The sequence below is a fragment of the Rana temporaria genome, chromosome 5, assembly GCF_905171775.1.
Source record: "Rana temporaria chromosome 5, aRanTem1.1, whole genome shotgun sequence".
NCBI classification, from domain to species: Eukaryota; Metazoa; Chordata; class Amphibia; order Anura; family Ranidae; genus Rana; species Rana temporaria.
In genome coordinates this window covers 148,122,632-148,194,720 of record NC_053493.1, presented here as the reverse complement: position 1 = coordinate 148,194,720, position 72,089 = coordinate 148,122,632, and the positions used below count along the sequence as shown (strand labels likewise).

At 43.8% G+C, this 72,089-nt stretch overlaps 1 protein-coding gene across 1 annotated transcript; it reads right to left on the bottom strand.

Annotated features, from left to right (window-relative positions):
• Positions 1-12,554: 12,554 nt before the first annotated feature.
• Positions 12,555-71,319, bottom strand: CDK13 (cyclin dependent kinase 13). The gene is given in 15 exon segments (XM_040353239.1): positions 12,555-13,930; positions 18,290-18,559; positions 18,562-18,741; positions 18,878-19,083; positions 23,662-23,793; positions 26,212-26,328; positions 26,586-26,663; positions 27,005-27,106; positions 28,662-28,718; positions 32,799-32,988; positions 35,367-35,537; positions 50,436-50,575; positions 52,959-53,123; positions 59,583-60,218; positions 69,931-71,319. Coding segments are annotated over 15 exon segments (4,197 nt in total). The 5' UTR covers positions 70,869-71,319; the 3' UTR covers positions 12,555-13,115.
• Between the last annotated feature and the right edge of the window lie 770 nt (positions 71,320-72,089).

Below are 72,089 nucleotides of genomic sequence, written 5' to 3'. Positions count from 1 at the left end.
ACCTAGACTCCCGTAGCGAGGTCTGCAGCACCTCACCCAGAACCGTGGCCAGAGACTCACTGTGTGTCTTAAAAAACTCAGCAGGGAGACCATCCTCCCCTGGAGTCTTTCCGGCCTGCATGGAGGCCACCGCATTCTGGACCTCTTTTAGAGTAAAGGGAGCATCTAACCTCGACTGTGCCTACAATGTGAGCACAGGGAGCTCAACACCATCCAGACAGGATTGAAGCTGGGCCGGAGAATATTCGACCCTAGAGGAGTAAAGGTCAGCATAGTAGGAAGCAAAGCGGGCATTAATCTCCTCTGGGTCTGACAATAGCCTTCCTGAGTCATCTCTTACGTTAGCCACCAGGGGGGACACAGTTTGCTCTCTTGAGAGCCAGGCCAGCATACGCCCCATCCTCTCACCCTGTTCAAAAATCCTCTGTGACCTGTAGAGCAAATGCTTGGCCACCGCCATCCTGAGTAATTGTACCTCTCGGAAGGCCACAGAGAGAGCCAGCCTGCAACTCTCTTCCCCTGTTACCACATATTGCGCCTCCAGCATCTGGGCAGAGGACTCCGCGCTCAGCAGGGAGTCACGAGAAGCCCGGCGCCCTAATACTGTCCCCTAATGTGGGTCTTAAAACATTCCCAGCTAGTGGGGGATTTAATCGGAGGGGGTCTGAAGACCAGAAGGACACTATAGCCAAGCTGCGGCTCCACTCGCTCATCCGTCACCCAGTATCTAGATAGTCTCCAAAGGCAGTTCGCCGGGGGCCGTAGTAATTTGCAATTTTAATAACACCGGAGCATGATCTGAAATACCCCTAGGGAGGGCCGTCTCCTCCACCACCCTATTCAAGACAGGGCTGCTGACATTGATCAGGTCAATACGGGACATTGCCGAGTACGAAGCCGAGTTGCATGTATATCCCCTGGTCCGAGGGTGCTTTCACCGCCACACATCCGTAAGTCCAAGCATCGAGGCCCAGCGGGGAATCTAGTGCCGGATCAGGAGTCAGTTTATCAACATTTGGACAGGGGACCATATTAAAGCATAAATGGAACATCTCAGTATGATTTACGTAAGTTGCCAACACCCCTGGTAAACAGGAAAATGTGGAGAGACCCCCTAAATGGGGCTTTAAAGGCAACGAAGATACACAGTAATCCAAAAATTGGTATTTTAATGTTCAAAGAAAAGAAAATTGTACACATATATCACACAAAATTGTTTAAAAACAATACATAATTAGGTGTCATTGAAAAGCAGAGTCCATGAAGACATACACGGCCCTACGCGTTTCGGATTACCCTTCATCAGGGGCCGAAGTATATATAGTCAAAAAGGTATAAGAATCACTTTTCTAAAAAACAGAAAAAGAAAACTATTATATATTGCAAGTGCTACAAATAGAAAATGGCAATAAATACATCAAAAGGTGCAGATAAAAACACACATACCACTCACAGCGCTTAATCAACCCTGCACACCCCAGAAAAAGGACACCACTGTCAGGACGCAGAAGAACTCCTCTGGATGAAATTAAGAGGAAGGAAGCCGGCGGTGCAGAATCGCATATAGCAAGACCTCAGGCCCATATAGTCACAAAGTAACATATAATAATATAAAAACCGGTCCATAAAAAAGGAGGGGACAGGATAAGTATACATGTAATGAAATACCTAACCATTTGTAAAGCGATATATCAAAAAATAAATAAATAACTGCATACCTGAGGTTTGCAGAAGTGTGTCATATTTAATTTGGCCAAAGGTGTCAGTAGAGAGCTAGCAGAGCTCCAATCTGTGAATACAATGGATGGCAATAGAAGCAGGCATTAAATAAGGAAGGAAGAGACCAATGGAAAAATAAAAATGATGAAAAGGTCCAGAGTAAAAGTTTACTTACATAGAACAGGTGCTCAATATGATCCAGAGACGTGCCGCTTGTACCGCTGCCGTCCAGCAATGTCCGACATTGTTTGGACGGCTAGAGGTTTTTATAGGGAAGTTAGGAGGCAGGCCTTTCTATGGCGGACGTGGTCAAGGAGACCAGGCGGGACATAATAGGCCAGTTGTATGGAAGGGGGCGGTGGTAACCAGACGCGATTGCGTCATGAAAAAGGGGCGTGGACGGGCGGGGCAGGAGGACGCCGATCACACAGTCAGGGCCCCACAGTGCCGCCCTCAGAGGCGGAGTCACGACGTGCAATACGTCGTAACGTCAGGAGAAGACAGAGAGAACCTGTCAGGTGACAGTCAGTCATCTGACACGGAAGTGACAATAGAACAGAAAATAGGATGGGAATAGGCTGATGTAAGAGAAAGGGGCGTACAGAGATAAGGACTGCTGGAAAGATGTCAGCAGAGAACGTTGAACTGGGAAATAATTATTAGTTATAAAACGGCTGAAAAGTAAAAACTGCTGGGAAGAGCGCCGAACATGAAATACATAATGGGAAAATGAAACTTTAGATAGAGCCATTTTAATAAAGAAGGGGAACATTATTCTATGTATAACAGGCCAAAGACACACAAAAGGTAAAAATATTTGGTTAGTAAATGTATAGACAAAGGGCCAGAAAGAGATCCAGGGACATACAGGAAATCCAGGGGAAAAAATAAATAAAACCCCTGCAATTTCCAAATCCCTGTTATGGGCGCAGATATAGACCCTAGGTCAAACGACACCTGAAAGGTGCGAGGGGACCAGGTCTGGGGAAGTCGTCCCTCAAAACGGAGGACGGCTTACGTGCGCCCAGCTATGTATAGCGAAGCAAACACTGCACGGACACCAGTTCTGAGCCTGTGGGAAGTCCCTAAAAAGGGGAATGTGCAGGGGATACAGGGACATAATAATGAATACACAAGTCATCGATATTTGCACAATGATGAAAACAGAGAAATCAAATTAACAAGAAACATAGAATGCAAAATACAAAGAAGCAAAGACACCAAACAACACAGTCTCGTATCAATCTTTCTCACACCCCCCAGATGAAAAGCCCTCCAAAAAGGGCCTAAAACTAATCTGCTCGTTGAGGCCAGGAGGGTGATTGGCCTCTAGCTCCGCGATCCAACGGGTTTCGAGCTGTAACAGGACTTTGTTCCAATCTCCCCCTCTGGGGTTAGGATGGACTCTATCAAGGATCAAAAAATTGACCCCAAGAAAGTGTCCCTCGTGTTCGGTCAGAATATGACGTCCAAGGGGTAAATCAGGATTGGCCGTGCGCATAGCATGCAGATGACGGGATGCCTGTTTGTGGAAGGGTAGTTTGGTCTTGCACCGCCGGCTTCCTTCCTCTTAATTTCATCCAGAGGAGTTCTTCTGCGTCCTGACAGTGGTATCCTTTTTCTGGGGTGTGCAGGGTTGATTAAGCGCTGTGAGTGGTATGTGTGTTTTTATCTGCACCTTTTGATGTATTTATTGCCATTTTCTATTTGTAACACTTGCAATATATAATAGTTTTCTTTTTCTGTTTTTTAGAAAAGTGATTCTTATACCTTTTTGACTACATATACTTCGACCCCTGATGAAGGGTAATCCGAAACGCGTAGGGCCGTGTATGTCTTCATGGACTCTGCTTTTCAATGACAACTAATTATGTATTGTTTTTAAACAATTTTGTGTGATATGTGTACAATTTTCTTTTCTTTGAACATTAAAATACCCATTTTTGGATTACTGTGTATCTTCGTTGCCTTTAAAGCCCCATTTAGGGGGTCTCTCCACATTTTCCTGGGGACCATATTAAAGTCTCCAGCCAGGATCGCCGCCGCCGGAAATTCAGCAACCACCTGTGCGATCCTAGCAAGGAGGCCCATTGTAGCAGGGGGGGGGGGGACATATAAGCCTACCAGCACCAGGGGAAGACCATCCACCACCGCTACATACCTGCCCTCAGGATCTAACCTCAAATCAAGTAAAGTGAAGTGAAGTGAAAGGTAGGGACTTGTGTATAAGAATACTAAACCCACGGGCCCGGGAGGTGTACGTGGAATGATAGTAATGTCCCACCCAGGTTTTTTTGAGACCAAGGACCCTACCGCCTATCAAGTGCATCTCCTGAAACAGGCAGACATCCGGGTTGTAATCCTTAAGGAACTTGAAAACCAGCGCCCTCTTTATAGGTGAGTTCATCCCCCTGACATTCCAGGAGACTAAGGTCAGAGGAGCCATGTCAGGAAGCGGAAGCACATCCGAGGGAGCTCTCCTCCCCAACCCACCCACCCACACCATATAGGGGAGGCCAGCAGGGAGGCGGGACCGCCCCTACACACAGGTCTAACACCGTATAGAGCATATAGATTCCTTCAATAAACATAAAAACTGAAACAGATAAAACAAAAAACCCCAAAATAGAAAAACAGAAACCCTCAATACCCCCCACCCTATGCAACCACCCCAACCGTGATGCACTTGGATCCCCAAATAACACATGATTTATCAACCACCTAGGGTCATGAACAGTCAGACAATCAGGCGGTTACACCCCAGGCCAAAGGCGCCGAGGTACTCTGCCGCGCCAACGGGGCAGAGCAGAACATTTCCACATCTCCCGACCGGGGTCGGAGGCACAAACTTAGAACCATTAACTAGGTAATAAGAGAGTGAGTCCCAAGGATCCCAGCAATATTTAAAGGATCAACAGAGGAGAGGTAATGGGTCAGCACATCTCCCCATCAGGTTCCCCTCGTGCTCCAGAAGGATCTAGGTACCAGGTAGAAAGTCAGGAGACAGTTCGGGCTCAAGGCCTCTCCATCCGGAGCAAAGTAGACCGTGATCTCCCCAGCCGGGGGGTGAAGGAGAAGGGGCAGTTCAGCAGGGAAAGGACAGGGGAGTAGAAGGCACACAGGGAGCCCCACCCGTAGAAGTCCCAGGAGTCAGGGGAACCACGGGAACTCGGAGGCCCCACTAGCCCGGGAGCATCAAGGCCTCAGTCCCCTCCAACCCCCCCCAGGCAGAAGAACACACAGGAACGTGTCTTCTGGAGAGCCCCGACATCAGGGCTCCCAGATCAGTTTGGGGGGGGGGGGCAAGGAGAAGAGGGGGGACCCACAATAAAAAGTACTCACAGACCAACGGCATAACAATCCAGTAACTGGCATCAGGCCCGAGGCAAGGTATTCACCCATCGCGAGGTGTCCTCAGGCGATGTGAAAAAGCGGGTCGACTCTCCATCGATCACTCTCAAAAGGGCAGGGAATAGCATGCTATACTTTATATTCTGAGAGCGCAGAGACTGCTTAACAGTATTAAAAGGACTTGTGATGCTTCTGCGTCTCGACGTAGAAGTCCGGGAAGAACATCAGGCGTGCAGCGTCGAGGTGGACAGCATCCATCTTCCTGAACTTGAAAATAAAGGTGCGGGGGGGTGTGCCCGGAGGTCCTCGGTGAGACGGCATCCTGTGAGCCCTCTCCACTACGAAGTGAGGCGAGAAGGCCGCTTGCGGGAAAAGTGTGCGGCGAAGGCGTTCAGTGTAGGCCGTAGTCCGGTCCCTCCACCCCCTCCGGCAGGCCGACTATGCGGAGGTTTTCAAGGTGTTTCAGCCAAACTTGGACCATGTGCAGGGTGGCAGAGTGATCCCAGACAATGTCCTCCGTGTCGCCCGTGCGGTGCTCCACCTTATGCAGTCGGCCCCTGATCTTGCCATTATCCTTCCTCATGAGACTCAGCTCCAACTGGAGAGAGTCAATCTTGGAGGTGAGGGTGGATTGACAGCCCGTGATCGCCTGCATAAGAGCCTCAAAGCTGGCCTGTGCGGTGAGAGCCGGTGGGCCGCATCCTGAGCCGCGTCCGAGGCCTGCAAAGCCATACTCCAGGCCCCTAGCACGTGCGAGATAGTCCCGGGAGGCTTAACTGGCGTACCTTTCGGTGTCTGGAGTTCGGATTGGTTCTTCTTTCTCGTCGTCATCTGCCGAAGCAGATCAGCGGGCTCACCAACAGGATCGGGGGTGCTTACGATAGGTAAAACAGGATAAATTTGCCCCTTGGCTACGGAGCTCTGCACCTAGACGTCTGTCCTGGCTGCCATTAATTTCCATTTTTTCTTTTCACTGGCTGAAGGACAGCCATCTACTTTCCTTGTCCCTTCACTGCGCAGACACCACCCCCTTATTTACAATAAGTGTTCCACGTTTAACTTCGAAGAGAGGTGGGAGCTCTGTGTCCTGTGATGTATTTCCAAGAAAAGGCCATCAAGCCACTTAAGACCATACACCAACTGGTCGGCCAGTTCCACACTGACCGGGGAAGCCTGTTGCTTCTCCAACTCACGGTGCAACAATTTTTCCCATTCTGTAAGAGTCTGTGAAACCAGGGCCACAGCCAATACTGGCCGCAATGCTGACCCCAGCATGGTAAACATGGACCAGGCCACCACTTCAGACCTCCTATCTGCAGGATCCTTAAATGCAGGGGTCCCCTCTACCGGAATCGTGGTCATCTTGTTCAACCTGAATACTGGGGGGTCCACAACCGGGGGAGATACCCCTTTGAGGAGAGCCTTCTGAAAAAATGGGCAACGGGCCGCCATGCGTTTTGGGACTGAAAAAGTGCTCTGCGGTCGTTCCCATTCTTTGTCTATAAACTTATCAAAATAAGTTACGTAAGGAAACACCTTAGCAGTGCGGGTCGGCTTGTGGGACCCAAAAGGGACCGACACCTCAGTAGATGCCCCGGCCGTATCCTCCAGCTTCAGCGTTTCCCACATTGCAGTGATAGTTCTGCAACAAGCGCCTTCTCCTGCACTGACCCAGAAACGGAGTCTTCCTCACTGTACGAATGGTCCTGGTCCGCATCCTCTGACACTTCAGAATAGGGGCCCTGTGTCACAGCCAGGCATGAGTCTGAATCAGAGCTTCCTCAGAAGATGGTGGGGGAGGGGGTGCTTTTTACTCCCCTTACGCCCACACGCCGCTTCCACCCTGGCAACAAGGGATTCCAGGACTGCCGACAAAGCGTCCACAGGTACTGCAGGTGAAGGGGCACCAGTTGCTATCACAGGAATGTCTGGGGAAGAAGCGCTAGCCTCTGACGCCATGCTGACCCCCTCACCTGACAGCCACCCAGTCAAGGTACAAAAAAAGGCTCACCCTCCTTGCTGCTCCAGATCGAGGGGCTCCCCAGAGGACTCGCCGCCCTGACCCAGGCACTGCGGTCCGCTATATCTCCTGCACAATCTGTGCCCGAGGTGTCTCTGAGGTGATCTGTGCCGTTCAGAATGACAATTCCAGCGCTAGAGGCCAAAACCAATGCTAGAGCTACAAGAAGATGGCCGTCGGTCGCCCCAGGAAAAAAAGCGCGATCTACAAGGAAAATTGGCCGCCAGCTGTATTAGCAGTAGAAACAGCGTGGCTACAAGAAAATGGCCGTCAGCTGCATTAGGTTCAGCGCGGCTACAAGAAAATGATGCCAGCGCGTCTAAAATGCCGCTGATCGTTCTGAGGTAAAAAGAAAAAGGCTGCGGAAACGCTGGCCTCCGAGCGGAGAAAAAGGGACAAGGAATTACCAACCAGCACAATGGTAACCGTTGAATGACTGAATAGGCTAAACACAGGGATGATAAAACTATTGTATAAACTTGTAAAGCGAATAAATAACTGAATTAACCACAAATGATACAAAGATCACCCAGTGGCAAGTGATAATATATGAGACAACATACAAGAACAAACAAGAGTCAATAAGTCCTTGTATGCAACGGTGATGAATCATACTGAACCTGCTTCCAAATGCATGTGAATCTTAATTCAGGGCTCGACAAATCCCGGGCGCCAGGTCGCCATGGCGACTAGAAATAGGGTCCTGGCGACTTGGCTTGGAAGGGGGGCAAAAAAAATAAATAAAATAAAATTGAGCTGGTGGTGAGCCGTTGGTATTACAAGTTATTACCACCAGATGTGTAAGCTGGCGCCATCTGGTGGTGGCCGTTGGTATTACAAGTTAAGCATTACAAGTTAAACAGCCATTCTAATGTAATTTTTCACTATTTTCACTTCCATCTTCTTCCCTCTAATTAAAACCCCCAAACATTATATATATTTTTTATCCTAACACCCTAGAGAATAAAATGGTGATCGTTGCAATACTTTGTCATGCCGTATTTGCGCAGCGGTCTTCCAAGCGCACTTTTTTGGGGAAAAAAATCACTTTGAACTAGAAAATAAGACAACAATACATTTGGCCCAATTTTTTTATATATTGTGAAAGATAATGTTACGCCGAGTAAAATGATACCCAACATGTCATGCTTAAAAATTGCGTCCGCTCGTGGAATGCCGACAAACTTTTACCCTTTAAAATCTTCATAGGCGACGTTTAAAAAAATCTACAGGTTGCATGGTTTGAGTTACAGAGGAGGTCTAGAGCTAAAATTATTGCTCTCGCACTACCAAACGCGGTGATACCTCACATGTGTGGTTTAAACACCGTTTACATATGCGGGCGCTGCTCATATATGTGTTCGCTTCTGCACGCAAGCTCGTCGGGACGGGCGCGTTTTCTGGCTCAAAACTTTTTTAGCTGGCTCCTAGATTCCAAGCAGATTTGTCAAACCCTGTCTTAATTGATTAATCCACCATACCGCATGCAAACAGTGATTCAAATCCCCTCTGGGCATCCACTCACCAGATATTGCCTTGCACTCATGTGCGACAAACAAGCCTCAACCCATGAAGGGTTAAATTATCCAACGATCTTCCGTCCATATGATAGATCCCATGAAAAGATCCACATATAAAGAAAAAAGAAGTGCTCCAATAGTGCAGTAACGTTATAGTAAATATTAATTATAAAGATTTCAAACATTGCACTCACACAGGTTGAATTCAAAATTACACATGCAATACATCCGTGTGAGTGCAGTGTTTGACATTTTTACTCAAACGTTACTGCACTATTGGAGCACTTCATTTTTTTATATGTGGATCTTTTCTTGGGATCCATCATATGGATGGAAGGTCGTTAGATGATTTAACCCTGTATGGGTTGAGGCTTATTTGCCGAGCATGAGAGTGCAAGGCAACGTCATCTGGTGAGTGGAATCACTGTTCATATGTGGTATGGTGGATCATATTGAACCTGCTTCCAATGCATTGTGAATATTTATGGATTAATCACCGTCACATACAAGGACTTATTTAATTAATGGACTCTTGTTTGTTCTTGTATGTTATCACTTGTCACTGGGTGATCTTTGTATTATTTGAGGTTAATTCAGTTATTTCTTCACAGCGCCACTATTCACTTTAGAAGTTTATACAGTAGTTTATTATTCATTCAAGTGGCAGCGCTAACTTTCATTGTTTAGTGTTTACTCATCATTGGCGCAGTGGTGGGATCTTCAGTGTGGGTTGATGAAACTTTGGACCCTTTGATTTTATATAAACATAGTGATGACCCAGCAAGATGGTAGTGCGGGAGTTTTGGGCACTGGTGGTTGACCATTTTTTGTGCCTAGTGTCCAATCTCCTACAAGTACAGTATAAACCTCAGTTCATAAATACAAAACACTGTCACTCAAAAGTGGACAATAAAGAGGAAAAAAAAAAACAATTGTATACAGTTGCAAGAAAAAGTATGTAAACCCTTTTGGAATGATATGGATTTCTGCACAAACTGGAATCACAATAGACAATCACAGTCTGCCTAAACTAATACACAAAGAATTAAATGTTACCATGTTTTTATTGAACACACCATGTAAACATTCACAGTGCATGTGGAAAAAGTATGTGAACCCCTAGACCAATGACATCTCCAAGAGCTAATTGGAGTGAGGAGTCAGCCAAGTGGAGTCCAATCAATGAGATGCGATTGGAGGTGTTGGTTACAGCTGCCCTGCCCTATAAAAAAACACACACCAGTTCTGGGTTTGCTTTTCACAAGAAGCATTGCCTGATGTGAATGATGCCTCACACAAAAGAGCTCTCAGAAGACCTACAATTAAGAATTGTTGATTTTCATAAAGATGGAAAGGGTTGTAAAAGTATCTCCAAAAGCCTTGCTGTTCATCAGTCCACGGTAAGACAAATTGTCTATAGATGGAGAAAGTTCAGCTGCTGATACCCTCCCTAGGAGTAGCCGTCCTGTAAAGATGACTGCAAGAGCACAGTGCAGACTGCTCAATGAGGTGAAGAAGAATCCTAGAGTGTCAGCTTAAGATTTACAAAAGTCTCTGGCATATGCGAACATCCCTGTTAGCGAATCTACGATACGTAAAACACTAAAAAAGAATGGATTTCATGGGAGGATACCACAGAGGAAGCCACTGCTGTCAAAAAAAAAACATTGCTGCATGTTTACAGTTTGCACAAGAGCACCTGAATGTTCCACAGCAGTACTGGCAAAATATTCTGTGGACAGATGAAACCAAAGTTGAGTTGTTTGGAAGAAACACACAACAGTATGTGTGGAGAAAAAGAGACAGCATACCAACATCAAAACCTCATCTCAACTGTGAAGTATGGTGGTGGGGGCATCATGGTTTGGGGCTGCTTTGCTGCATCAGGGCCTAGACGGATTGCTAGCATCGAAGTAAAAACGAATTCCCAAGTTTATCAAGACATTTTGCAGGAGAACTTAAGGACATTTGTCCACCAGCTGAAGCTCAACAGAAGATGGGTGTTGCAACAGGACAACAACCCAAAGCATAGTAGTAAATCAACAACAGAATGGCTTAAACAGAAGAAAATACGCCTTCTGGAGTGGCCCTGACCTCAACCCGATTGAGATGCTGTGGCATGACCTCAAGAAAGTGATTCACACCAGACATCCCAAGAATATTACTGAACTGAAACAGTTCTGTAAAGAGGAATGGTCAAGAATTACTCCTGCCTGCTTGTTCACGTCTGATCTGCAACTACAGGAAACGTTTGGTTGAAGTTATTGCTGCCAAAGGAGGTTCAACCAGTTATTAAATCCAAGGGTTCACATACTTTTTCCACCTGCACTGTGAATGTTTACATGGTGTGTTTAATAAAAACATGGTAACATTTCATTCTGTGTGTGTTATTAGTTTAACCACTTCAGTACCGTGGGTGTTTTTCAGATTTGGTGTTTACAAGACTAAAACATTTTTTTTTGCTAGAAAATTACTTAAAACCCACAAACATTATATATATATATTTTTCTAACACCCTAGAGAATAAAATGGCGATCATTGCAATACTTTTTGTCACACCATATTTGCGCAGCGGTCCTACAAGCGCACTTTTTTTGGAAAAAAATCACTTTTTTGAATTAAAAAATAAGACCCCAATAAATTTGGCAATTTTTTTTTATATATTGTGAAAGATAATGTTACGCCGAGTAAAATGATACCCAACATGTCACTCTTACAAATTGCGCCCGCTCGTGTAATGGCGTCAAACTTTTACCCTTAAAAATCTTGATAGGCGACGTTTAAAAAATTCTATAGGTTGCATTTTTTTGAGTTACAGGAGGAGGTCTAGGGCTATAATTATTGCTCTCGCTCTAACGATCGCGGCGCTACCTCACTTGTGTGGTTTGAACACCATTTTCATATGCAGGCGCTACTCACGTATGCGTTCGCTTCTGCGCGCGAGCTCGTCCGGACGGGGCGCTTTAAAAAAAAAAATTCTTCTTATTTATTATTTTTATTTATTTTATTATTTTTTACACTGGACAAAAAAAATAAAAAAAAATAAATGATCATTTTTATTCCTATTACAAGGAATGTAAACATCCCTTGTAATAGAAAAAAGCATGACAGGTCCTCTTAAATATGAGATCTGGGGTCAAAAAGACCTCAGATCTCTCATTTAGACTAAAATGCAAAAAAAAAAAAAAAATTGAAACCGTCATTTTTTCAAATGACAAAAAAAAATGTTTCTTTAAGACGCTGGGCGGGACTGACGTTTTGACGTCACTTCCGCCCAGCAGAGCTATGGGAACGGGTGGGGGCGGTTTTTCCCTCACTCGCATCCCCACACAGCAGCCGAGCGGACCCGAGCGCCTCCGCCGCTACCGACGGCTCCGGTAAGCGGCGGAGGGCGCGAGAGAGAGGCGGGAGCCCTCTCCCGCCGCCGATAACGGCGATCTCGCGGCGAATCCGCCGCGGAGACCACCGTTATCTTTTACAGGACCGCTCACACTAAAGATGGATACCTCGGTTGTGGCAGCAGCTGCTGCCGTTACCGAGATATCCATCTTTAAAGTGTGGACGCATATATGCGTACAGCGGTCTGGAAGTGGTTAAGCAGACTGTGATTATATATTGTTGTGACTTATATGAAGATCAGATCACATTTTATGACCGATTTGTGCAGAAATCCATATCATTCTAAAAGGGTTCACATACTTTTTCTTGCAACTGTTGATTTCTAAGCCAAACCTTTAATTGAATGATCATCATATTACCTGTGGCAGCTTAAGTTTCTCCTACTGCATACAGTTGACCCTGGAGTGCCATTCTTTGGTTTGGAAGCAGGAATCTACCTGTCTGTGGCAAAATCTTAATAAGGAGTCAACAAAAGAACATGGTTTAATCAACATTTATTTCTTTATGCGTGAAAGAAAAAAAAAAAAAAAACAGTTGATCAAACGTTTGCATCACAAGAAAAAGGTTGTTTTATTATTCTGTCTGAAATGAGCACTAGTTTCACAATGACACTGAAAGCAGTGAAAGAACCGACAATGACCTTTGACTAAAGGTAGTTTTTGTACAAAGAAACAGATACCAAGGAATTAAAGCACTGCCTTGTAATTACCAGTCATTGGTCCAAATGTACAAAAAAATAAGCACAAATGTGCCATATTCTTCAAAATTCTTGCAAGTGCCAGTGGGGAAAACAAAAGCTGATGCCCATAAAATAATTAAACTTCAAAAATGGTAAAGTACAAAATGAAGATATTTAACTAATATTTGTCAATGTGTAAATTAGTTATTTAGCTCTCAAATACATGAATTGCAGTATTTGCCCTCCCCTCCACTGTTTGCTGTCGTATTGCAAAACCATTTTATATTACATAAAAAATAAAGCTGTTGTCAGACTCATTCTTAAGTCTATTTTGTAGCTGCTGGAAAATGCAGCTTTGACAAAAATTAAAAAGTCATTCCAGATAGAAATACTTTGCCTGAGAAAAAAAAAAAAAGAAAAAGAAAAATCAAAATGGTAAGCCCCTCCCACGACCTCTGACATATGTACCCATATGTCCCCCATGTCCTTGAGAGAAAGCAGGTGCCTGGTGGGGGGACGCCCACACAGGTCTGTGCATCATCGCAGGTAGACCAGGATGCTCTGGTACATTAGTGCTGTAGCTAAAGTTAGGCATTTTTGTTGGCATTGTACGACTGTCCATTCCTGCAGAGAGATTATTGTTTGCCAAAATAATTGGGGGGCTGTGACTATATTCAAATCTGTGGTCTTTGTCACCACTAAATAACATGGAACCAGCATTGAGGTAGCTGTCCCTGTAAGTGGCGGCAGAATTACAGAAGGGCTCTTGAAAAGGAGGGTTTGCAGGAAGCTGGTTACTGATTTGAGATGAAGGAGTACTGTAGTTATCAATAGGCTGGTTTTCCGGGTGCCTTTCTAAAACAGTAGCAGGCATGTTACTAGGTCTCTCACTGCTATAGGGCGTTGTGAGGAAAGATGGTCCACATTGCTCAGTGCTGTCTGAAGTCTTGGTAAATGGTTTGCCACCAGAGTAGTCTACACCAGCTGTATCTTGTTCCTGAGCCTGGAGCCTGATAATTTGCAACAGTGCTGCTTTAACTTCTGCATGGGGGTCACAAGCAGACATGTTGGTGTTGGGTACTTGCTGCCTTTCTGTCCGGTAATCAAGATCTTCCTCTCCCACAGGAGGAGGTTCTGGTGGCTCTGGGGGCCGCTGATCTGGAGGCAATATTTGAGGATGATTTGGTTCAGGTGATGAGCTTTTCACTGATGGATCACGGTGATCAACAAGTTCCTTTTCATCTAAAAGCACAAACATATATTAAGAAGAGCTGCGATTCTAACAACCATGTAAAGCAGGATTACAATAATAGTCTCAATGTGTGTCTGTCTCTCGCTCTCTCTCTCTATTGCACAGAGCAGCCCCCCGAATCACCTCTTCTGTGGTCCCCCACCAGCGCTGTCCCCTCCTCATCTTCAGTGTCTGCCCCCATAACAAGTGCTTACTATGGGTACAGTCTAGTGGGCTCACTCCTAAGCCAATTATATTTTTCTGGCAAATGAAATTAGTATGCGCTCAACGCCAAACTCTGCTTAATTGGTTTAAAGCTTAGGCGAGGTTTAGAATGCAGATTTTCTCCTGTTAGGATAAACAGCGTTTACAGGAATCCAGGGTGCATGGGGCCTTAAAGTGGTAGTAAAGCCTTTTTTTTTTTTTTTATGTATACCTACAGGTAAGCCTATAATAAGGCTTACCTGTAGGTACAGTAAATATCTCCCAAAACTTAGACCAACTAGGAGATATTTACTTTAGCAGCACTGGTGATGTCACCAGCACATGGGCACTGCACTCTCAATGGACTGCGTGCCATCCGTAGAGAGCCATGCCACCAGAGTGGCGTCATCGCGACTCGGCCGTTCAAACTGAAGGAAGACCGGGTGCAGATGAAAGCCCCATCAGCGGGTGAGTCTACAGTAGTGGTTCTCAACTCCTGTCCTCAGGACTCACTAACAGGCCAGATTTAAGTATTACCTTGGGGGAGATGCAGACTAGAATAAAATGATATGACCTATGATGTATTTCAGTTATCTTGCAAACCTGGCCTGTTAGTGGGTCCTGGGGACAGGAGTTGAAAACCCTGGTCTAAAAGGCAAGTCTTTCATATGTGCTAGTTTACGATGCCTTCTAGCACAATAATTTGCAGGGAGAATATTTTTGTGGTTTACTACTGCTTTAAAGGTATAAAGACCTTTAGCCTATAAAATACCTTTAATGTAGAGGACTTGGGGGGTGGGGACAGGGAAATGTGGCCAACGGCCAAGTGTAAAAAAGGACCACTGTTCTTGGTAATGTTTCCGAACAAGTCAAAACACACCGCCTCCCAAATTCTCAACAATAAAAATCTATGAGGGTTGTTGCTGGTACGAAGCTCTGTGAGAACTGGGCATTACACTGCAGTGTGAGGGATGGAATCAAAATTTCTATGGAACCGAAAAGGGCGATTTAAAGTGATTGTAAAACAATCCATTCAGTTTAAAATAGAATTAAAAAGGTAATGGTAACGTTGTGCTCTTCTGCTTAGTGTGTTCAGTTTTTAGTAGGAAAGCAAGGTGACTAGCAGGAACACCAGGTATTTCACACAAAGGAAGCAATACAAAGAGAACAAATGCTTTCCCATGCAAGAAACACGGTACAGCAGCCACGTATCAGGAATATGAAGTGTTGGGGTAACAAACGCTTTAAGTAATTTACTAGCAAAAATTTGTCCCATCATAATATATGGAGCTACAGGACTATTTGGGCCAACTAGGGCCGAAACAACTAATCGATTATGAAATTAATCGATTACAGTTTTCATAATTGATTAATCGCCCAGTAACATAATGGGGTAAAAAAAAAACTAAAATTAGCCCTTTATAGTACAAAAAAGCAAATCGCTACTGTAAATATTACTTTCACTGTCCCACAGTAAAAAAATGAACCCCCTTACAGTAGCGATTATTTGCTCTTTTTGTACTTATTTTTTGTTTTTTTTAACCCCATTATGTTACTAAACATCTCAGGCCTGGGGTCACACCTCTGTTTTTTTGGTGCTTTTTGCAGAAACACACTATAGTTCATTTACATGTTTTCCTATGGGACACGTTCACATCCATGATTTTTGTTGTGCTGCTGCGTATTTGGAAAGGGCAAGGAGTTTGTAAATGCAAAACGGTGCCATTTTGTTTTTTTTGGTTCAATATACTTCAATGGAGAAGCTGCAGAAAAGCATGGAATGTGTTTTTTTCGGCAATTTGTGTTTTGTAATCTGCCCAACAACAAATTGGCCAAAAAAAAAATAAAAAAAATGCAATTTTTTTTTTTAAGGCTATTATCCGATTAACCGAAACAATAAAATCGGCCAACTAATCGATTTTGAAAATAATCGTTAGTTGCAGCCCTAAAGCCAACCATAACAGTTTATAACCCTCAACAGAAAAACTTAACCTAACCTCTTAGTATTAAAGTAAAAGTCCTGTCAATAATGTATTCCTATAATAGTATGTTAAATATCTTTATCTTTGATTTTTCTGGCTAGATGATTGTTTAGCTTAGAAAGTCTTATCAAAGTCAGACAATCAGCTTCTTCCTGTTCTTCACCGACAACACTATCTCCCTTTATCATCTAAACTTGCCAAGTAAGGATGAGCTCCAGCGTGTTCGCCATAGTACACGTGCAGAGCACGCCAGGAAGTCTGCACGGCGCTGTGCTAAATCACAGCCAGGGAGACATTTCCGATGCTCGGCTGTAGAGATCGGGAAAATGTCTCCCTGGCTGTGATTAGCACAGCGCTGTGCAGACCTCCTGGCGGACTCTGCCATGTGTACTATGCGAACACGCTGGAGCTCATCCTTATTGCTAAGCTGTCTGTCAGATGTTCTTAGACAGGCATGCCTAGACCTACCAGCCCCAGAAGGCTTTGGTAGTATGGTCTGTTAGAAACTAATGCCTCGTACACGCGGCCAGACTTTCCGAGAAAAAAAGTCAGACGGGCTTTCTTTCTCAGAAAGTCCGGCCATGGGTAGCCTCCATCTGACTCTTTTGTCTGAATCCCGACGGACCTTAGATAGAGAACCTGTTCTCTATCTTTCGACGGACTCACGGTGGACTTTTGCATGGTCAAAAGTTCCGACCGTGTGTACGAGTCATAAGATAGATTACAATGCAACATGCTGTAAAATTTTCTACTGTGTAGAACACATGGTTGTTTTGATTGGCACTGTGTGCATGGTGTGGCACATGTCCAGCTGGTAGTGAACGGTGGGAGGGAGCTGGGGATGAAATATGAAAGAAATGGGGTACAAAAGGAACATGTTTGGAAGGATACAGATCGATTTCTATTGCTCATTACTGTGAGTAATGAGTTTAAGGCTCCGTTTCCCACTAGTGCAACAGGTCACAGCCATTGGTTTCAATGGCAAACATTCCCATCTATGTGACTTTGAAAACGTGCCTGCACTACTTTGATGCAACTGATCCAGAGTACTAAGTCGGATCAAAGCTGCACTCAAAGTTGCACTCTAAATCGCAGGACTTTGGAGTCGCACTAGTGGAAACGTAGCCTAAGGCTCGAGTGTGATTTTGATGACCGAGTGCAGCTTTGATCCAACTTAAAAATTGCATCAAAGCAGTGCAGGTACCTTTTCAAAGTCGCATAGATGGGAACGGGTGCCATTGAAATCAATGGGCTGTGACTTGTCATGCGACTTTGGACACAGTCGCATGACAAGTCACGTTCCCACTATTGTGACCCCAAAGTTGCGCGATTTAGATTGAACTTTGAATGCAGCTTTGATCCAACTTTACACTCTGGATCAAAGTCACATCAAAAGTCACATCAAAGCATTGCAGGTATCTATTCAAAGTCACTGATTTTCAAAGTCGCATAGATGGGAACGGGTGCCATTAAAATCAATGGGCTCTGTGACTTGTCATGTGACTATGTGTCCAAAGTCGCACGACAGTCATATTCGTGGAAGCGGAAGATAGTCTTAGTGTGGTTGCCTGTACTGTTCCTTTAGTGTATAGTGATCAATGTAGACTGTGAGCTGAGACCCCAGAGCACTTTCAGCTACACTGACAGTTTCGCCTGCGTCCAGCTCCCTTCTCCTGTGGTAGTCTTCACTCAAAGACCTGCACAGCTATACTGTATCTGTATAGGAAGTAGAATTATAAAAAAAAAAAAAAAAAAAAAAAAGGTAGAAAGCTTAACTTGGCTTACATTGTTTGCAGGGGAGAATTTAAGTGTTAGGGTGAGTCTTCTACTTTAACTCTTAAGCTAACCCATCTAAATATCTCTACCGATCAAATTTCATTCAAAAACTGCAATCTTCAACAAACCGTGCAAGATGCTACTAGAAATGACTGCTTTGAGGGGTCTGTTCACACTTGTACCACATGGGAACACACTTCCCTTGTTAGATGTGCAAAGGTTGCCATTAGTTGTTAAGGGCACCCCAAAATGCATTTAGTGTGCTACAGTACTTTTTGCGTATTCTTGTGCATTTGGGAAAGCCCACTGAAAACAAATAGGCTGTCAAAAATGGAACACACAAAACCTACACGATTGCGCACATTTCGTTGTGAACCAGCCCTGAGACCATAAAAGATAAATGCATACCAATAGGTGCAGGGCTTGGAGGTCGTCTGGGTTTCGGCGTTTCTTCTTCTAACTTCTCCTCAGGAGGTTCTTGTGTTGCCTCAGCTTGTTGTTTTTGTTCTTGATTTTTTAATAAATGAGCCAGTAGGGCTGAAAAAGTGCGCTGCATGGTTGTCTGAGGTGCATCCGGCTTAGCCTTGGGTATAGGCAGTGATGGGAAGGTGGGCTGTTCGGGTTCCGGTACTGCAGCTGGAATGGAGGCTCCTTCTTTTGACTCTGGGGATTTACTGGTGATGCAAGAATACCAGGTGGAAGATTTAGATTGTTCAGCTGTTGCTGGGTCTCTGGATTCACAGTGATATTCAAAACCTGTGCCAACTGTGCCATGCTGACACATCTGGTCTGGGACTGTAGCAAGTTCAGCAAAATGGCCACTGAATTCTGATTCAGCTGTTGTCCAGAACTTGGGTGACCTTAGGAAAAAGTATACAGAGATGTTTAGTGGAACATAAATTGTAAGGCCTTCATATAATTTTTGATCACTTATTATTTTCACCTCAAAATGTTAATCCTGTAGTTGACACATACATAAAGCCAACACACGCTTACCTAATGCAACACCAGGAAATCCCTGAGGCTTCATCTGAGAAGATGTCTGGATCCCTTGGGGAGTGCTGTTTCTGCTGTCATCCATTCCAGCAGATAAATCTTTCCTTGGTACTTTTGGTGCCGTTGCATCATCAATCATTCCCATTTGTTTCTGTCTTCTGCGTTTCTTACTCCATAACTCATGGCAGTCTTGCCAAAGAGGAAGGCTACAGGAAATGGAGGGAAACAAATCATTACATAGCTCAAAGTACCAAATCCAGTTACTATGTGATGCACAATCCTCAAACCCTCTACCTTTCCTTACTGAACCAAATCCTCCTCCATTCGTGTGCTATGTGCTCCCCGTCCCAGACACTGCAGCTCACAGTGGGAGGGTTTCAGTAACAGAAGCAGTGTTGGTAAATCAGATACTAGGGCAGGACTAGATGAGGTCAAGGCTTGATTGACAAACTACTGTATTTATTGGCGTAGAACACTCACTTTTTTACCTAGAAAATAGAGGGTAAACTGTGCCCTGCGTGTTATACGCAGGGGGCTGTGGAAAGTTTTTTTTTCCTGAAACGTCCCTCTTAAAGTTAGGGTGCGCGTTATACGCCTATAAATACGGTACATCAAGCTAATTGCAGCTTTTAACTAGAATTTAACCACTTAAGCCCCGGACCAATATGCTGCCTAAAGACCCAAGGGGTTTTTACAGTTCGGGACTGCGTCGCTTTAACAGACAATTGCGCGGTTGTGCGACGTGGCTTCCAAACAAAATTAGCGTCCTTTTTTCCCCACAAATAGAGCTTTCTTTTGGTGGTATTTGATGACCTCTGCGGTTTTTATTTTTTCCGCTATAAACAAAAATAGAGCGACAATTTTGAAAAAAATGCAATATTTTTTACTTTTTGCTATAATAAATATCCCCCAAAAACATATATATAAAAAAAAAAATTTTCCCCTCAGTTTAGGCCGATACGTATTCTACCTATTTTTGGTAAAAAAAATAAATAAATAAAAAAAAAAAAAAAAAATCGCAATAATCGTTTATCGGTTGGTTTGCGCAAAATTTATAGCGTTTACAAAATAGGGGATAGTTTTATTGCATTTTAATTTTTTTATTTTTTTTTACTACTAATGGCGGCGATCAGCGATTTTTTTTCATGACTGCGACATTATGGCGGACACTTCGGACAATTTTGACACATTTTTGGGACCATTTAAATTGCATTCTTTATTGTGAAAATGACAGTTGCAGTTTGGGAGTTAAACACAGGGGGCGCTGTAACATTTAGTGTTCACTTGGTGTGTGTTTACTACTGTAGGGGGGTGTGGCTGTAGGACTGACATCGATCGAGTCTTCCCTATAAAAGGGATCACCCGATCGATGCGCCGCCATAGTGAAGCACGGGGAAGCCGTGTTTACACACGGCTCTCCCCGTTCTTCAGCTCTGGGGAGCGATCGCGACGGAGCGGCTATAAACGAATAGCCGCGCCGTCGTCCCGGATCGCTCCCCGAGGCTTACCGAGCGCCGCATGTAGCAGGGGGGGGTCCCGATCGGACCCCCCACCCACGTCAAGCAGAGCACGTACAGGTACGTTGATGTGCCTGTCCGTGCCATTCTGCTGACGTATATCTACATGAGGAGGTCGGCAAGTGGCTAGAAACCATACAGTAACTGCTTACAAGCCTGGAGACAATGAAATTAATTGTCCATTAAAGTCACAAAAGGATTGTTGCACCGCTCCAAGCTGGAGGCTTCAGGATCTCCTTGCTGGTACTCAGAACACGGGAGCAGGCATCCGAATGCACCAATTCAGAAGTGTGGGTAAACCAAGGAGGAAACGCAGCTCAAGCCGATCCAATATAGTCATGGTGTATGGCCACAGCTGGCGCTGTTCCGGCCACGTCCACTGGCGCTTTTTGCCCCACCCACCGGAAGCTTGGTCTCTGTGACCAAGTGACAGTAAGTGGGGTGAAACGTGTCAGTTGGCTTGGCTGGAGCAGAGCCAACTGAGGCCATACACTGTGACTATATCGAGTCAGGCGGCGTTTTCCGTGGTTCAACCACTAATTTTCCATTATGGTTAAGAAAATATATAATATTAGTCAGGTTTTCTTCTGCATACAGCCAATAAGTTATCAGTAGTCCACTGACTACAGAAGCTAGGTTTCTGTCTATCACATTTAAAAACAAAGCAACGCTGTTTTCTGGAAGAATTCTTAGGGGAGGGTTATAACCCCTGTAAGATTTATTTTTGACAACTGTCACATTGGGGAGATTCCCCTTGACTCCCTGTCCCATAGCCAAACAGGAAGTGAGAGGAAATCCCTCCAAATTGAGGGAATCCCTTGTCACCAGAACCAGTGTCCACTAAAATCCCTTTTCTGGGAACAACCCAAAATTTGGCATTTTCTTTTACTTTCACTTTCGGTGATAATTGTAAGCAGGACAAATAGAGAGGGGGAATCTCCCCAACAGGGACACCGACCGGTGTTCCAATCCAATTCCACTCTATCCAAAATGTTAAAAAAAAATTGCCTATAAAACCACAAATCCATGTTTAACTTGAGATCCCTGCTTTCAGGTATTCACCATATAACCCTATATACAAAAATGAAGTTACACTGCTTCAATGTCTAGTGAGTGGCATAATGCAAAACATTCCACAAGGTTTCCAAATGTCTCAAAAAGCAATACATTACTACACAAAACCGTTCAATGTTTGATCTTACGAAGACAAGATTCATAAAAATTATCAGGAGGTTCAAAACCTTCCTGCTCAATCCAGAACAATGTTTTGTCTTTAGTTCTACATTGGGGTTTCGTGCACAACGCTGTAAGAGGGCCCGCAGCTGCTGCCGCATACAACCACCCATAGACAGCAATCGGCATATGATGCCAAAGGTTATGCATTGGGTGGGGGGGCTCGACAAAGAGGTTTAAGATTGGAAATGTCTCCTCTTTGTAGAAAAAAAAAAACCAATAAAACCCAACAGCTTCTAACCCTTCCGTGCTACACCCAAAACAAAAAATATGTTTTGACTGGATTTCCATTTATTCACTTATGACCCCTTTCACACTGGGGCCACAGCTCTTTGCTGCCGTTTAAGCAGCACTTTTCAGCCGCTAGCGGTGTGCTTTTAAACCCAATATAAGGGGGTAAAAGCGCCTTTGTTACAGCACTTCCAAAGCACTGCCCATTCATTTCAATGGACAGGGCGTTTTGGGAGAGCCAAATACAGTGCTGCGAAAGATGCTGCTTGCAGGACTTTTCCCAATGTCCCGCAAGTGCACCGCTCCAGTGTGAAAAGTCACACTGAAATGAATGGGAGGCGGTTTTCAGGCGCTATTTCTAGCGCTAGAATTCCTCAGTGTGAAAGGGGTCTATGTGTCTATGCATGAAAACAATGTCACATGGGTTTCCTACATCTCTCAGGACTCCAAGGTGAGTTATATCCCAGCAGTTCTGTGTAATAGCTGCGCCTGTTGTAAAACCACCAGACAATGGCATCATAGGCTCCTAACAGATTCTTTAAAAAAAAAATCTAAATTGTTTTGAGCTGTAAGAGATGCATCTTCTCCATTACCTCTAGTGTGAGTGAAATGTGCTCGTCAGCTAAGTAAAACCAGTGGTACTGACCCAGAACAGCACTCACCGGACACTTTATTAGGTACACCTTGCTAGTACCGGGTTGGACCCCTTTTGACTTCAGAACGGCCTTAATTCTTGGTGGCAATGATTCAACAAGGTGTTGGAAACATTCCTCCACTACATCCCAAAGGTGCTCTATTGGATTAAGGTCTGGTGACTGTGGAGGTCATTGGATTACAGTGATCTTATTGTTATGTTCAAGAAACCAGTGGCGAGATGATTTAAAGTTTGTGACCAATTGCATTATCCTCCTGGAAGGAGACTTTAGAAGAAGACGGGTGCACTGTAGTCATAAAGGGATGGACATGGTCAGCAACAATACTCAGGCAGGTCGTGTCATTTAAACGATGCTCAATTGGTACTAAGGGGCCCAAAGTGTGCCAAGAAAATTTTCCCCACACTATTACACCACCACCACCACCAGCCTGAACCGCTGATATAAAGCAGGATGGATCCTTTCATGTTGTTTACACCAAATTCTGACCCTACCATCTGAACGTCACAGCTGAAAATCGAGACTTATCAGATCAGGCAACATTTTTCCAATCTTTTTTTCCAAAACGTTTGGTGAGCCTGTGCGAATTGTATCCTGCTCTTAGCGGACAGAAGTGGCATCCGGTGTGGTCTTCTGCTGCTGTAGCCCAGCTGCTTCAAAGTCTGGTGTGTTATATGTTCAGAGATGGTATTCTGCATACCTTGGTTGTAACGAGTGGTTATTTGACTATGTTGCCTTTCTATCATCTTGAACCAGGCTGCCTAGTCTCCTCTGACATCAGCAAGGCACTGGATTTTTGTGCGTGAAAATCCCCAAAAATCTGCAGTTTTTGAAATACTCATGCCAGACCGTCTGGCAGCAGCAACCATGTCACATTCAAAGTCACTTAAATCGCCTGATGTTTGAACTTCAGCAAGTTGTCTTTACCATGTCTAGATGCATTGAGGTGCTGCCATGTGATTGGCTGATAAGCAATTTGTGTTACTAAGCTGGTGTACCTAATAAAGTGGTCAGTGAGTGTATACGAGTTTTGGGTGAAGGTGGCTGTAAAGGAGCAGCAGTACCAACAACAAGATATATTCTGTACAATTATTAAAAGAAGCAACACTAATGAAAATTAAAAAAATACAAGATTTTAGAAACTGCTTACTCAGGGGGTGCCATTTTAGTTGGGTCTACATCCCGGAGAAATTCGCATTGTAGAGCTTGTTCAGCAGTACACCGTTTGCTAGGGTCCAATGCTAGCATGTGGTCAAACAGGTCCAGTGCAGGAGTGGGTATGCTGGTGGAAGAAAAAACAACAGTAAAGTAGCTGTAAAACTTATAATGTATATTGGCACTATTCTGCTTCCCTGTAAACTGATCCTCAGTATTAGAGATCTTAGGGTAAAGTAGGGCGTAGTATACTCAAATATACTACAGATAGAAAACCAGTTTTCCAAATATGTTCTTAAGACAGTCTGCATTAGACTTCACTGCCTAGAATATCATTTTATACTACCTCCACTGTAAAAGGGAGATTTAAAGTGCAAATTGACCTTTAGTAACTCTTTACAAAAATCCCCCTATGCAACTCCAGATCCCATAAATAGTACATACCAGCGTTCCTCTATTTAAAGTGTTAAAAATACGAAAAATGTAGCGCTGAGAAATAAATGATAAGAAGACACTAATTGTCTATATCGCACACACAAATAAGTATAAACAAAAATGTGCAAGTCCATAGGTTGCTCATAAACTAAATAAGTGAAAAACTGGTAGATAATGTAACAAAAACATTGCTAGTATGTGTCGAATGTCAATTAGACTAAGTGCAAAGATATGAGTCCATATAGATGTAATTCTTTACAAACGGGGAAGTTTAATACCGGTTAAAAACACTTACAGTTTCGTAGATTAAAAAAGGACATCAATGTTGTAATGTGCATGGCAGCAGTAGATTCCGACGCGTTTCGCAACAAATAGCATCGTCTAGTTGTAGCGAAACGCGTCAGACTCTACTGCTGCCATGCACATTACAATATTGATGTCCTTTTTTAATCTACGAAACTGTAAGTGTTTTTAACCGGTATTAAACGTCCCCGTTTGTACGGAATTACACTATGTGCCTTTTATTTTCCTCCACATACCCTGGGCATGTTCTCCAATTTCCATGAGTCATCTCCCAGCTGATGTTACCCTCTCCACCTGTTATTAAGTGAAGACTTCACTGTTTCTTGCTGATTGTACAGTTTGGTGTGTGCCGGTACATCCTCTCATCTACATTTTCACAGCCTTGCTGACCCTTTGGGCATATGCTCACTTGGGTCCATCGCATCTGGTAAGCCTCCCCTTCTGGTGGCGGGTGTTATCACTACAATTTTAGTTCATTTAGAATCACTGTGGGTCTCGATCACTGCAATTGGAATTGGCCTTTTTCATCCATCCAGTTCACGTTCATCTATATGGACTCATATCTTTGCACTTAGTCTAATTGACATTAGACACATACTAGCAATGTTTTTGTTACATTATCTACCAGTTTTTCACTTATTTGGTTTATGAGCAACCTATGGACTTGCACATTTTTGTTTATACTTATTTGTGTGCGATATAGACAATTAGTGTCTTATCATTTATTTCTCAGCGCTACATTTTTTGTATTTTGTTTTTTCGCTTTCCTTTCTCACTGGATTGTATGTAGCTGCTTGTTATCACGATAGCGCAGATTTATCTTTGTTTCTTTTTGTATCTCATGTTAAAGTGTTGCTCATGCTTTACACATGCAGCTGTGGGGGCCTCTAATAAGAATTTGCTGGCACCTCAATCCTGCTCGGTCTTACTGTTTGCACAATGCTACAAGTGCGTGCCACTAGTAGCTGCTTAGCCCCTCCAAACTGCACAAGCCCAGTGTGCTCTCACCTTCTCTAGTTGCAGTGGCTAAGCTCAGACATTGGAGCTAGAGAAAGAGCGTGCGCAGTGCGCACAGATTCAACAGCCGCTGGGGGGGGGCACACTTGTAGCATCCAGTCCATCCCACAAATGACAAGATGGAGCCCGATAGAAGGGTCAATAGGTTTTGATGAAAGGCCCAGACAGCAGCATATGTAAAGGAAAGCAGGAGGGGGGACGGGGAGCGCTGCGTGGGCTTCGATCTTAGGTAAGAAATTTATAATGAGCTAGAATGCTATGCATACTAGCTCATTGTGCCTTTGTCTTGCAGGTCTTTTTTTTTTTTTTTACACATCGAGTTTACAACCACTTTAAGCCTTAAAAACATTAAAGTGGTTCTAAGGCTCAAGATTTTTTTACGTTCATGCATTTTATGAAAGTAATAAAAAAAAAAATACTCCATTCTGAGATGTGCACAAGAGCCTTTCCCTCCTCATTGGCTGAAACAGCAGCAGGAGCCATTGACTCACACTGCTGTCAATCACAGATAATAAGCCAATGAGTGGGGCGAATCACAATTGTGTGTGAACATACAGAGCCGTGTCTCCAGAACAAGCCCGCTTAGGTGCCCCCATTGTAAGCTGCATGCTCAGGGGGCACTCAGCAGGAGGGACCCCAGGAGAGGAGGATCGGGGCTGCTCTGTGCAAAACCATTACACAAAGCAGGCGAGTATAATATCACTTTGACCCAACACATCTTAAGAGTTGTGACACAAGCTCCTAACTCATTTGCTTGTTTTGAAACCTATGGTAAAGAAAAAATTCTTACAAAGCAAACTCCTCTCGGATTTTTCGTCGATATTGCTTCTTTGGTTTCATGGTGTTGAAATATGGTAACTTTATCACATCAGGCCAAACAGCAGGGCATGGACTTCCACACATGCGGCTTAAAATCAAAATAAAAAAATGATATAAATATAATGTGACTGCATAATAACTGGAAAAAAATGTACAGTTCATTAAAACAAAAAGCAGCTACTTTGTGTGCCACGATTGCAGACAAAACAACTTATCAGTCCAATAGGTACTAATGACACTATTGGCATAAGTGGCCCGATCGGCTCAGCCTACAAAAGGCCACTTCCCATATGGTTGCTTTGGCACAACGGCATACAAATAAAAATAGGCAAAAAGAGAACTCACCTAATTAATTCAAGTTGTAGAAGTTCTTGATTAGCTTGGAAGATCGGTTTCTTTGTAAACAACTCGCCAAGAATACACCTAAGACATTAAAACAAGGAGTCATTTTTTTTAATTTGCACAATTATAAACCACTGTCTTACACAAGGGTCACATTTCACAGAAACAGTAAATCATTTTTAAATAAAATGCTAGCAAACAATGAGATCATAGCAAAGTATCACAGAACATACCAGAAGGTAATTTTACTGCTGGGGAAAAGCATGTCCACTGTCAGCAAATATTACAATATAAATATCTGTAATCATTTACTGGAAATACTTAGTTTATGAAGGTTATAGAATAAAAGGGAGTTGAGAATAACAGTTTAGTAAGCACACATACTAAATGCACTATTAGTGGTCCACATTCATATTACTCACCCACAGCTCCAGACGTCAATAGCTGGAGTGTACCGTTCCTCCCCAAGCAGCAACTCAGGAGGACGATACCATAATGTAATAACTTTATTGGTGTAAGGCCGACTAAAACAAGGGGGAAAATAAAAACAAACACACTACTTTAAAATAAATTCCATATAAAATGCATACAGAAAAAAGGTACAAAAAGCTAGAGCCCTTTAAACAAACATCAGTTCCATATCCACGGAAATCCACTTTCGCTATCACATCCAGAATATAAATGTCATTCAGTACAGACATGTGACAAAACACCACTGGATACTCGTCGTGCTCTGTGCTTTTCTCAAATGTAATGCACTGTCACTGTAAACCAAGGTGACAGAATAGTTATAGAATGTACATATACCCAACGTATATTGTGTAGTGCACTTTATATCTTAGAGATTACTAAAAATACAATAAATAGATACACAAGTATGTTACTAACCTTGCATACAATTAGGTTGTCCCGATACCAATACTAGCATCGGTATCGTTTCCGATACAGAGTATTTGCAGGCTTCCGATGCCTAGTCCAAAACCTGGACACTCCGGAACAATCGGTGCGGCGGGGGAAGTTATAATTACCGATCTCCGTGTGGCTATCAATAAAGCAGCTGAAAACCACGGAAGGAAGGAGGAGGAGAAGCACACAGGGAGATTGCGATTATAAAACTTCCCCCGCACCGATGGTTCCCGAGTGTCCCCTGTATCCTCCCCCCCCCCCCATCCCAGATCTTTCAGGATGGAGAATATATAACTGGTTTTGTCCAATCAGGGGTGATACACCAAGAAGTTTAGGCACCACATCCCATGCAAAAATATTTGAAAAAGGGGGGGAGAGGGGGGGGGAAAGGGATTTTTTCGGTGCAATAGATACTCATATAATGATGAGAAAGAAATCTTTTATAGACCACATGTATAAAAATATATTTTTTTATTAAAGTAGAGACTGATTTATAAAAAAAAAAAAAAAAATAGATCCTAGTAGATTTGTACATAAACTGACATATCAGAAGTTGTGAATAAGTGGTGGTCACAGTTTAGCAGGATACAATCAAGCCAAGATGAAAAAGATTGACATGTTTTGCTAATAAAGCTTCCTCAGGGGTATGCAATGGCAATCAAAGCTTATATTCACAACTGTACAAGTAAAAAACATACAGTTATTATTGCATATAGAAGATACAATAAACAATACAGAAAATAGTCTCAGGTATTGCTGAAGCTGACCAGGAAAATCCTGCTTACCCAGCTGCTCATTAGATCCACCAACAAATCAAGTACTGGATTCAATATAAAATAAATAAAAAAGCTACCGACACAGTACACGCCTCATCAGTGCTGCATATTAGGGCCACTGTGACTTGACATAAAAAAATAAAAAATAAAAAATTGTATCGTATCGGCGAGTACTTGATAATTTATTGGTCTTAAAGTGGCATCGGGACAAGGCTAGTATACAATATAAAAAATGTACCGCTTATATTTCTTTAATGTTTCAAGTTAGTAAAGTACCCACAACCGCAGAGTGTGTGTGTTAGCTGGCACTTTAGTTATCAAGTATCATTGTATTATATTTTATTATTATGATAAATAACAGCCCTCAGTAAGTTCAAGTTCATGAACAAGATCTTACCTTTCTTCTGAGCTGTACAATCTTGCTAGTCCAAAATCTGCAAGTTTTATCTGCCCCCTTGTGGAAACAAAATAAAAAAACAATGAAGCAATACACTCACTACAACAGTATACCAAATCACAACACATCGCAAACTAAGAAAGCATTTTTACGCACCACAAAGATGCATTTTTTTCTTTTGTTTTTATTATTGTATAGGTGTCAGGCCACAATGCATTTTAATCTGCATCCTTAGGCTGGATTCACACCTATGCATTTTTAGTGCTTTTTGCATTTTGCAGATTTGTACTACAAAACATGTTCCATAGGAAACCATGGTAAATAGACTGTAGTGCAAAAAGCACTAAAACTGCATAGGTGTGAATCCAGCCTAATATGGTATCAAAAGGAATCACTGAAGTAATTCACAGGTTAAATGAGGACTATATTGACAAATCTTACACACAAACACGATTTGTAATCTATTACGAATATTCAGGACTCCCTAAAAAAAAAAAAAAAAAAAAAAAACTATAATAAACTTATTAACACAGCATATTCTACAGTTGTACTTAACCATACCACACTGAACAAATTACTATAAACAGCTAAGGCTCCTGATATTTTATAAAAGTGCACTTTTTTTCTATATGACTAATAATTGTGTCTGGCTGCCCAAGTCCATGCACCACATCCCCTACTATATAAAACTCAAAATCTCAAATGGGTTCAATACACACTAGGGTTAGTTACTAAAACTAGAGAGAGTGAAAAATCTGGTGCAGCTCTGAATAGAAACCAATCAGCTTCCAGGTTTTATTATCAAAGCTTAAATGAACACGCTACAGTTAGAAGCCAGTTGGCTACCATGCATGTCTGCCAGATTTTGCAATTACCAGCTTAAATTAACCCTATTATATATTACTAAAAATCTTTCATTAGGCCAAGGAGACCTACCCGAGCCTTTGTTTTTACAATGCACCTTTCCACAGAATGCAGTGGTTACCACAGCCATAAGGACATTATATTTATCAGTAAGATATCGTTTTAGTCTTCCATGCAGATTGTAGTGACGGGACCCGAGTAAATTTCACATGTTTCTCAAGTCAGATGACCTACTGCATCAAGAACAGTGAAAAAGGCTAAATGACCAATTGTGAAATACTCAACGAATTAAATTTCCCTTTACCTCCAAGAGAACACACAATAGGAGATAAAAACAGGGGAGTCTCGTCTACCATCAGGACCTTTAAACAGATGAGTGGGTTCAATATGTAAAACCTTGAGTGCAACACCCCAATGCCTCCCCTCTAGGTGAACAGTGCTCTCCTGTTCTCAATGGGATAAATAGCCCAGTTCTCTCTATTGGAATATTGGTACTCTGTCATACACTTTTAAACAGACCAGGGAAAATCTTTGTTCCTTTATTAATATACTTGTGTCACCTCACTGCAAGAAGTGTGCTCAGAGATGGCCAAAGTACTGCAGACTGTCTGTGCCCATCCTTGGTTCTGTGTCATGACCTCTGACTCTCCTGCAAACCTATACGAAAACAGAGTGCAAACCTCAATGAGCCGGGTTTGCAGGGGAGGCTGTAGCTGCTAATCTGATCCATAAGGAGGAAAGACAGAAAGTAAAAGCGAGAACGCAATTCTAAGCATTAGAAATTAGTGCTCGCACTACACATAGAGAACACATGGCTGTCTATGGAGAATAGAACACAATTATTGCCACTATATGCTACATAGGACGCCTTAAAAGGACCGTCATATCTCATGAAAGAGGCACTCCAACTGATATTTTCTTTTTATTATTTTGTTTTTGTTACATGAACACCGCTCTTGTTCATTGTTTTCATTATGGTTCACTCATGAACACATCTGAAAATTCACCTTTTAGAACAGGGTGAAGCATGTACCCTGTTCCAGCAGCTGCAGTCATTCCCCCCTCCCTAGTGACAGCAGGGCTTCATCCATACGGCCCCGTCATCCATTCACAGACCTTTGCGGCTGTTGGCTTGTAGTTTAAATGAAATACCATGGTGCTGTTGAGCGCTCTGGTAATTCATTAATTTGTCCTATCAGTGTGTATTTGGCCGGCCGTACAAGGAACAAACAGAACAGATACACTGAGAAGTCTGCAGATCGCGGGTGCAATGCTTTACAGGCTCCAAGTAAATAAAACAAAATGTACATATTTTTAAAAGGTGAACAAATATTGTCTGAAAAAAAAAAAAAAAAAGGAGGCATATGCAAACTGCTGGATGATGAGAACGATAAAAAATTATTGTATTTTTTATTGTATTTTTTCTTGAAACTCTGGGTGTGCTTTGTGCATTTCTTCCAGACTGGTTGAGTAATCCAATATATAAGATTTTACTTCAGGAATATCCTGCAAAAGACCAGCCACTGCTCCCTCTACTTGTTCAGGGTGACTGTTGTCTTGTCTCCACCACCCTCCTGTCATTTTCTGCAGTCAGCCTGTAGTGCAAGGACCTGCTGGGTCCCTTCCAAATCTGCTCTCAGCACAGACTATGTGCAGCACAGTGATGAGGTCTGATTCATTTTTTTTTTACACAGTAATATCAGGGTTTTCAATAGTATTTGGTGCACAAAAATGAAAGAAAATATTTAAATGAAAGCTATGTACCCAAAGGTCTGCTTTAAGCGTAAGAGGTGCCAACAGATCCTTTGCCGTTGCCCTAGAGTTATTGGTCACCTGTTTGAGGATTGCACTTATCTTTGTATCAAAGTGGTGACCCCCCCTCCCCAGCCTATGTTCTACCCAACAGGCACTGTGGTGGGCTGAGAAGGGCTGCTGGCCACTAAAACCATGAGTAATTGTGCTTGGAACCTATACATGTTCTTTAGACCAACTCTGAGACCTGGGGCTCCAGATGAGAAAACACAGGTCAGAGCAGGAGGCCACATTTCTCAAAATACGATTTACTATTTATCGGGGTATTGCGCGCTCCTGCGTATAGCGCGCACCCCTAAAGTGGACCCGCATTACTGTGGAAAAAAGATTTTTGTACTTACAGTTTTGGTGTCTTGCGCGGCGGCCTCGTCGGGTCCGGCGTCCGTCTGCGGCTTCGGGGTTGGCGGGTCCGGCGTTCTCCCCGCCCGTTTCCTGCTTTCCCGCGCCGAGTTTGAATACTGAGCCGGCATATACCGAGTGCAGTACACTCGTGTATAGTCGGGCAGGCTCAGCTACTCTCGCGCTCACGTCCTGTACGTCCAGGACGTGAGCGCGAGAGGAGCCGAGCCCGCTCGGTATATGCCGGCGCAGTATTCAAGAAATCGGGTATCGGCGTATACCGCGCACCCGCGATTTTCAGGGCAAAAAAGTGCGCGGTATACGCCGATAGATACGGTAGGTAAAGCCAAAGTGTACAAGTAGGGCATGCACATCAATTACTACAGACCTTTAACCAGTCGGAGGATCCCCAAATGCATGTCAGCCTACATATTAATCATATTCGTCTTCCTACATATTATTCTGACTGCAGCAACCTATAGCACAGCTTCTCCCTGCAGCCGCCTCCTCCAGCCACTCTTCTGGTACATTATACAACCTCTTATTGTAACGTTTAAGACTGTTCTCATATGTTACTTTCATGGCACTCATTTACAATTCTAGTTGTTGGCAAAACCTTTTCTCTTATTTTCACGTACCAATGTCCACAAAAATTGACACAGAATTTATTTTTATATAATCTAAATTCTAAAAGGAAAACAACACCACACACAGAATTCAACCTTTGCAGCAATGCTAGCAGCACTCATACATCTATTTCCCAAAGAAATCTTCTGCATACGACGCTGAGCACTTGCACTTCTTTGATCGACCATGGCGCGGGGTGTTCCGAGTGGCACCTGTCCTGTTAAACTGCTGTGTGGTTCTGGCCATCGTGCTGCCATCGGTTTAGACATTAATGGCTGTGTGTTGAGTTATTTTGAGAAGACAGCAAATGTACACTGTTATACAAGCTGCACACTCACTACTTTGCATTGTAGCAAAGTGTAATTTCTTCTGTGTGTGTGTGTGTGTGTGTGTGTGTGTATATATAATTTCTCAAATATCTACTGTCCCTAGCGGACTATACAGAATACAAAATATTAACTTAAGGTATTATATACAATCACAAACAATACACACCTGTTATTTAGTAGAATATTTGAGCATTTAATATCCCTGTGCAAAAAGTTCTTCTTATGGCAGTAGTCCAAACCTTGCATAAGTTGCTTCATGAAAGACTTTATGTGAAGTTCATTGAAGTGCACTAATCCCGATTCCAGCAGACCCATCAAGTCGTGATCCATATATTCAAACACCAAATAAAAAGCTCCTGCAAGCATTAAAGAAAAAAAAAAAAAATGTATGAAAATAATTTTAATATTACAATAAGAAGGTCATTTATAAAACTCAAGTGAAACCTGGCATTTACTTTTTGACATGACAAATTATTCTAGCTGAGGGTTTTGCCAGAGGGAGAGCACTTGAAGGAAACTTGTACCGATAGAAATACAGAGGCTGCTATTGCTCATCTTCTCAGAAAAATTGTGATGCACTGACCGTAAAATCCTTTTCTTGGGACACAGAAAATATTTAAGGTTAGTCTGCTGTTTGCAGGAGTATTGGACGCTGGAAAAAGCCCAGGATAATCCCTCCTTTTACCAGCATGCTTCACGTTATGTATCAAATGGACTCAATGAATTTAGAAATTGATGATTCTAAAATAATTTAGAAATTTCTGATCTGCATTAACGCTTCTGCGTAAGAATGGCAGCCAGCAGGTTGCATTTTGAAAAATAGTTACAATAGAAGCCTCTATACTTTCTCAGTACAAGTTTCCTTTAAGTAGATCTCAGCAGGTGTGTTGCTTTTATTTGCACAGCATTAGTATTACTTAGGTCTTTAGTTTAAATGTAATTCTGAGTATAGAAAACATTACTTGTCTCCTTGTTCACACACACACACACACACACACACACACACACACACACACACACACACACACACACACACACACACACACACACGTGAATTGAATGCGGGTTTCCCTGAATCCAATTCACATGACAGGCAAGTGTGACCAGCTCTCAATGAAACTGGTTCACACATGATCGGGGTGGCCACGGTCCGGATTGAAAAAGGGTCTGGCGCATGTTTGAGTCCGGTTTAGGTACAAATTCAGACCTGAATTGCACCTGATCCAATGAAGAGACGCGCACCGGACCCCAGGCACAAACAGGCGGGCCGCATATGTGTGAACCCAGCCTTAAATGAGAAACTGAAAGCTGGACTCTAAATCTCAATAGATATTTGGATTGTGGTACCAACAGAAAGAAGAATACAGGGTGAACAGCAAAACCGCTGCTCTAAGCCGACAGCGACTTGGATCTGCCTGTACCCTGACAGCACAGAGTGAGGCAACAGAACAGCAGTACTGTTCTGACCACTCACCTGCCCATATATCTCCCTCTTCTGCTCTTCAGCCCACTGTGCCTGCAATGCTGACACAAACAGTGGCGTTGTACCATTCTAATCATTCCCACAATGTGCTTGCCACACAAAAACACTGCTGTTCTTTGGACTTGCTTAGGCTGCCAGAATCATGTAAAGTGGATCCTGGCAGTAAAGAACGAGGCAGCAGAACAGTTGTGTTATGCCCGTTGTGTTCTCAGTTGTGTTCTCACCTCGCCTTCTCTCTCAATCTTTTGCCCTCTATGCTATATTTACATGAATAGCATTGTGCCTGGCTGATCAATGTGCCTGCCATACAGGATAATGTAAACAGAGTAGCAACGGTGTTCTGTGCCTTTCAGAGCACCATCAAGGCAATTAATAGCCATCATCATAGGATCTTTCATTTTTTTTTCTATTTACAGTTTCTTCAAGGAAAATGATTTTTGCTTGATTACATGAGGTCAGAGATAGAGCTTTAGATCTGCTAATTCTCTTATCCAGAGTTCAGCTTTAAATGCATTTTTATTTTAAACGGGTTGTAAAGGTACAAATTTTCTTTTCTAAATGGCTTCCTTTACCTTAGTGCAGTCCTCCTTCACTTACCTCATCCTTCCATTTTGCTTTTAAATGTCCTTATTTCTTCTGAGAAATCCTCACTTCCTGTTCTTCTGTCTGTAACTACACACAGTAATGTGAGGCTTTCTCCCTGGTGTGGCGTGCCATGCCTTCCCCCTCCCTTGGACTACAGGAGAGTCAGGACGCCCACTAACACACAACTCCTTTCTCCATCTGCAATATAGAAAGCGTCCTGACCCTCCTGTAGGCCAAGGGAGGGGGCGAGCATGACACTCCACACCAGGGAGAAAGTCTCGCATTACTGTGTTTTGTTACAGACAGAAGAACAGGAAGTGAGGATTTCTCAGAAGAAAAAGGGACATTTAAAAAGCAAAATCAAAAGGATGAGGTAAGTGAAGGAAGACTGCACTAAAGTAAAGGAAGCTATTTAGGATTTTTTTTTTTACCCTTACAACCCCTTTAAGTAACGTGCAAATGACCATTAGCAATATGTAAAAACAAGCAGCACCGCCTAAAAAATGAATCACTTGAAACTATTCAGGTTGTATTGGCTCATTTTTCAGTGGTGTTTCTCTGTGAAAGGTGTCAAAGTGAGATCTTAAAAAAAATAAAAATGAAAGGAATGTCCATAAATTTGTATATAAATAAACAACATATACGAATATAAACAAACAGCATTACCTTTATCTTTCTTAAAGTCTACCGCATCTTCTTTGTCTGTGACTATTTCCTTCATGTTAATAATGCTCTGGTGGTTGAGCTGACGAAGGATCTTAATTTCTCTGATAGCTGTGATGGGGAAACCTTCCTTCTCATTGTCCAAGCGCACTTTCTTCAAAGCCACCATTTCTCCTTTTTATTTTTATGACAAAGCAGAAGAAAATAGTTACTATAAGTTATACAATAAGCAGATTGCATCACTTCAGCCCTTTTTAGCCATGCCTAAACAACCCTTTGCCTTTAAGGCCGCGTACACACCATCGGTCCAAACCGATGAAAACGGACCGAAGTTCAGTTTCATCGGTCCAAACCGTCCGTGTGTACACCCCATCGGTCTTTTGTCCTTCGGACAAAAGTTAGAGAACTTGCTTTAAAATCGAACCGATGGACCGCTGACCGATAGATCCAAACCGATGGTTAGTACACAAATTCTCATCTGACCATTCTCATCGGATGGATCGACCGTGTGTACGCGGCCTAAGGCTAAAGCCCACACACGCGCCGAATATTGGACGGCATTGGCCAGTTGAATAGAAACCGGCTGACATTTGGCCCATGGGTCCGGCTTCTATTGAAGGGGCATAACCGAAAAAGGTCTGCTGGTCGGCATCCGATAAGCCCTCTCAGCCAATGGCAGGGGGTGCTGTCCCCCTGTCAGAACACAATAGCTCAGCAGGGAGATTGCTGTACTAACATTGGATTGTTAGTACATGATCTCCTCCCAAGCGCTTCAGTTTTTTTTTTCAGCCCGCTGGGTTGAACGGAGGGGAAAAAAACGGTTAAGTCTGTACTAAAGCTTTAGTCTAACTTTTGGGATAAAAAATAAATGAAATGTGAATACTGTTTATTTGCAGAAAATAAAAGTGCCATTTGAGGGTGCAGTTGTCCAATTGGAACCATGTTACATCCCAACGATGGGTTTAATATGGTCTTAAAGCGACTCCCTAATTTTCAGACACTGGGCAATTTAAAAATAATAATAATAATAATAATTTAGTTTATATCTTTTTTCCCCCCAGGTGGTTACCACGACTGACTTGCTTCTGAAATAAATCATCATCAACACATGATAATTTTCAGTTCAGTTAATGAAAGTTGCACATGAAAATGGAAATGTGACATGGATACTGTCATAACAGACTTCATTTTCTCATAATTCTACTTCCCTGGCAGTCATTATGAGCCCATAACATAAAAGAAAAACTCAAGGCATGTTTTTTGGTCTCTTTATAAGCAATACTTACCTCACCTGAGGTATATCCTACAGCCAAGATCACCGATCTGTCTTTATTTTAAAATACGGTACATCACACAGCTGTACTTCTGGACGCTGCATGGTCAAGCGAAGAGGGGGACATACAAATAACACTATCCCAGCTCTCATACACGCACTGGCTGAAGTTCAGCAACAGCTTTGCTAATTGGTGTATAAAGAAAGATATAATAAAAGACAGAGCTGTAAATCAGACATAGGATATACCTCATGGGAGGTAACTCATTTTTACAAACACCAAATTAAGAAGAAAAAAATAAAAATATCCTGATTTAAATACTTGCAGACGGGGAACTCCCGCTGTGATTGTACACAGCAAGAGTGTCAGCAAGTCCTGGCCAATGATTCATGGCTGGGACCTGCTGATCAGTTGTGTGCAATCGCAGCCCAGAGACCTGTGTTGAAGATCACACAGTAATGCAAGGCTTTCTCCCTGGTGTGGAGTGTCATGCTCGCCCCCTCCCTTGGAATACAGGAGTGTCAGGACGCCCACTAACACACAGCTCCTTTCTCTATCTGCAACGTAGAGAGCGTCCTGAGGCGAGCACGACACTCCACACCAGGGAGAAAGCCTCGCATTACTGTGTGTAGTTACAGACAGAAGAACAGGAAGTGAGGATTTCTCAGAAGAAATAAGGACATCTAAAAGCAAAATGGAAGGATGAGGTAAGTGAAGGAGGACTGCACTAAGGTAAAGGAAGCTATTTAGGAAAAAAAATGTTTTACCTTTACAACCCCTTTAACCTTAAACTACGTAGAGTGGCAAGGATGTGGTATTCCCTTCCACCGGCGGCGGTTTCAGCAGGGGGCATCGATTGTTTCATAAAACTATTAGATAAGCACCTGAACAACCACAACATACAGGGATATACAATGGAATACTGACCTACAATCACACACATTAAGGTTGGACTTGTTTCTTTTTTAAACCTCACCCACTATGTATACTATGTAAGTAGCGCAGTGCTAGATAGCAAAAAATGTCCTGGTCATTAAGGAGGTAAAACCTTCCAGAGCTCAAGTGGTAAATCACTGACCTGGAGCAATTTTTTAGATCAGAGGTTTTGACAAACTGGCCAGAGACAGCCAAGCAACTGCCATTTACATAAAAACAGTCAGCAATGACAGCCTTCGTATTACTCAGTGTTTAACCACTAGAGGGCCGCGCTATAGACGAAAGACATCCACAGCGCGGCTCCCAAGTGCCGGGTGGATGTCTTTGGACGTCCTGTTTAATTTCCCCGCGCGAGCTGCTGGGGGCGCGCAGCGGGGAAACACTGTGCCCGGGGCATCGCTGGGAGGCCGATGTGCGTGCCTGGCGGCCGCGATGTCCGCCAGGTACCCGCGATCGGCGGTGACAGCAGGGACGTGGAGCTCTGTGTGTAAACACAGAGCTCCACGTCCTGTCAGGGAAAGGAGACCGATGCTGTGTCCCTTGTACATAGGGACACAGCATCGGTCACCTCCCCCAGTCAGTCCCCTCCCCCCACACAGTTAGAACACACCCAGGGGATACATTTAACCCCTTAATCGCCCCCTAGTGTTAACCCCTTCCCTGCCAGTCACATTTATACAGTAATCAATGCATTTTAATAGCACTGATCGCTGTATAAATGTGAATGGTCCCAAAATTGAGTCAAAAGTGTCCGATGTGTCTGCTGAAATATCGCAGGCCTGACAAAAAAATAAAAATATATCTATCCCCTATTTTGTAGGCGCTATAACTTTTGCGCTAACCAATCAATATACGCTTATTGCGATTTTTTTTAACAAAAATATGTAGAAGAATACGTATCGGCCTAAACCGAGGATTTTTTTTTATTTTTTTAATTGGGATATTATTATAACAAAAAGTAAAAAATGTGGGTTTTTTTCAAAATTTTCTGACTTTTTTTGTTTATAGCGCAAAAAATAAAAATCGCAGAGATGATCAAATACCACCAAAAGAAAGCTCTATTTGTGGGAAAAAAATGATAAAAATATAATTTGGGTACAGTGTTGTATGACCGCGCAATTGTCATTCAAAATGCATCAGTGCTGAAAGCTGAAAATTGGTCTGGGCACGAAGGGGGTTTAAAGTGGAGGTTCACCTAAAAAGTTAATTTTTAACATTAGATTAAGGCTCATTTTGTCAAGGGGAATCGGGTGTTTTTTTTAAAATCGAAGCAGTACTTACCGTTTTAGAGAGATCTTCTCCGCCGCTTCCGGGTATGGTCTTCGGGACTGGGCGTTCCTATTTGATTGACAGGCTTCCAACAGGCTTCCAACGGTCGCATACATCGCGTCACGATTTTCCGAAAGTAGCCGAACTTCGGTGCGCAGGCGCCGTATAGAGCCGCACCGACGTTCGGCTTCTTTCGGCTAATCGTGACGCGATGTATGCGACCGTCGGAAGCCTGTCGGAAGACTGTCAATCAAATAGGAACGCCCAGTCCCGAAGACCATACCCGGAAGCGGCGGAGAAGATCTATCTCTAAAACGGTAAGTACTGCTTTGATTTAAAAAAAAACACCCGATTCCCCTTGACAAAACGAGCCTCAATCTAATGTTAAAAATTGTTTTTCGGGTGAACTCCCGCTTTAAGTGCCAGTAATGAAGTGGTTAAGAAGCATTACATATCATGAAAAGGGATTAGGAAGCACCATTCTAGATTATTTATACTCTCATTTTTAATTTTAGAGTGCATTACACCCTGTTCCAAATTATTATGCAAATTCTATTTCAGTATCACAAAGATGAAATATTTAGTTTTTCAGTGTAACTCATGGATGGCATTGTGTCTCAGGGCTCTTTTGACCACTGAAAACAATCTCGGACACCTGTGATAATTATATTGCCAGGTGAGCCCAATTAAAGGAAAAACTACTAAAGGAGGGCGTTCCACATTAAGCAGAGCACCATTTTCAAGCAATATGGGAACGAAACGGCCACCCTGTTCCAACATGGCTGCGACGTCAGCAAGGCGGTGGTGAAGTCATGTTTTGGGCCGGAATCATGGGAAGAGAGCTGGTGGACCCCTTTAGGGTCCCCAAAGGTGTAAAGATAACCTCTGCAAAGTATGTGGAGTTCCTGACTGATCACTTCCTTCCCTGGTACAGAAGGAAGAACTATGCTTTCCATATTAACTACTTGCCGACCGCCCACCGTCGTTATACGTCCTCACTTTAGAGATGAATACCTCGGTAACGGCAGCAGCTGCTGCCACAATCGAGATATTCATCTCTTCTGTGGGCGGCCGTGTTAACGATAATGGCGGTCTCCGCGGCGGACTCGCCGCGAGATCGCCGTTATCGGTGGCGGGAGAGGGCCCCCCCTCCCCCTCCCCCTCCGCCGCTTACCGTAGCCGTCGGTAGCGGCGGAGGAGATTGCGACCATCCGGCAGCTGAGCGGGGACGAAACTGAAGGAAAAATCTCCTTCGCCCGTCCCCATAGCTCCGCTGGGCGGAAGTGACGTCAAAACGTCAGTCCCGCCCAGCGTCTTAAAGAAACATTTTTTTTTTTTGTCACTTGAAAAAATGACATTTCCAAATTTTTTTTTTTTTTTTTGCATTTAAGCCCAAATATGAGATGTGAGGTCTTTTTTACCCCAGATCTCATATTTAAGAGGACCTGTCATGCTTTTTTCTATTACAAGGGATGTTTACATTCCTTGTAATAGGAATAAAAGTGATAATTTTTTTTTTTTCAGTGTTAAAAATTCTAAAATAAATAAAAATAAATGCGAAAAGCAAAAAAAAAAAATTTTTAAAGCGCCCCGTCCCGACGAGCTCGCGCGTAGAAGCGAACGTATACGCGAGTAGCGCCGACATATGAAAACGGTATTCAAACCACACAAGTGAGGTATCGCCACGATCGTTAGAGCGAGAGCATTTAATTTTAGCCTTAGGCCTACTCTGTAACTCAAAAAATGCAACCTGTAGAATTTTTTAAACGTCGCCTATCAAGATTTTTAAGGGTAAAAGTTTGACGCCATGCCACGAGCGGGCGCAATTTTTAAGCGTGACATGTTGGGTATCATTTTACTCGGCGTAACATTATCTTTCACAATATATAAAAAAATTGGGCCAAATTTATTGTTGTCTTATTTTTTTCATTTAAAAAAGTGAATTTTTTCCAAAAAAAATTCGCTTGTAAGACCGCTGCGCAAACACGGTGTGACAAAAAGTATTGCAATGACTTCCATTTTATTCTCTAGGGTGTTAGAAAAAAAATATATATAATGTTTGGGGGTTTTAAGTAATTTTCTAGCAAAAAAAAATGGTTTTGTCTCGTAAACACCGACTCTGAAAAACAGGCCCGGGGCTAAAGTGGTTAAAATCAGCTTCATGCATGACAATGCACCATCTCATGCTGCAAAAAATACCTCTGCATCAATGGCTGCTATGGGGATACAAGGAGAGAAAGTCACGGTGTGGCCTCCCTCCATCCTCCCCTGACCTCAATCCTATTGAGAACCTTTGGAGCATCCTCAAGCAAAAGATCTATGAGGGTGGAAGGCAGTTTACATCCAAACAGCAGCTCAGGGGGGCTATTCAGACATCTTGCAAACAAATTCAAGCAGAAACTGTCCAAAAACTCACAAGTTCAATAGATGCAAGACTTGTAAGGCTGCTATCAAATAACTGTAACGTGACCTGTTAAAATGTTTAAAAAGTTAAAATGTTGTTCAAAGTTTGATTGAAATAGCATTTGATTTTAGAAAATATGTTGCAAACACAAGTGACAATTTTCAATTCTTTACAAAACCTATAAAGTGTTTTGAAGCTTACTGTGCTTAATAATTTGGAACAGTGTAAGCTTTTTATTTTGAAAAAACAACTGTTATCAGGAGGTTTGTTCAATAAAATTATAATTGTACTCTTAAAGGAACACGAAAGGTTTGTTTTTTATTAGATCAATTGATTGCTGCAAGCTAGAGAATTTAAATATCACTTACCTCGTTTTTCCTTTTGACCTCCAAAATACAGTAATCCAGGTTTGAAAATGCCATTTCCTGTCTCTCCTCTTCTTGCTTTCCACCAGCATCTGAGCTGTTTTGCATGGTGGAAAGCAGAACGTGCTCACCCCCTTCCTATGACTACAGCCCTGCGTGAAGATGCTCTCTTATCCCTCACAGGCATGGAGGCTAAGCCTAATGGGAACTGTAGTTCCCATTAGGCCGTGATGTAGCAAGAATGAATGCGCACCGCAAACCAGGAAGTCAGTGAGAATAATGATTCAGGAGTGCTGGAGGTGAATAAAACAGCTCGATTTCAACAGGTATCAAACTAGTTATAATGCAAAACATTACTTTTTACTTTATCAGCTACTGTCAGACTTTAATTTAAGGAGGAAAATATTTTTGTCTTTACAACCCCTTTAATTGTTGATGACATGAGAATTATACTGACTGTTTACATCAATTATTTAGGTAAATGAGAAAAATATTATTGGCATAATAATTTGGAACAGGGTGCAAGTACAAATTTAAACTCTGCTGGCATTTGGAAAAAAAAAAAAAAAAATTCTTCCCCCCTTACCCCTAAATGGCTTCCTTAGTGCAGTCCTCCTTCACTTACCTCATCCTTCAATTTTGCTTTTAAATGTCCTTATTTCTTCTGAGAAATCCTCACTTCCTGTTCTTCTGTCTGTAACTACACACAGTAATGTGTGGCTTTCTCCATGGTGTGGAGAAAGCCTCTTGAGGGGGGAGGGGGCGATCAGGAGTGTCAGGACGCCCACTAACACACAGCTCCTTTCTCTATCTGCAAAGTAGAGAGTGTCCTAACCCTCCTGCTCGCCCCCTCCCCCCTCAAGAGGCTTTCTCCACACCAGGGAGAAAGCCTCGCATTACGGTGTGGAGTTACAGACAGAAGAACAGGAAGTGAGGATTTCACAGAAGAAATAAGGACATTTAAAAGCAAAATTGAAGGATGAGGTAAGTGAAGGAGGACTGCACTAAGGTAAAGGAAGCTATTTAGGGGGGGGATCCTTTACAACCCCTTTAAAGATGTAAACATTATATACACTACATGGGTGTTAATTTATTTCAACACATTACACATTACCTTAAGACCCCTTTCACACTGGGTCTTTTTGCAGGCGCTATTGCGCCAAAAACAGCACCTGCAAACCGTCCTGAAACAGCCACTGCTATGTCTCCAGTGTGAAAGCCCCGAGGGCTTTCACACGGCAGCAGTGCGCTAGCAGGATGGAAAAAGAAGTCCTGCTAGCCACATCTTTGGAGCGGTAATGGAACGGTGTGTACAACGCTCCTGCCCAGTGAAGTCAATGGGACACTGCGGCTATACCACCGGCAATGCGCCTCTGCAGAGGCGCTTTGCAGTGGTGTTTAACCCTTTCTCGGCCGCTAGGGGGGTTAAACTGCCCGTGCTAGCAGCCGAATAGCGCCACGAAAATTGGCGGTAAAGCACCACTAAAAATAGCCCCTGCCCCAGTGTGAAAGGGGCCTTAACCACTATACTACTGACCGCCAACAATTGACGGCGGCACGATAGCTCTATTGTTCCGACAGGACGCCGCGTTACTGGGAACACAATGCGCGTGCCCGGCGGCCGCCGGGCACCCGCGATTGCCCAGTAACTGAGCAGGATCGTGGATCTCTGTGTGTAAACACAGAGATCCACATCCTGTCAGGGAGAGGAGACCGATGCTTGTACATAGGGACACAGATCGGTCACCTCCCCCAGTCAGTCCCCTCCCCCCACAGTTAGAAACACTATGCAGGGTACACATTTAACCCCTTCCTCACCCCCTAGTGTTAACCCCTTCCCTGCCAGTCACATTTATACAATAATCAGTGCATATTTATAGCACTGATCGCTGTATAAATGTGAATGGCCCCAAAAATGTGTCAAATGTGTCCGCCATAATGTCGCAGTCCCAATAAAAAAAAAATTCGCAGATTGCCGTCATTACTAGTAAAAAAAAAAAAAAAAAAAGAATTAAAAAAAAATCATAATTATGTCCCCTATTTTGTAGGCGCTATAACTTTTGCGCAAACCAGTCACTATACGCTTATTGCGTTTTTTTTTTTTTTTGCCAAAAATATGTCGTATGTATATACATATCGGCCTAAACTGAGAAAAAAAAAATATATATATTTTTTAAATTGGATATTTATTATAGCAAAAAGTAAAAAATTGTGTTTTTTTTCCCAATTTTTTTTGTTTATAGCACAAAAAATAAAAACCGCAGAGGTGATCAAATATCACCAAAATAAAGCTCTATTTGTGGGGAAAAAAGGACGTCAACTTTGTTTAGGAGCCACGTCGCACGACCGCTCAATTGTCAGTTAAAGCGACGCAGTGCCGGAAGCTGAAATTTCACCTGGGCAGGAAGGGGGTATATGTGCCCAGTAAGCAAGTGGTTAAGCAGACCTATAGTTAAAAAAGGAACTCTAAAAGGTTCTGTACCCAAAAAAAAAAAAGCAGCAAAGGATTAGTCATCAGTGTTGCCTTTGTTGCTTTTGCAGCTGACCCTTCCCCATTTCTAACTTTGCACGCATAGTTCTGCACTGTATGTGTGAAGGTGGCCACCTTGATCGATGCAGAAATCGGATTATGCACGTCAGAGCCTCCAGAAAGGAAAACACTGAGCAGCACAGTAGTCAATTTACAAAACCTCCCGAGACCATTAGAGGCCACAGTGCCTTAAGCCCCTTTCATACATGCGGTCCGATTAGGTCCGCCTGTCAGTTTTTCAGGCAGACCTGATCGGACCTTCCAGTATCTCGTATGGAGTGGCGGATTTAACCCGCTGACACCTGCCACCAAATACAGAGGGATGGTAGTCCTAGTCGCCATTTGTCCAGTGGTTGGCATCGGATGGGAAAGGACAGGCCACTTCCATTCAATTGCTCCATAGAGGAGAGCGAGACTGTACCCGTGTCCACTATGCATAGCAGAGAAGAGCAGACACGGTTCCGTCATCTGCCTGCTTTGGGAGGGGGATCAGCAGAGAGATTCCCTGCTGAGCAAGCAGATTCCGCTTAGCGGAGGCACCCGTGTGAAAGGGGCTTTAACCCACGCATAAACAGCTATGAGGGTGTTGGCACAGAAGTGCTTAGGCAACCTTACATGTTTTCAAAAAGGTGGATTTTTTCATGGTACTGCTTAAACACTATTCACATTTCTAAAACTTCCTTATTACATATCAAACCTTTGCTTTTCAGTTCAAGTGAATGAATGAATGAATGAAAAATTTATATAGCGCGGCACATGCGAACTGAATCGCCTCTGGGCGCTTGTTGATTAAGTCTCATGCCTTTCAAAAAAGCAGGGTTTTGATCTGCCTTCTGAAAGACAGGTGGTTTTGCTCCAACCGAATGCTGGTTGGTAAGGCATTCCAAAGCCTGGGGCCCTGGAAAGCAAACCTTCTTTCTCCTTTGGACTTGTATTTGGTTATAGGAACCTTGACCAGATTTTGGTCGGTGGAACGCAAAATGCGACTGCAATTGTGCAGTTTGATCTTGTCGCATAGATATCTAGGAGCCTTCCCATGGATGCACTTATGTGTCAGGCAGAGTGCTTTGAATGCAATTCTGTCCTTCACTGGCAGCCAGTGAAGGGATCTCAGTGAAGGTGAGATTGATTCCCAAGATTTTTTCCCAGTCACCAGTCTGGCGGCCGTATTCTGTACGACTTGGAGACGAGCGATTTGGTACTTGGGTAGCCCGAGGTAAAGGGCATTTGCATAGTCCAGTCTGGAATTCACGATTGTTCCCACCACGACTGCTACGTCTTCTTTAGGAATAAATGGAATCAGTCTGCGTAGTAGGCGCATCAAATGGTGCGCCCCGCTGACTACGGACCCTATTTGTGCGTCCATTGTCATGAAGGTGTCAAACGTGACTCCCAGACTTTTGACTTTGGAGCTAGGTGCGATGATTTGTCCCAGAATGGGAGATGGTGTCCAGTTAGTTGTCGGTGGTTTCTTCCGCCTGGCATCAAAGATAAAGAGTTCTGTTTTAGCATTATTGAGTTTGAGATAACTCTTAGACATCCAGTTTTCTATTGAAGAGAGACATTTCTCTAATCTTAGAAGATGATCCTTTTTGTGGCAGATGCGAAAATACAACTGCGTGTCGTCTGCATAAGAGTGATAAAGTAGTTCATGGCTACTGATTATATCAAAGAGAGGACGAAGATAGATATTAAACAGCACTGGAGACAAGGGGGATCCTTGGGGGACCCCACATGTCACCGTGCGTTTTTCAGATGTGAAGGATCCCAGTTTCACTGTTTGTGATCGGTTTCCAAGAAACGAGGAGAACCATGGTAAGGCATCTTCTGAGACTCCGGCGACTTCTGTTAGTCGTCTCAGTAGCAATTTGTGGTCTACTGTGTCAAAAGCAGCGCTTAGGTCCAGCAGAACCAGGAGACATGATTCTCCTTCGTCTGCGGCCTCAAGCGCATCGTCCCATATTTTCAGTAAGGCCGTTTCTGTCCCGTGTCCGGGACGGAACCCGGATTGAAATGGATCGAGTAGATTTTGGGTGTCCAGATGCTGTTGCAGCTGATTTACCACCACTTTCTCCATTATCTTGGACAGAGCATTTAGACCTGTTATGGGACGGCGGTGAGTTGGGTCCATAGGATCCAAATTAGGTTTTTTCAAGATCGGCAGAATTGTGCCCTCTTTCAGCAGGGAAGGCACTATGCCTTCCTTAAATGACTGATTTATAAGCTGCGTGATCGGAGGCGCCAGGATGTCGGCACATTCCTTCAGTAGCTTGGTGGGAATGATGTCATTCGGTGCTGTGCTGTCGCGCAGCAGGCCAATAAATTTTTTTGTTGTATCGATGGAGATGGGTTCCAAAGTGAACTTAGTTGATTGTAGAGGCGTTCGGTCGTTGTTTTGATTGAAGACGGGGCTGAGTGGAGAATTGTTTTGCCGAATACTTACCCGAATTTTCTCGATTTTGTCGATGAAGAAATTCGATAGTTCATTGCAGAACTCTTGGGTGTCTGAAGTGGGGACTTCTAGACATCCCGGATTCATGGTCTGGGTGACCATCCTGAAGAGTTCGCGAGGGCGATTCATTGCGCTGTTAATCACCCTGGAGAAGTGGAATTTTTTGGCTTTGAAAATTTCCTTGTGGTAGCGCGTAGTTACTGCTTTGTAGATGTTGAGATGGTCTTCTGACGGACTTCTTTTCCAGGAGGCTTCCGCTCTCCTGCGCTCTTGCTTCAGTAGCGACAGTTGGTTATTGAACCAGCTGGACTTTTTTTCCCGGCTGCGGAGTTTTCGCTTTGGTGCTGCTAAGTCGGCTGACTGTAGCAGAGCTGCATTAATGGCATCCAAAGTATCTGAGGCTGCTAATTGAGGAGGAATAGCCCCAATTCGGTTTCCCAGGGTAGATCTGAAGAGTTCCGAGTGGAGCTTCCTCTGAGATCTAGCCCAGTGTATTGTCACCGGCTTGGGTACTTTCCTGACTAATGAAGTTCTGGGGATAATGAAGCTGATTGCATGGTGGTCTGTCCATGGCAAAGGTTCATTTCCCACAATGTTAATTTCCAGATTATGTCTGAAAATTAGGTCGAGTGTGTGACCTGAAACATGCGTTGGTCCGTGTATAAGTTGTTGAAGTCCAAATCCTTCCAGGTGGTTGATGCAGGCATCCGCGATGGGATCCTGTGAGGAGTTAGCCCACAAATTAAAATCCCCGAGCAGCAAAAGGTGCTTACCGCTAAGGGTGTAGGTGGAAATGAACTCCGTTAATGCTGATATCAACTGCGATTTTGGCCCAGGGGGCCTATAGCAGAGGAGAATATGAACAGTCTCCTGAGAGTGAGCTTGAAGTTGAAGCGTAAGGGTTTCCATAAAAGGTAGAGGATTTTGGAGGACCGGTTTAATGATTGCAATATGCGACTTATGAATCACCGCCAGTCCTCCTCCCCTTTGCCCTATTCTATTTTCCGTTAAGATGCGATAGTTTGCAGGCACCATTTCTCCGAGAATGGTGTTGCAATCGTCCGATAGCCAACTTTCCGTAATAAAGAGGCAGTCTAGATCGTATTGAAGTAAGAAATCATGGATTTCTGATCGGTGTTTAACTGCTGATCTAGTGTTAAGCAAAGCACATGATATGTGCTTGAGCTGTGTTGAATGATTGAAATATTTGATGATCGATCGCTGATCGAACCTCAAAAGTTGATCTGATTTTAAAGCTATTGTGGTGGCGGCAGGCAATGTAGTAGCGAATTGTCTCAGACCCCAAATGGTTTCTGGAGAGTAACGCAACTTAACCATTGCTGCCAGTCACCAAGGGCTCGGGTGCGGGCGTAGGGTGAGAGAGGATTCGAGAATCCTAGCTCAAGGGATTGGGATTTGGTTTTTGGTCCAGAGGAAGGCAAAAAAAACCCTGGGCAAGCTGGCCAATGTGCTGCGGCAGGGAAAAAAAATTCCTTCCTGATCCCTGACGGCGATCGGCACAAAACCCTGGATCAAAAAACTAACGGCTTGTGGAGGGGAAAAAAGGGGGGGGGGGATGCTGGGTGTCACTGCTGCTGGGGTGTACCAAAATAATGGCTGCCAGGCAAAGCACAGGACCCGGGCTGGGGGGGGGGCTGTCAGCGTGGTAAAAAAGCTATTTACCGATAAAGTTGCTGAACAGGGGGCCTCTGGGGATGTGGGGGTGAATAGCCAAAGCAAACTGTGCTTAGGAATTAAGGGTAAGGTAAAAACGAGCGGTGCGCCGGTAGGCCGCGGCTGAAGCCGCGGACTTTCCTAAGGTGCGGCGGCCGCGAGATGAAGCAGGCTGGCGCGGGGGTGAAAAAACACCCAAAAACGCCGGAAATACACCCAGGGGGGGTGATTTGGGACCACCAGAAAGCGGGTGGCCGTGCGGGCGATAGATGCCGGCGAAAAGTAGTCTAGAAAGCCGCAGTGTGGGGTCTGTGTGACGGCTGCCCTGATAAGGACGGCCGTCAGAGGATCCCCAGGATATCAGGCCCTGAGAGGCAGGGTCTTACCTGCGGAGGAGAGGAGTCCTTGTGGAGAGCGAGATGCTGATTCCAGGTTCCAGGGAGCTTGTATCATGGAGCGTCTAGCCTAGCAGCTGCCTGGTCTCTGACTGCCAGGTCTGGGTGGAAGCAGGCTCGTAAGCGGAAGGTCCGAAGCGCCCTACTCCACCGCTGACACTGACTGACTGATCTGACTGACTGACTTTAACATCTAGAGCTATCCAAGAGGCTTTTATCATAGCCATTTAATTTGACCATTAGATGTAGCAGAGTTTTTCTTCTAGCATCACAAATGCCTATCATGACTGACATCATCACAGTATCTCTCACCCACTCCTAATTATTGGATTACGCTGCTGGTGTCATCGTGGTACCTAGGTCTGGCAGCAGGAAAAGCTGCTTAGCAATAGAAACAGATGAAAATGTAAGCCTAGGGAAAACAGCTACACAATGCCTTCTGTCATTCACAACTGACAAGCCTCGTTTGAAGACTGCTAGCCATACACCACTCGAGAAATTGTTCAAACTGGTATTCTAAAAACATCGAATTTCAAACGATAAATCGTTCAATGGATATAAATGAATCAGTTTCACAATTGTTTTTTGCTTCCGAGTCACATATGCGCAGTGCGTTTTTTTTATGGTCGACAAACACTATAAACTTTCAATTTATCATCTATTCGGCAGAAGTTTTCTAAACTTTTCCTACAATTTTTTTGGGCATAGGGAAAAAGAGTGGAGAGACATATTGGCACAGTGGAATTTAAGTACGGTCCAAGAGAGGGGAACTAATTGTTTGCATTTCTAAACCCGGAGGTGAGCGCAATAGTGCGTTGGGGGTAGGAGTAACTGCACATATTAATTTGAGAAAGATCAACTGAATGGCAGATTTGAGAGTCACGTCATAAAGATAAATAATACTAGAAATTGAGAGACTCATGTTTATTAGATCTGGGCTTTTTATATTAATAAGTGATTTTGATGCATTAGGTGATAAAAAGTCCCAGCAACTATCGCCTCCCCCCTTCTCCATCTGAGTCCTCTCTCGATCCAGCGCTGTGCCAGTCTGCAGCAGTGCTCTCCAGTCTTCCTGGTCTATTAACGCACACAGCCCGGCTCAGGAGCACGCCTGTATGAGTCCAGTCTTGCAATGGGGGCATTTGCAGAAGAGGAGGAATGGAGAGTGTGGGAAGAGAAGGTAAGGGGCCACTCCACTGCACTACCACTATATTTTGGTTATTTATGAACGCCATACAGTTTTAGCTTTTGAATTTTGGAGTTTGCAGGTTATGTTGTGTTTGTAGACTTGATTTGGGTGTATTTTTATCAAACATATTTGAGCCACTATCATGGGACCTTACAGAATCAACAATTTATTTATAACAATTTATTTTATTGTCCTGTGCTTTCAAAAAAAAGATATGGGTTGGGACGGGGGGATCTTTTACACACTGAAAGCTGTATGTAAAAAAAATAACAAAAAAAGTGTAAAATTGCTAAAAGGTTCTGCCCATTGTATTTTGTATAGTATTTTGACCTAAGAGTTTTGGCAACTGATTTTTTTTTTTTTAAATGCTTTAAAAACGAACCTCTGCCAAAATCCATGCCAATAGTATATTGCTTACTTATCAGCTACAAAGTGTACAAAAGAATATGGTGCTACTGCTAGATCAAATCCACCCCTCACTTCACTTTTGTTGTTTGCAAATAATTTTAAAATGTTTCTTTTAATACACACAAGTCTCAGGAGTAGTCTAAAGCGTATAGATATAAAACAGTAGGCAGTCATACCAGTGTCTTTATCTCTGGCTTTGTACACTTGTCCATAGGTGCCTTCTCCAATTATCCCAATGATGTCAAACTTGTCCACACATCGCTTTCCCCAGTCGATGTCTTTCTCAGGTATTTCACCACAGCGAGGCCCGCAGATCCTTTAAACCACAAATAGAAAGCAAGTTGCCATTTACATTAATGAGACCCTGTATACACCATTCATTTCAACAAAAATCTTCACATAAGTTTATACATGCACTTAACATATTTTATGCATGGCATTTACCTGTTAAAGCCTCCATTTGAGCACAGACATAAAACATTTCAAAGTGACAGCGGCTGCGGGGGAGAAGAAACACTGCCATGCGTGAGGGGGCATTTGCGCCATGGTACATCCTATTCCTAAATACAGGTGTACAGCCAGCCATAGATGGTTCCAATCTCGTCTGGTACAGCAGGCTGATCAATCGATCAATTTGGGTACAATCATCTTGTTGGATTATACATTAATCACTGTCTTTTGCCAGCAGAGAAAGCTCAGCGTGAGGGATTCCCCCATCAACACTGACTGTTTTTGATGGGGGGAAAAAAAATAAAAGAATCGAGCGTTTCCCCCCCCATCTATGGTCGGCTTAACATGTAACACGGAGCAGAAGGTGAGTTCAGCCTTAAAAACCTTTTAATACTACAGAACTGAAAAGGACTCCTTTAACCCCTTCACGCCGACCGCACACAAATATGCAGCCCCATCGGGCTGAGCTTTTTTCCTGCATGGCTGTATACTTGTGTATCTCCCTTTGTGCTGGGAGCGTGCCACATTGTGCGCTACCAGCGCAGAGACCGGGGGCCACACGAGCCCCACTCTAAGGATCGGGACCCAGAACATCCAATTCCGGGTCACCCGATCACTGCAATAACCTGATTGGCTATCACAGTGATCAGTCAATGTGAAGTCCACCCCTGTGTTTTCTGTCTATGTAAATGGGCGCGACAGATACTGTATAGCTTTCTCTGTCCTTGCAGAGATGGAAAAAAAAAAAAGTGTGTAGAAAAAAACAAAACCTAGATCAAAGGTTTGATCCAGGTCAGCCCCAGGGTTAGTGCCAAGGTCAGGGTTATTTTTTGGACAGCATTTTTTTTTAACTTGGTATCAGTGTCAGTGTGTTATAGGTAGGAGAAAAAAGAAAAGCAAAATGTGCACTACTTTTTCTGGGCTGTACTACGGGTACATACAACAACTAACATACACATATGTGGTATTGCTGTGATCGTTAGGAGCAGGAGAATTTATTTTTGGGTTGTTATTTTATGGTAGTAGCAAGAAATATACAATTATATTTAACCAAGGAAACAGGCCAGGATAGAATAGGGAGGACAAATTATACAATTTTCAGCATAAGCCAGAGCATACATGATTCATTTTCCTTCGTTCAATCAGTGGGCTGAAATAAAAAAAAATAAACTCCTTCGGAGATATTGTATTTTGACAGCGGGGAGTGACAGTGCGTGATGTGGACAAGGAGGACACTGCAATCTAGAAGTGAGAAAAGTCAGACCCACAGATTTGGGTCATTTCGATCAGGCTTCTTGTTGCAGCAATTCACTAGAGGAGGCTAGTAGGGGTCCCTAGCAGGATTTGAACGTTAAAGCAGAGGTTCACCCTAAAACATTTTTCTAACATTACATTGTGCGCACTTGCAACATTGTCAGTGTACGTTTTTTTTGCTGTACATACCGTCGTATAGCTACCCCCCCCCCCCCCCCGGCTTCCGGGTAGTGGCTTCCGCGGGACTGGGCGTTCCTATGCAGCAGGTAAGTGATTGACGTGATGACAAAAACTACCCCCCCGTCGCATAAGGAGCGTCACGAGTTGCCGAAAGTCAGTGCACAGGCGCCGTATAGAGCCGACTGGCAGTTCGGCTTCTTTCGGCAACTCGTGACGCTCCTTATGCGTCGGGGGGTTAGTTTTTGTCATCACGTCAATCACTTACCTGCTGCATAGGACCGCCCAGTCCCTCGGCAGCCACTACCCGGAAGCCGGGGGGGGAGTAGCTATTCTGCTTTATGGACAGTTTAAAAAAAACACATGTGGACCATTCGTTTCATCGGTTCAGTCATGTTTTTCAAAGAATCAGTTTTTCATCTGTTTTTCCCTCCGTTTTTTACATCCACCAGTTAAAGTTCTTGACCACTTGAGTTTATGAGCCAATTTTTAAATGCAAAAATGAACCGTTTGTCCGTTTAGATCTCCTTTTCATCCGATCCGGGTTTTTTTTTAACAAAAGAAAAATAGTGTTTTGATCCGTTCCAAAAAAACAGATGTTGACGGAAGCGGATGTTAATGGAGGATCATTTGTTAACATCAGTATTTTCATAGAGAAGCATTGACATTAGTTTTTCATTCGTTAAAAGATGGATAAAAAAAAAAACTAAAAAAAAAAAACACAAATGGTCCACATGTGTGAAAGGCGCCTTAAAAGTATTTTAGTGATTACTTGAAACAAACATAATTAAATTTGTGCTTTTAAAGTAAAGTCATACTTAGGCCTCCGTTTGTTCTTTAATGCCGATTTCTTCCCCTCTGGACTACATGACGGGTCTCCACTTCCAAAATGGACAGGTGGGAGGGGCAAGTCGGACAACAAGTGCCGAAGTTTTCGCTCCATTTCCTTCTTGACCGATTTTCCAGGGATACAGACTCTGAAACTGAATCAAAGACATATTATTTTACGATACAGAAGCATATTGCACCTTTGTTTATATCAGTAATAAACCAATATAGACCTGTGTGGGTCTACATCTAAAACACATGACCCACCTCTCCCTGTAACCTGACTAACAGATTTTGTATCTACAATTCGACCCTAATGGTGCACTCACATGGGTGATTAGCACACACTGTAAATATCGGTGGAAAGAATCTGCTGATTCCTGGGGCTGAAATGACAGGTGTGTGTGTGTGTGTGTGTGTGTGTGTGTGTGTGTGTGTAGACCAGCGGCTGCTCAGCCCATAAAAAGCAATGACAGGCTCATGGTGCCTGCATCTATCCCTTACAGTTTGCAGCTTTCCATAGGCAATTTCTTTGTATAGGCTGGGCAGACCCAACTCTTTGCGTACAGCTGCATTCTAGCAGAGCCTTGTGAAGTCCCAAGCTTCCTTCTGTGACCTGGCGCCATCTGGTGGTGGCCGTTGGCATTACAAGTAAAACCAGTTCTAATGTGTAATATTTTCACTGCCATCTCCTTCCCTCTAATTAGAACCCCCAAACATTCACAAAGCCGCGGCCTCAATTACCGGCCATCGCGGGCCCGCTGCGCGAGGAGGTGGGGGCGCACGGAGACACAGGATCCTGTGCCTCTGTGCACCCCCACCGCGCAATCGCGGTGGGACCGCGACGGCCTGTAATTGAGGGTGCGGCTTTGCAGGCCGCAAAGCCACAGCCTCAATTACCGGCAAGCGCCAGGTCACAATTTCTTGTCGCAATTCCTGGCGCCTGGATTTTGTCGAGCCCTGCTTTACAAAGTGGTCGCCTTTGACCCTCATCCTCTATAATATATGTTATGTGTTGTTTTAAGGACCCCACCTCATCAGTGAGATGGTTTGTGACCTGCAAATTGCAGTAAGTAGCTTATGAACCCCCTTATTTCTTTTGTAATCTCATTACAGTTCTAATTGGCCCTGTGCTGATCAAATGCACCCTCCCAAGAAAAAATAAAAAAAAAAAAAAAAAAAAACACAAAACTGGGCATTTGCAGAGTGCCTCCAAGGCTCTGTTATACAAGGAGATGGATTGGGGACAGTGGGAAGATCAGAGAAGACAGGATCAAATAGCCCCCTTTTTTTTTTTTACACAATGCCCCTTAGGCCCCTTTCACATTGAGGAGTTTTTCAGGCGGTACAGCGCTAAAAATAGCGCTGCTATCCCGCCTGAAAAACTCCTTCACTGCAGACTCAATGTGAAAGCCCGAGAGCTTTCACACTGAGGCGATGTGCTGGCGGGAGACAAAAAAATCTGTCAGCAGCATCTTTGGGGCGGTGAGAGGAGCGGCGTGTATACCGCTCCTTCACATTGAAAACAATGGGAAACCGCGGCAATACCGCCCGCAATGCGCCTCTATAGAGGCACATTGCGGGCGGTATTAACCCTTTATCGGCTGATAGCGGGGGTTAATACCACACCGCTAGCGGCTGATTCCCGCGGCAATCCCGGCGGTATAGCGCCGCTATTATTAGCGGCGTTATACCGCCACCGCGGCTCCCGCCCCAGTCTGAAAGGGGCCTTAGGTTCCACAGTGAGTACAACAAGCATGCTTTACTGCATATACAGACTGATTTTACTGTCGTGGGTTTAGTAAGACTGACGGTCTTAGGCTTATTGTTGTGAAACTACCAGTGACACTGCAGGCAGGCAAAGCAGGAAAACATCACTAACCAACTACCTGACAAGATGCTCCCACGCATATTTTGCAGCAAAGCAAATGTAAAGTAACCCCAATTGAAGCAGAATCAGTTTACTGTAACAACTCCATATAACTCACCTAAGAACAACCAGCCCATGTTTTTTTCTCCTACATCATAGGGATTGCTCTATGCTGACACATACAATTTTTTTTAGATTAGTCACTTCTTTTGGGTGGGGAGATCTTTGGTTTCAAATATTAACTTAAGAACAATAGTGCTTGCGTTACGTCAACTGACTGTCCTTTTTCAGATCATGACACATGGCAGAATAAAGACCACTAGTACTAGGGATCGTTCACCAAGTTGTGCAACTTTAGGGAATGCCATAGCATTTAGAGTAAAGTTTTCATCTGGTGGCTAATCGTACTTTACTGAATATTGGGCTGTTCTAGGGCAGGAAAGCTATCCTTTTGAAATGGAAGAACTCCAGTGCCCCAACGTTATTTTGGAAAGGGTTGGTTAACTCCGTAATCCACATGTACAAGGCTACTTACAGGTCAAGGGGTTGTGATAAGAAATGTAAGCGGGTTTGGCAGGCTTGGCTAGACTCCTCGGACACGGTGGGTTAGAGTTGTAGTTTAATCTCGAGAGGTTTCCATTACTCCCTGGGGATTCTTCTGAATAGACATGTTTTATAACACATAGTGTATCTCTGACATGTGAGGATGTTGTCGGTTTATTTTATTTATTTCTCTCCATTTGTGTTACAAGTACCTTGATATATGACCTAATCTGAATTAATTGAGCTAATGTTGCTTGGGATCATTATATTTCCTGGATTGTACTTGGTGCTTTGCTATTTGGCTGCTATGGGTTGGTGGTTGGTCAGGGTTGGGAGAGGAGGGGAGGGTGTAAGGTTGTAGGTTGCAATTGTTACTTGTTGGTGTGTCGGCCCTGCGTGGCCTCTGTCGGGGTAGGCATGTTGCCTACCTTGTGTTTGTGTTGTTTGTATGAAAAAATCAATAAAAATAATTAAAAAAGTTTTCATCTGGTACATGTGGGTTCAGAGAATACATCTGTGGTGGAGGCTTTTTATTCAAGGTACATAGCTATATGGGTAATTGCCGCTGCAGAACCATCCTGCACAGAAAACCGCAAGAGATGTGTGTGGGTACTATTAATCCTAATGGTATGCCGCATTCACAGGAAATCACACCAACACTGGAAACTGCTCTGCACTTGGGGTTCTCATGCGGGCTGCAATGATATAATGATGCAGGTGCACTAAACTACTACTTCAGCTATGCAAGGTTTTACCCCCTTCCTGACCAGGCCTTTTTTTCTGATATGGCATTGCGTTGCTTTAACCGACAACTGCGTGATAATGCGACACGGTGCCCAAACAAAATTTAGGTCCCTTTTTCCCCACAAATAGGGCTGTCTTTTTTTTTTTTGGGTCGCTATAATGTAAAAAAGACTGACAATTTTGGGGGGAGAAAAAAATGTTTTCTTACTTTCTGCTATAAAACACATCCAAAAAAAAAAAAAAAAAAAAAAATCGAATTTCTTCATCAATTTAGGCCAATATCTATTCTGCTACATATTTGGGGTAAAAAAAAAAAAAATCATAAGTGTATAATGATTGGTTTGCACAAAAGGTTATAGCGTCTACAAACCAAGTGATTTATGGACTTTTAATCTTTTGAATAGTTTTTACTAGTAATGGCGGCAATCAGCGATTTTTAGCAGGACTGCGACATTGCATTTTTGGAGACCAGTGACGCCAATACAGTGTTCAGTGCTTAAAAAAATAAAAATAAATGCACTGTATAAATGAAGTGCTTTCCAACTGTGGGGGGGGGGGGGGGAAATAGCAGAAACACAATATCTCCGTCGACCCTAGGGCTGCAACCAACGATTATTTTCATAAATCGATTAGTTGGCCGATTAATCGGATAATAGCCTTAAAAAAAAAATGCATTTTTAGGGACAATTTGTTGTTGGGCAAATTGCACAATTTTTTTTAAAAACTAGCCGATCCCCCTAGACAAAATGAGCATGAATATAATCTTAAAACATTTTTTTTGGGTGAACTCCCGCTTTAACCTCTTCTCAGAAATTGTCATGAGTACCAAAACAGTGTATATTAGCACTGATCACTGTATTAGGGTCACTGGTGATGTCAGTTAGTCAGTTCCTCCCAGGGTCAGGTTGCCTCACGCACCATCACAGTCCCACTTATAAATCACTGATCATCGCCGCCATTACTAGTATAAAAAAATAAAACTATTCCAGTATATATACACACAGTACCATTATTTAAAGAAACTAACTTGCTTAACTTCATGTTCTTATATGTCTTATAAGTATTATGTCTTATAACAAAGTAAAAAACATTAGGGGGTTATTTTTTGGTCTTTTTTCATTTATATAATAAAAAACCCAGTGGTGATTAAATACCACCAAAAGAAAGTGCTATTTATGTGAAAAACACAATTATATCAAATGTATTTTCAGTACAGCGTTGCATGACCGCACAATTGCAAGTAGCGCAGTGCTGAATAGTAAAAAATTAACTGGTCCTGAAGGGGGTAAAATCTTTCAGAGCTTAAAGTGGTTGTACACGCTGTACATAGTACTTTCTTTTGTTGGCATTTACAATACCAACAATTCCAATAGCGCACTTTAGAAACTGCGATCGTGCGGTGTCTAAAAAGGAGGTCATGCCGTGACCATGCATGCGCAGGAGTGACGTCACGCGACTCCGGCCAGTCACAGGGCCGGAATTGGCGACCCCGGAAGGAAGAGGGGTGAAGATGGATGCTCACTGCTAGTGGGGACATCGAAGTCTTCAGTTTCAGGTAAGCGACACATAATTGGCTAGTATGCGATCCACAGTAGCCCATTATGCTTTAAATAAGGAGGTAAAACCCATCAGGGTTTTCTTCCTCTTTAAGAACTGTGCCGCTTTATTGGTAAGCTCTCACAAGCAGGGCCTTCCAAACGCCATTGTATGGAATTTTATTATAACTGTATTGTCTCTTTATATTCTAAAGCTTTGCGTAAATCTGTAAAAAAATAAAATAAAATGTCAGCAGCTACAAATACTGTAGCTGCTGACATTTAATAAGGACACTTACTAATACTAATCCAAGGATCCCGCAATTTTGTCACCGGCATTGTAAGTAAGGGAAACCATCAGTGAAGCCTTCAGGCTTCACAGCCGGTTGCCTACTGCGCATGCAAAAGCCACTTCTGGGACTTGAGCGAAGGAGGAGCCAGAAATGATGATCTTAACCAGAAGTGGGAATGGGTACCTGTCAAAACCAGGTACCCGTTCCCCCCCAAAAAGCACTGTGTGTGGCAGTTGAAGGGGGGTGCGAACAAGCGGTACTTCCCTTTTTGGGTGGAGCTCCGCTTTAAGTTGGGAAAACAGTTATCACTGGGGCAGAATGTGAGTGGAAAAATCTCCTTAAAGCGGTAGTTCACCCTCAGTGTCAACATTGTACCATAAAAGCAGGCATTGTAGCGCGAGCTACAGTATGCCTGTCTCGAATTTTTTATCCCCGTACTCACAGTGTACTGGTACATTATAGATTCCGACTCCCGCGGGGAATGGGCGTGCCTATGGAGAGGGAGGATGATTGACGGCCGGCTCTGGCACGTCACGCTCCCCGAAGACAGCCGGAGTAGGTCTCGGCTCTTCACGGCGCCTGCGCACAGGCTATGCGCAGGCGCCGTGAAGAGCCAAGCCTATTTCGGCTATTTCCGGAGAAGCGTGACCTGCCAGAGGCGGCCGTCAATCACCTTTCGTCTGGATTGGAACGCCCATTCCCCGTGGGCAGTCGGAATCGTCTATGTACGATTACACAGTGAGTACGGGGATAAAAAATTCGAGACAGGCATACTGTAGCTCGCGCTACAATGCCTGATTTTATGCTAGAAGAAATTTTTTTTTTTTTTTCTTGTTTATAGGGTGAACCCCCGCTTTAAAGGATATACAGAAAGCAATAAGGATCAGAGCAGACCCATTTTCTGTACCAATGCCTTAACAGAAAGTGATGGGAAATCTCCCCAACAGCAAGACAGAGGATCAAACTCTTTTTCTATCTGAAACATACAATGTGTTGCCGAATGTTCCAATTCAAGACTAAAGGCCTCAGGGGTCTAGTCTGTTAAAGGGATACTAAAGGATTTTTTTGCATTAAAACAAAAAAGAGGTTATACTCCCCTGTTCTTCTGAAGTCCCCCTCACCGCTACTCTCTTCTCCTCCTTCCTCTATGTGCCCCCTTAGCAAACTTCATGCCAGGTAGGGGAGGGGTGGTATACCCATGCAGGCATGCTCTCAACATGGGCTGTGTGGGTCCACACACACAAATAGCACTGAAAAGTCACCCTCCTGCTCACTCCTCACAGGAGTTTGACTGACAGCAGAAGGAGCCCATGACCCTTGCTGCCGCTTGTGTATCCTGTGAGACCAGGAAGTAGAGGAATGGCACTGCAGCTGGGACAGTGCTGGATTGGTGAGAGGAGAAAGGCAAGTGTATTAAAAAGTAAAAAAATGTTTTGACTTTAGAATTATTTAAAATTTGTCCCTTTTGGAGGGAAACAAAATAAAAAATTCTAACAAGGTACAATCCTTTACTGGGTCCCCATACTAGGTCATTATGGAAAGATTGCATATCAAGAAGAAACAAGTACATATAAGATAAACAATGAAGTTCATATAAAAAACAAAAAAAAGACGATATTTATTGCTTACCTATTTGCATCACTAGAGAGGGCGGTCGGAAGAGGTAGAGATAAAGGTGCTGCTGGCGACATTGCTAAACTTTTAGTCTTCTCAGAGCCAGTTGATACACTTTTATGTGCTTTGCTTTTCGCTTTCTGAATAGATGCTTCCTCTTTCACAGTGTCCATCTTCTTCACCTTTACACTTGTCTTGGCCGTTTTATCAGCTTGTACACTAGTATCCACAGTTAGTGCTGGAGTCAAGGTAATCAAGGTTTTCACCTTAGTTTTGTCACTTTTGACAGAAGGGGAAGGGGCAGGAGCAGGGGCAGGAGAAGGGGCAGGGGCAGGAGCAGGGGCAGGGGCAATGTCTATTTTTTTTTTCTTTTGCTCCTTGGCGTGATTTGCCTGTTGGGAGTTGCTGGCAGCCTCTGACTGTCCCTTAGTAGGGGTGGAGGTGCTAGAAGCTTTTGCTAGAGCTCTAGCAGCCTCTGCTTCCCTGGCTTTCTTGTTTTTGTTCATCTCTGCAGCCAGGCTGCTCTTCAGCGTCAAGGTGCTTGGGGAGATGCTAGACTGTCTGCTTCTCGATCTTGACACCCTATGTCTACTTCGTGAACGAGAGCGTCGAGACTTATAAGGACTTCTGCTCCTTGACCTTGCAGACCTCCTATCGAGAAAAATAAAATAAAAATACAAAAGTAAATACTGTTGCCAGTGTGTTTTTTTTTTTTTAGGTTTGATTCCCCTTGCAAAGCAAAAAAAGGTGCAACACGTGGTGTTGTCCAAAATACATGCATGGCTTAAAAAGACTAGTTAAACACCACCTTTACATCTACAAGCCACAGACACTACTTAGATGCCACAGCTTGTTCCTTTATTTTGTGCCTTAATTGATAGGCCACAGTGTTAATATCTTGTATCCCAAACACAATGTTCTTGAACCATGCTGGTTCCTTTACGCTAGTTTCACCCTCCAAAGAGCTTTTCAGGAGGATATATGACAGACAGTGAGGAGGCATTATATGTCAGTAAATTGCCTGGCATCCTCTGTCTGCATTCCTGCAACTAGCTGAGCAACAGCCAATTGGAGGCCATTTACACTGTATGCTTGGAAACATTGCTCAATCGTTCCATGCATACAGAGTATTTTTTGCACAGTATCTTGCTGCCAGCAGGTAAAAACCAGGCAAATTATTTTATTTCAGTTACTTATATAGCGCTGTAGAGTTACGTAGCACTTACAAATATATGTTGTACATTCACATTAGTTCCTGCCCTCAAGGAGCTTACAATCTAAAGTCCCTAGCTCATGTTCATACATACACATACTGGGGGCCAATTTAGACAGGAGACAATTAACCTGCCAGCATGTCTTTGGAGTGTGGGAGGAAACACATGCAGGCACAGGGAAAACACGCAAACCCCAAGTCGGTAGCGCCGTGGTTGGAATTCGAATCAACCACCCAAGTGCTGTGAGGCAAAGGAGCCAACCATGTAACCACTGTGGCTGATCTCCATGTTTACTGCGGTCATTGTGAGGCAGTGGTTTATAGTTGTCAGCCTGCAGCAAGAAACGCTGAAAATGGCAGGATCTCCAGGTAAGAAACCTTGCAACAGATCAGTGTTAATTTGGTCAATGAAAATGTTTTTGTTCATTTTCGTCAGCGGCATTTTTACAGTGACAAAAACGTACACCACATGTTCATCCACTGACGAAAATCAATTCCGTTTTCGTTAACGAACGAAAGGAAAAATGTTAGACAGTGACATTTACCCTTGAACCTTCCGGTTTCCACGGAGCTCCACCTGCTTCCTCTGGATGGAGTGCAGCATTTGTAGATAGGAGGCTGTGCAAGCTGAAGGTTAGAGCAGTGGTCATCGACCCTGTCCTCAGGGCCCACTAACAGGCCAGGTTTGCAAGATAACTGAAATACATCACAGGTGATACCATTTGCTGCTCATTGATTGCAGTATTCTAGTCTGCATCTCCCCAAGGTAATACATAAAACCTGGCCTGTTAGTGGGCCCTGAGGACAGGGTTGATGACCACCAATGCTTTTACCTTTGTTTGGGTAATTAAAGTTTGAATATAGGGTCCCTCCGTGCCTAGGGAGCGCATTCAGCGCAGTACAAATCCCATATCAAATCTGCAACCTGAAGGGGTATGTTCTATTAGGATGGCGGGGGCTGGGCTGTGTAGTTGACCCTCTCACACTTCATACGACTATATAGAGGCCCCCTGAAGGAGACCTGTTCCTTGTCAATAGAGTTCACAGCTTGTCCACTACAGGAGAGCAGCACGCACTTCTAACCTATGCAGGATTAACCCTTTTGCTGCCAGAGACATTTTTGCACCCATGCTTAGAAAAATATCTATTTAGGCCTGAATGTTACATAAAGACCCCCCCCCCCCCCCCCACTATATATTTTCTTAAAGCAGACAAGTTCATGTATGTTAATGTGCACTGCATGGTGGCATCAGAGTTTTATTTTAATATAAAAAAAACTGTGTGCAGCAGCCCTCCTTAGCCCCCATCTCGATTCTGCGATGTTGTACAAGAGACTAGGCTGTCTGGGACTCCCCCTCCTGACTGGCTGAGACTCAGCGGCGGGGGCCATTGGCTCCCGCTAATGTCAAAGACAGCAAGCCAATAAGGAGAGTCGGAGTGGGGCGGGGCCAAGTCGCAGCTCAATGTCTAAATGGACACATGGAGCTGTGGCTCAGGTGCCCCCACAGCAAGCTGCTTACTGTGTGGGCACTCAGCAGGAGGGAAGAGCCAGGAGCACCGAAGAGGGACCCAAGAAGACAATCCGGGCTGCTCTGTACAAAACCACTGCACAGAGCAGGCAAGTATAACATGTTTGTTATTTTTATACAAAAAGAAAAAAAAAACGTTATCATCACCAGAGAAGTGTGCCCACCAGGATCTCCAACCCTGCTTTGACTTCCATTGTTACAGGTCAGTAGCCAACAGTCAAATCCATGGAAAAATTGGCAAGTAGCATTTCTGAAAGAATTTACCCCTATATATTTCTCTCAGTGCTAGTTTAAGCGCTTGCCTACTGGGAACTTTCACCCCCTCCGTGCCCAGGCCAATTTTCAGCTTTCAGAGGTGTCACACTTTGAATGACAATTTGCGTGGTTATGCAACACTGTACCTAAAACTACATTTTTATCGGTTTTTTTTTTAGACAGATAGAGCTTTCTTTTGGTGGTATTTAAAGAGAGGGAGAGACAAGAAACAAGAAGTGGGCTGTATAAAAGGTATTTACTGGCAGAATTTTTTTTTTTGATTAGCCAAAGTTAAAACAACATCCTGTGTGCACGAGGCCTAAGATGGCAGCTTCCTTGCCTGAAAAAAAAAAGGCGGGTTTAGATCTGCTTTTAAGACACTTCTGAGATAATGCCGGAATGTAACCGTTTTTGAAACAGTTAAGTCGATGGGTTTAGTTTAGAGGTCGACCGATATGGGTTTTTCTATGGCCGATGCCGATATTTAGAGATTGCGGCGGCCGATATATGATGCAGATATTTTTTTTGGGCTGATATGTTAGGCCGATTTAAAAAAAAAAAAAAATTCCCCTCCATCTCATAAAATCTAACAATTGGACCCCTGGTGTTTTTTAGGCGCTTTTGGGCTAAAAATAGCACCTGTAAAACGGCTCCCCTACAGTCTCAGTGTGAACGCCAGAGGGCTTTCACACTGAGGCGGTGCGCTGGCAGGACGTTAAAAAAAGTCCTGCAAGCAGCATCTTTGGAGCGGTGTATACCGCTCCTGCCCATTTAAATGAATGGGCACTGCTGCCGAAGTGCCTGCAAAGCGCTTCTGCAGAGGTGCTACACGGGCGCATTTAACCTCTTCATCGGCCGCTAGCTGGGTTATAAGCACCCCGCTAGCAGCCGAATAGCTCCTGCCCACTATAGTGTGAAAGCAGCGGAGTTCCGCCGAAAAAAAAAAAAATAATAAAAGTCAGCAGCTACAAATACTGCAGCTGCTGACTTTTAATATATGGTCACTTACCTGTCCTGGGCACCCGCGATGTCGGCACCCGGAGACGATCTCTCCCTTGGCTCTCGGGTGCTGCCCCAGCCATCTTTGGTAAAGGAAACAGGAAGCATGCATAAAAACAGGTAATCAAAACTTTTTTCTTTTCCTTCGTCCAAAAAAAAACGGGCTAACTTTACTGTTTATTTATTTTTTTCATTAAAGTGTATTTTTTCCTCAAAAATTGTGTTTGAAAGACCGCTGCGCAAATACCGTGTGACATAAAATATTGCAACAACCGCTATTTTATTCCCTAGGGTCTCTGCTAAAAAAAGAATACATAATGTTTGGGGGTTCTAAGTGATTTTCTAGCAGAAAATACAGGATTTTTAATTGTAAGCAACAAGTGTCAGAAAAGATTTAGTCTTTAAAGCGGTTGTATACCCTTTTTTTTAACTTTTACCTACAGGTAAACCTAAAATAAGGCTTACCTGTAGGTATAGAGAATATCTCCTAAACCTCTACGGTTTAGGAGATATTCCCCTCGCAATGCGCCGGAATGAAATCTCCCGCACGCATGTGCGGTAGTGACGACATCGCCGCTCCAGCCAATCACAGCGGTGCATACTAGCTCATTATGGCTTTTACTTTTCAGGTGTTAGAAAAAAAAAAAAAATGCGGGTATACAAGTTCAGTTCATTGATAAGTAGCAACATTGTATTATTTTCTCAAACTTGGCAGGCTGCCAAGAGACAAGTCTCCACCAGAAATTTCAGACAACTTGCAAATGACTTCTGTATTATAGAAGTCAATGCAAGTCGCGCTGAAGTAAATCGTCTTTTTTTTTTTTTTTAACCGATATATTGGTCGACCTCTAGTTTAGTTACACTTTAACAACTTGCCGACCGCCCCACATATATGTACTGTGGGGCTGCAGCTCCTCTGGGCGAAATCACGTACAGGTACGTGATTTTTACTTCCAGGTCTACGACGTTCTCACATGGCGCCGGTGACCAGCTGTGATCCAATTTTTTTATTGGATGCGTTTTACAGCAGAAATTAAAAAAATATTGTTTATTTTTTTTAAACTGTGTCTTTTTTTGTTTAGAGCGCAACAAATACCGCAGGAGGTGATCAAATACCACCAAAAGAAATCTCTATTTGTGGGAAAAGAAAGGACTAGGGCTGCAACTAAAGATTATTTTCATAATCGATTAGTTGGTCGATTATTGTTTCGATTAATCGACTAATCGGATAATCTTTTAAAAAAAAAAAAGTGTGGTGTACAATTTAGTTAATATGTAAATAAAAAGGCAATTTATTCTTAAATATTGATATGCAGTGGTAAATATAAATAACCAATTACAGTAATTGTAATGCTTTCTATTACCTCCACTTTCTCTGGGTTCAGATGCTGATCTTCTCTGCACATAGTCTTTAAAGTTTTTTTCTTTTAAACAAACTTGTTATACTTACCTTCTCTGTGTAATGGTTTTGTACAGAGCAGCCCAGATCCTCCACTTCTGGGATCCCTCAACTATGCTTCTGGCTCCTCCTGCCTTCAGAGTGCCTCAATAGCAAGCTGCAAAGGTATAGTATAGAGCGCCCACTATAGCAAGGTTTAAAAAAAAAAACTTCCTGCCCAGGACTACATGTCCCATGAGGCATTGCTCCTCACACTTGCACATTCACAAATTCTCAGGCACTTAGTGACATGTATGGATGGTGTACTGAGCTGTATGTGTGCTGCACTGTATTTCCTGATATGAAAACGAGTAATCTATTCTATATGCAGGCCAACTAATCAATTGGCCGATTAATCGATTATGAAAATAGTTGACAACTTTTTTCATAATCTATTAGTTGTCGATTAATCGATTAGTTGTTTCAGCCCTAGAAAGGACACACATTTTTTTTGAAGTACAGCGTTGCATGACTGTGCAATTGTCAGTTAAAGTAACACAGTGCCGTATCGCAAAAAATGGCCTGGTCATGAAGGGGGTAAACCTTCTGGAGCTGAAGTGGTTAAACTTATGCTGCTATCAGCATTAGTTTGTTTAAACTGACACTTGGAAACACGACGTGCAAAAAAGTGGCAAGCAAATTGTGCCAACGTGCCATTTGATCTTGCTGTGAAGGTCCTGGTTCAGGCATTTTCTGTTGTCAAATTATAACTGTCTGCCAGTTGTGCTAATTTGTCACCATGTTACACATGCACTTGTTGGAAACTACAAGCAACGCTGCAGTATAAACCAAGTGGCAATGCTGAAAACAGTACTTTATGATTTTTTTTTTATGCACAGTGCAAACTAAATGCCGTCAAGTTCAGGATTACAATGTGCTTGGCAGCATACTGAAGCCAGTGGTGAACAGAAAATTGGGGGGTTAGGGGGGGAGAGGCCGGGTACCTCAACTCTCAAAGTCATCTCCTCCAGGAACAGATCCTCTGCTACACTGTAAATATTTGCAGTCTCTACTTACCTTATTTGCTGCATTATCCTCCATAAACATACACCCAGTAAATCCAGGGTTGTTCTGAATAAAGCTCCGCTGCTGCATAACAGGTCCTGCGGCGTCATCTTCCTTTCTCATTTCATTGGGAGCCAGCTGTCCCTTCTGGATGCTTTCAGTTTGTGCCACCAGGTCCGTCTTTTAATGCTTTGTGGTTCCTCAGTCAATGCCTTCTGGAATATGGGACGTGGATATCCCAGGAGGCTGCAGGGTAAAGTTTGTGTAATTCTCGGCTAGGCAAAGATGTTGGCAGGGGGCAAGTCGATAATGAGAATAAGAAAATGGCTAAATGAAGGGGGAAAGGTGGACTTTTTTCAGAGTAGGGAGGTTTGGAATGGTGAAAATAATTATTCTTGCATTAAATAAAGCTGTATTTATTCACTGAAATGTTATTCTGAAAATTTGGGCAGCAATATCTGCTGTTAGAAATTGGATTCTACATTTACAAAACATGACATCACTACTGCAAAGCAGGTGATAGCTGAACAAACATGATGTCATCAAGAGCTAGAAGATAATAAAATGACAGTAAAGTGCATGCATAGCCAAAAATTAGGACTTTGGATAGAGTAGCAAAAGGTTAGAAACTCAGAGCTGCTGGGTTATTATTGCTGTCTGTGTCCCAGCTGGGGAGTATAACCTTTTATATTTGACCTTGCCAACACGGCCTTCAAAAACAGAAAGCAATGGGAAACACAAAATGTAAACCGTTGCCACTGAAGGTGAGAGGAATCTTCCAATGAGAATTTTTTTTCCAGTTAGATCTAAAAAGAGAAGAAATGTATCCCCACTTCGCAGAGATTTCTTTTCACTTCCTCTTGTGTATACACATTAGGAAGTGAGAACCTCATGAGAGTTCTAACTATTCACTACTCTATCTGAAGTTTACAGGATATCTGTCCTTTAAAATAAATGCACTTACCCTTTATGCCCCAGCCGAACCAATCCCACCCTCCCCCTCAACAGATGTATACTTACTGTACTGAAATCAGGTGGCAGCGATCTCCAGGGTGTGTTTACATAGAGCATCACAAGTCCTCACTGTCCCCACAAACTTCTACCTTTGTCTCCTGAGGGTGGAGGCGAATGTGAGTGAGCCCCATTGAAATCTGTGAGGCGGTACTGCAAGGTACTGACAGGACAGCGAGGACTTGTAGCACCCGATGTAAACAATCACCGAATCTCAGTAAGTATACATCTGTGAAGAGGGAGGGTGGGGTCGGTTAGGTCAGGGCAAAAATAATAAGTGAACATTGTTTCAAAGCAAACCTTGGATAAAATACAATGCTTCTGTGAGCAGGGCTCAGCCCAACACACTTTTGTTCCAACAGAAGGTTGGGAGTCCTCATGTGCCAACTGAAACAGCGCTGCATACAGTTTATACTACGCTGACAGCAGCCGCAGCAATTAGTAAAGGAAATAGTTTATCTGGACCAGCTTAGCCCAAAAAAACGATTTAAAAAAATAATAGCAAAGCAGGAGTTAGTCCTGTTTCACATGGGTTTCCGCTTGTATAAGAGCAGTGTGAATAGCAAGCTTTGACAAAGCATTTGCAGAGCTTTCAGTAAGCTTTGTTTAAGCTTTTAAAATTACCATTTAGCGCCATGTTTGTAAATGTTGAACAGATCCTAATGGGAATGTTGATTGTCACTTTAGGCAAGCTGCTAGCAGGCTTTCAACAAGCTTCAAAAAGTGTTGAAGCCTTCTAGCAGCTTGCCTAAAGCAGCAATCAACACACCCATAAGAGCCCATTCACTCAGGGGCGGCACAACTTTGGGGGCGACACGGCAAAGCGACCTGAAGATGGACTTCAGAGGCAACTTGCAAAATGACTTTTGTAAAGAAGTCAATGCAAGCCGCCCCAAGGTCGTACAAGAACCTTGTTCTAAGTCAGAATGACTTGCATCGTTTCTATTAGAACGGTTCTATTGAACAGAGCGGGACGCAACTTGTCAGGCGGATGTCGCCCCTGTGTGAATAGGCTCTTAATGGAGCTAAACGATACTTTAGAAGTTTTAACAAAGCTTGCTGAAAGTTCTGCAAATGCTTTGTCAAAGCTTGCTGTTCATGCTGCTCTTTTACGAGCTAAAGCCTGTGTGAAACAGGCCGTAGAATTTAAGACTGGGTTCACGCTATTGCGAATTGGATGCGGATTCTCCGTATCCATTTTCGCAATAGCAGGAGATTGTGACCGGCTCTCTATGTAGCCGATTCACACATCTCCAATGTGGCTCCGATGCAAATTTGCACAGGAGTCTTGTGCGTTTTTCGTCCGTTTCATGTCTGAATTCAGCCCAGAATTCGGGCTGAAATTGGACCTGAAACAGTGTGCCAGGACACACAGGACAGGACCCCTGCTGTGAACCGGGTCTAAAGGGGGGGCAGGAGGAGCTGAAAAGTGTCTTTATCCTTTAAAAATAACATTTGAAATTAGGGCTTATTCACACCAGCAGACGAATTTGATAGATATATACCATTATGTGCCAGTGCATTGTGATGCATTAGGGTATATTCATACCAGATGCAATATGACTGCATTGGGTGCTCACCCCTAGTGCAGTCCCACCACATGACGAGGCAAAATGCTGTCTCCTGTGTGCCCGGGTTCACATCACTGCATTGGGGTGGTGTGTACTGAAAAAAAGAAATAAAATACTGCATGCAGCACCTTTTTTCAGTGCAGTACGAGGCAATGCACCACCTTACATAATGTGACGGCCAATTGAACTTTAAAAAAATGTCTGTGCGAGATTTCAATAAAGTCTAAAGTTAAAAAAAATTAATAAATGAACCGTGCAATGCGCCGAGATCAGCGGGTGATGTGAATTAGCCCCAAAGCCAGTCATAGATGAATCCTATCTTGGCCTGTACAGCAGGGACCGGCTGAGATTCACCTATGGTTGTACCCAAGTCAATCCATCAAATGACTTCATTACAACCAGCCTGTTGGATATTTTTTATATGCGATCATTGCTGATGGCTACAGCTGCTATAAATAACCCTCTTGTTCTGCCAGCCAGAAAGGCTCCCCGATGGCAAGACACATTATCGATGTGGAAGGGACGCCACCATTAAGAATGAGCCCTCATTCACATTAAATGCGGCTTTGAAAACGTGTAACTTCATCTGAAATCGCACAATTTCAAAGCCGCATGTTTGTGTGACTTTGGGTGCGACTTTGAAGACATCTGTGCAGCTTTATGCACAGAGCTCTATTCAAGACGCACCCAAAAATCACCAAAAGTAGTGCATGTACTATTTTTTCAAATTCATGCGGCACAGCAAAGTCGGTAAACAGTGCGATTGCCGGCAAAAGGATGCGACTTGTCATGCTTTTTGACCGGTCAAATCACATGACAAGTTGCTCCAATGTGAACTAGGGCTTAGGCTCCATTCACACTTGTGTGACTTGTCATGCGCCAGCAAAGTCCCATGACAAGTCGCAGCCCCATTCTTTTCAATGGCATTCGTTCAAATCTATGTGTCTTTTAAAAGTTGCCTGCACTACTTTGATGTGACTTTTGACACAACGGAGTGTGTAAAGTCAGATCAAAGTCGCACGACTTTGGAGTTGCTCAAGTGTGATTTGAGTCTGACTGTGTTGAGAGAATCTTGCTATTTTCCTTCCATGAATGGTGGAAGGAAGGAAAATGCAATCATCTATGGCCTGCTTAACAGAAATGACCTGATCTGTGCGAAAACATCCTACTTTTTTTTTTTAGAGAAGTGAATCCACAGATCATACAGACAAATCACCTTGTCCTTGTGTGAATGAGCCCTAAAATATAATGTAAGCTCCCAGCAGGACACACGTGATGACCCCCAGTACCTGTAATCAGAACCCCCAAACATAGTATGGACTATGGAGGGAGCGGGGCTCACCTAGTGACCGGGCTGTACGGGCTCCGGGATCTCCTGCGGCCCGGAGAAGCGTCCGTCCTCTCATAGTTGGGAGATCGGCGGCCTAGCCGGTGTCCGCTGTAACCAGGACTGGGTGATCGGGCCGGACTGGCCGATTTCTTGCGATGGTTGCCTTGGGGCGAGGCCTTGGACGAGCTCCGGTCCCCTCTGTAGGCCTTGGGCGTCTGCTTGCTGTACGAGGCCGCGGCGGCCTCCTCTCTCTTCGGCCTGTGCGAGGCCGCGGCCCTGACTTCTGTCCTCTTGGCGGACTCCTCCTGAGGCCTCCAGGGCTGAACGTGCATCAGAGGCTCGGGGAGCAACAGGTTCCCAGCGGCCTGCCTATTCCTCCTGTCCTCGGTCCGCCCTCCTCCTCCTCCCCGGCCATCGTTCCTCGGAGCCGACTCCTGCCTTCGCCTTTTCCTCCGGCCGCTCCTGTCAGAGTCCACGGCCTGGCGTAGAAGCGGCAGCGGCGTTTGGTGCAGCATAGGCGGCGAGGGGCACCTATCCGAGGCTGGGGATGGGATGAGGCCTAGCGCCGGTGTGAAGGAAGCCTCCTGGCCTTGCTCGCCTTCGGATAACGAACTGACGTCGTCGTATTCCACAGGGGCGCTGTGCAGAGTGCCGACCTTCCTGAGGAGGTTCCTGCGTTCTCTGTGCCTCTTCTTTCTGTCTCTATGGTGCCGGGCTCCCCGAGGGACAGCTGGCACTTCTCCCTCCTCCATCAGGCCCATAGTGGCCTCTTCGGGCCTCCGTTTCTTTTTCCCGTGCCGCTCTTTCCTCCGCTTCCCGGAGGGCTCCCGGGGCCTGTGGCGGTGTCCGGACACGGAAGAGGCGGCTGAGGACGAGGTGGAGAGGGCTGGGGCGGGGGGCTGGCTGAGAGAAGAGCCCCCGGGCATAGGGGGGCACAGAGAAGAGAACATGCCAAGCCTTTGTCCCCCGGAGTCCCCTCACAGTGACCAATCACTTGTCTGCGGCTGTACGGCTCCCCTCACTCCTCACCGAACCCGCTCATGTCCGTTTACAAGCTTCAACGACGATCCGCACTGACGGCGCTCAGCACAGCCATGACTGAAACTTCTTCATCCGGGACTTCTCTACCGTCCGCTCCGCACTCAGCCCATGGTCGCTCAGTCAGTCAGCAAATCCCAGAGCCGTCCACGCTGCGTGCACTCCACTAACAACACACTGCCAACACTTCCTATGTCAGCCGGGCCGGGCCCACTGTCTTCATGGTGAGGAGCCAGGCCTGCTACTGGGCAAAGCTAAACAAGGAAGTCCAGCCGGCTCCATCATCTGCACACACACACACCTCCCACTCCGGCACATGGCAGGGAGGGGAGAGCCCGCTCACTGGAGGAAAGTCACTGGCATGGCAGGACAGGGCTACTGAGGTGTCATCTCATACACAAGGGGGTACTGCAAAGAGGGGGCTCACACTTCCCTCACCCCCCCCCCCCTTCTTCTGCTTATATATGTCTACTTTCTGTTTACCTCATAGTCTTCCCTTCCAATACAGGAGGCAAGCCTCGACTTTTCAGCTCATTACTAAAGGCAACACTTTTTTATTTTATTATCTTGCATACAAAAGGTTATACCCAGTCTTATTTTATTTTTTTTTCCCCCATAAGTCTCCCACTGAGGAGATTTACCTTCACTTCCTGTGCTGCAGCCAAAACAGGAAGTGAGAGTGGATTTATTTAAAGTGAAGGTCCACCGTAAGAAAAAAAAAGGAAACAAAAATATATATTTTACTTACCAGAAATGGCGGTTGCTATGCGAAACTTCCTAATCTGCCTCTTCCCATACTGCGGCAGGTCTTCTTCCTTGTCCTCCCCGCGTTGTCTTCTGGGAATTGTGTGTATCCCAGAAAGCAGCCGCCCATTCACAAAGCACCTCAGGGGGGGGGGGGGGGCGACATCGCAGGCGCCTAGGACAGGTAAGTGTCCTTATTAAAAATCAGCAGCTACAGTGTTTGTAGCTACTGGCTTTAAAGTTCCATCCATTTAAAAGTCAGCAGCTACATACCCTGGCAGAATTTATGAATTCTTGGACATTTTTCCGAGAATATGAATGATAACACAAAAACATTTCTTTCACTCATGGTTAGTGTTTGGCTGAAGCCATTTATTATCAATCAATTT